Raw genomic sequence first — 72,089 nt, 5'->3', positions numbered from 1 at the left:
TTTAGAATTTCATTACAATATTTATTAAAAATTAAATAAAAAAAATTCTTTGGCCAAAAAAAAAAAAGGTTTGCGCGACGAAGAAGTGATCTGCGTTGCGCAAAACCACTTTGCGCGACCCAGGTTATTAGTTGCGCAAAGTTGTTTTGCGCGACACAGGACCTAGGTTGCGCAAAGTGGTTTTGCGCAACGCAGATCACTTCTTCGTCGCGCAAACCTTTTTTTTTTTGGCCAAAGAATTTTTTTTATTTAATTTTTAATAAATATTGTAATGAAATTCTAAACAATAATTATTAAACCAATAAAAAATATTTAATTATAAAATATATAAAAATGTACACACAAGATGTCCAAAAACAAAAAAAAAACTACTAGTCTTCTAGGATACATCATGCTACTGGGTATCAGCTGGATGAAGTGGCTGGGAAGTTGAAGGTGGAGCAACATCACGTGTTGGCATCGGGATCTGGAGGCCGGACATCGCTAAAGCTTGTACAATCATACTCATCCTCTCGTCCTGGGTTCGTCGCGCAAAGTGGTTTCGCGCAACATATATCACTTCTTCGTCGCGCAAACCCTGCTTTCACGCACTTAGCGCAACGATGAATACGCGACGAACGTCCGTTGGGCTAATTTTTGCACGCCGTTTTTTGACTTTGCGCGACGAAGGTCCTGCGTCGTGCAAAGCCTTTTTTGCGCGACGAAGAAGTGATCTGCGTTGCGCAAAACCACTTTGCGCGACCCAGGTTCTTAGTTGCGCAAAGTTGTTTTGCGCGACACAGGACCTAGGTTGCGCAAAGTGGTTTTGCGCGACGCAGGAAATTCGTCGCGCAAAGTGGTTTTGCGCAACATAGATCACTTTTTCGTCGCGCAAACCCTGCTTTCACGCACTTAGCGCAACGGTGAATGCGCGACGAACGTCCGTTGGGCTAATTTTTGCACGACGTTTTTTGACTTTGCGCGACGAAGGTCCTGCGTCGTGCAAAGCCTTTTTTGTACTAGTGAAAACTAATGAAAATAACTTAAAAACTTTGAGTTTTAATGATAAGAACAAAATAAAAGGTAACATGAATAGTACCAGAATTAACTTTTTAGTGTAAAAATATGGTTTTTCGTTAAAGCTCCTTTTTAATTTTCAACTTTTTTTACTCTTTCTAAATTTTCATTCTCTCACAACGCTCATGGAGGAGACCCCCAACATGAGAATCCAGCAGCCTCATGTTGCAGGTGGTGGTGCTCCAGTGCATCATCTGTTACACTCTCATCCTCTTCCTCTTCCTATTCCAATACCGCCGCGGGAAGCTCTTAATCACGGCGCAGTTCCTAGAGACCGCTGCCTCCACCATCTTCTTGGAAACAGTTGCCGACAACAGCGAAGAAGGCAAACACCACGTCAAGGTACGAAAATCCAACGCCTCCAGGCAGTCGCTCTCTGCAATGACACATCGTGTGAGATCCCAATCACCAATGGCGTCAAGCAAGGTGTTATGGACGTTAGCGACGTCTCTCATCTGGAAATTACACCGTTGAATCTGTTGCCTTCATCAAGAGGACATCTCTTCCAATAAGATCGCGGTCTTCTCCAAGTTGCTGGATTCCATTCTACAAAGATATGAGGACAAAAAGCCTTTGCCCGTCATGGGTAAAATAACAAATAACTCTTTTGTCCTCAGAGCAACTGGGCAACACATGATAAAAAAAATGAACGGAATATTTGTTTAAAAAATTGGAAAATCAAAAGACAGGAAATTTGACTAATTATTAGACAAAAAATGAACCAAATTTTTTTAAAATTTTTTTTAGCACAATTAGATACCACAATCGTTTGATTTGGCTAATATTTTGCAAAAGAATTTATGCGTTGAGACGAGAGAAATAGATTATTCTAATTATTGAAACTCAAATAAACAAAAGAATAAAATTCAAAGTGAAGTGGACCTCATAAGTAGTCTTCTTCTTCTTCTTCTTTTTTTTTTTTTTTCTGAAAGTATTGGAATCACTTTCCTTTAAAGACTTGTCCGTGCGAGATTTAGCTCAAAAGCCTGGCCAACTTCACCCTCGCAACGACATTGAGCTCGAACAACTTCAGCTTAATACTGCAATTTTAAGACCAAACACGACCTAACTTAATTTTTCGCCTAACTCTCAATCATGTTTGAAATTTGATGAAGTATATGTTTGTCAAATTTTTACAAGTAAACATGTCGTGGACGTGGACTTAAAAATGAAGAGGGATTATATTCACACTCTCCAAATAACTTTTTTACATCCTTTTAATTTTTTTAATATTTTTTATCAAATATTAGTGGTATGCAGAAAATATTAACAAATTTAAAAAATGCGGAGGAAATAATTTGAGATATGTGAATATAATATCTCAAAATGAACATTTTATATGTGTACAATGATCAACTCAACTATTAATATCAGCCCAACAAAACGACTCCAAAGTCAATCATGTACATACAGAGGAATGATATATGAATTCTTTTGACCGAGAAATCTCGGTCACCAAAACCAGATGGTTGACCACTTGTTAAAATCTTTTTAATTGCAGCAAACCCAGGTCGACAAGTGCCTTATAACTGAAATTTGAAATTCCCGGCACAACACACATCTGTCACAGAGAGAGAGAGAGAGAGAGAGAGAGAGAGAGAGAGAGAAGGAAATGGACCAATATATCCTCAAAGTATTGGAAGGTGAATTGTTATGGTATGACGAGAGACCTCCAGTGGTACTGAATCAAAGCGCTTTTGTGCCGTACACAAATACACCCGTCATTGATAAGCTTCCCAATGATGTCACAAAATCCATGAATACGAACAAGAGGATACTGCAATTCTTGAGGAAAAGCTGGCAACCTGCAACGGCAAGAAATGAAGCCGAACAGGACGGCAGACAACGGGTTCGCCGCATGATCAACGAGCGCATGAGAAGGGAGAAGCACAAGCAGAGCTACTTAGCCTTGCATTCTTTACTGCCCAAGGGAACCAGGGTGGGTATATTCAGTTAACCACATTAAACTAAATTTAATATCCGTTATCAGCACTCCAAAATAGTATAGTTTCTTAATCGGATTTTCATGAAAGTGTTTTTATTGGAGTGATCCACATCACCTCTTGCACATCCTTCTGTTTTTTCTAGACATTGAGTTGATGAACAAATTAAAAGAGATTCAAGAACCAGAATTAAAAGGGTGTTCAGAAGATGAAAAATGATATGCAAATATCACTCCTATGAAAAATTTAGAGGAGCATATAACTATTTCGAATTGCGCAAATGAGCAAGAGATTTGTTATATAATTGTTTGGTGTTCCAATTCTACATGTTGCAGAGTGATAAGAATTGGATTGTGCAAATGACTGCTATGAACATTCAGCGGCGGGAGAGGTACAAGGAGGAATTGATCAAGAGGAACGTGGAGCTGGAAGAACTTTTGGTAGAAAATGAAAAGGAAAGAGTGAAATGGAGCAAGATGAGCTTAAAAGTGGCTAATCCTACATCAGGAATTGATTCTATGTTGGAGGTTCTTAAGTGCTTGCAATATTTGGGTTTGAAAGCCAGAAATGTTCACTCTAATTTCTCTCCTGAGGAGTTTTCAGCAGAACTGGAAATTGAAACCAAGGTATGCATGCACATAATTTTGAAGTTATCATAAATTCTTGCTATTTTTTCATTTGTAATGCTAGGGAGACAAAATTTTGCAAACTAAATGATATGGAAGTTGATGATTGAATTATTATTTAAGCGTTGATAAATGTGCTCATTTCTATTGGTGACATATCATTTAATTTGTAAATTTTGTCGACAAAAATAGTCTCCCTAGCATTACTTTTTTTTCAAAATTAAATAAAAAGGAGTAGGATAGATGATTTCCCCTTTAAATTTCACTCATACTAATTGATCTGATTTTGATAAGGTAAGATAAATTTGAACAAAATAAAAAAATTCATTATACCTAGTACTTTTTCTCTTTAACAACTAATCTAATATACCAAAAAAAAAAAAAAAAAAAAAGAATTTCAATTTGAGCGCAAAACGACAATCAGATTGTCTTAACCAAGTACTTTATTTTATTTAAAATGGTCATTACGTTTGGTTCTAGGCCAAGAATGACAACTACGTTTTATAGTCTTGTGCTTTGCATGGACATACATAGGATAGGAAGATAGAACAATTCTTATTCATAAATTAATTGAATATAGGAGAACGCACACGTGGTGTTTTTCACCACTCACCCCTTATATAATAAAACACTAAAATTCTGTATTTTATTGTATTTTTGGGAAGATTGGAGCTGCAGAGATAGAAGAGGCTGTGCAAGAAACACTCAATGAAGCTGAGAGGAAATTGCGTTTTCCATTTCCAGGAAGGTGAAGGGAGACAGGAATTTGGTGCTCCAATTGACAACTTTTGAAATATGGGAAACAAATAGGTCAATTTGTCTTTTCATGGCTTGAAAATTTTCAACTTATCGAATTTAACTACAAGTTTATATTTTCAAGCATGACTATTAATATACTCTAATTTAAAACGTGGAAATGATGTGATGAATGGCATACTATTATCAGAACTTTTCAAAAACTTGTTAACAACTTTGCTTTTTGGTCGGAGAAAACTTTGTATGCATGAGCACTCGGAGATCGTACGTCCGCCCACGCAAAAGTTCAAAATTTTCGAAAAACTTGTAAATTTTAGGAATTAAATTATAATTCGGAAAATCTAGGATACTTGATCAGTTTCCAATATTCGTGATTTCTGAACTTGGAAAAGAATTTGATTCCATAGAGGCATTGGAAGACATCACATCAAAATGTGTAAGATAAAAAGGAAACAAAGCAGCAACTTTATTTGCATTCAAACCAATTGGTGCGAATTACGGATTTAGCAAGCGCACGATGTTTAAAAAAATTCTTTGATAATTTATTTAATGTAAAATCTCTCAAAAGATAGTTAAAATAAACGGACGAACAAACGAAATATGAACATTATTTAATTAAGGGAAAAATAAATACACTAAATTGTTGGAACGGTTACAAACTATAGTTCTAAAAATATCCGCCTAGGCATTAGGCGCCTGGTCACCGCTCCGATTAGTTTCTGTGCGTTTGAAAATTAAGAAAGTGCGCCTAGACCCGTTTAGACGTCCGCCTAGCCCGCCTAAGCACTCATCTAAACCTGCCTAGGTCGCTGTAGACATCAAAATTTCGGTGAAATGAATGTTGACCAATAATTAAAATTTCAACGCTCACGTGTCACATAAATTTTACATGTAGCGTGTGATTCAACGAAAAATCGAAATAAATTGGAAAAGTCATCAAATATGACACGTGTCAATACCTGGCAGAAATGATTTATTTCATCTGATTATTAAAATCCAAAAATCAAGTTTTGGAATTCTATAAATAGGAAGCCAAGGCATTCATTTTGGGGGAAGAAAGGAAGAAAGGAGGAAAGGAGGAAAGGAAGAAAGGAAGAAAGAAAGAAAGGAAGAGAAATTTACATTACACCAAAACCTTGAAGCCTTGAAACTCTAAAGCTCTCAAGAAAATCCCGAAGGATCAAGAAAGCACTCTTCGTTCTTCGTCAAATCCTCCTTCAAGATCAAGTCCCAACGGCCCTTGAAGAACTCCCACCAACTCAAGATCAAGCCCCGACGGCCCCTTGAAGAAAGTGTTCATCATTCATCATCCGTTCATCCTAAGATCAAGCCCCAACGGCCCTTTGGATCAACAACCTCAACAAACTCATATACCCATTCTTCAAGATCAAGCCCAACGCCCCTTGAAGATCCATTCATCAACTGTTCATCCTTAGATCAAGCCCCGACGGCCCTTTGGATCAACAACTCATCCACAAACCCACACCCTACGAAGATAGAATCAGAGAACCAAATTACAAAGAGATTGTAACCCCAAAATCATTAATACAAAATATATATTTTGTACACGTATTCTGGTCTCTTGTTTCAGGAATTTTTCGTGTTTACAAATTTGGCACGCCCAGTGGGACTTATCTCTACCTCTCATCTCTATCCTCAAATCATCGAAAAACGCAAATGGCATCAAGAAAGGATCAAGCTGTTCCTGCAATCAAAGCAAAGAACAAGAACATCATCGTCGCAAGTGGTGATATTTCGGGCATCATAACCCGAAGTAAGGCAAGAGATCTTTTTGCCACGGCTTCCGCCCCTGCATTAACTCTGTCAAAGGAATAAGAGCACCTGAGGTACGAGCATGTGATCACCCTAGCCTCGCTAAGGGCATCAAGGGGGGAAAGCCCGAGGAAATACTCAGAGTTCCTACTCTCCGACGCTGATTCAAGCGGCAGTACAACCATGCAAGTCATGACCACTGGAGCAACTTCGATCGAGGAGCAGCTAACTCAGATGAATGAAGCAATTGCAAAGCTCACACGGACTGTGGAAGAGAAGGACTTGCAGATTGCCGCACTTGTCAACCAACTAGATGCGCTGCCCGACGTGAAAGTCGACCCAAATGTTGGCCTATTAGAGAAAGAAGTCGACGAAGAAGAGGAGCCTCCAGCGGAGAAAGTTGAAGAGAAGCCGAAGCTAGACCAAGCAACGGCATTCATGGGATCTCTCTCTATCCAGCAGCTACAGGAGATGATCGCAAGCACTATCAAGACACAGTACGAAGGAAGCTCGCATGACTTCGTACTGTACTTAAAGCCTTACTCCAAGAAGATTAATGCTTTGAAGATGCCAAGGGGTTATCAGCCCCCAAAATTCATGCAGTTCGATGGAAAAGGCAACCCGAAGCAACATGTCGCCCATTTCATTGAAACTTGCAACAATGCTGGGACAGAGGGAGACTACCTCGTCAAACAGTTCGTACGTTCGCTGAAAAGTAACGTTTTTTACTGGTACACTGACCTCGAACCTGAGTCTATCAACAGTTGGGACCAGCTAGAAAGGGAATTCCTCAACCGTTTCTACAGCACTCGTCGTACTGTAAGCATGCTAGAGCTGACCAGCACGAAACAGTGGAAAGATGAACCTGTCGTCGACTACATAAATAGATGGCATTCTTTAAGTCTGGATTGCAAAGATCGGCTTTCTGAAACCTCTGCCATTGAGATGTGCGTTCAAGGCATGCAGTGGGGACTACACTACATCCTTCAAGGCATCAAACCACGAACATTCGAGGAGTTAGCCACCCGCGCCCATGATATGGAGTTAAGCATCACCCATCATGGGAAGAAAGAACAGATCGCCGACTACAAGAATGACAAAGTTTTGGGGCCAAAGGTGGATAAAGCTACATGGAAACCCACCAAGGAAGCAATGACGGTCAACACAACTCCAGTCAAAATCCATACACGAAGCAAGGCGATTCAAACCGAAGCTTTTCGTGATCAAGAGATACGTAGACGCACTTTGAAGGAGCTTGAGGAGAAGACTTATCCATTCCCCGACTCTGACGTGGTTGCCATGTTGAAAGACTTGCTTAACAAAAAGGTGATCGACCTACCTGAGTGCAAACGGCCAGAAGATATGAACCGTACTGACAGTCCAAGGTACTGGAAATTCCACCGCTTCATTAGTCATCCGACGGAAAAGTGCTTTGTGCTAAAAGATCTCATCATGAAGTTGGCTCAGAAAAGGATCATCGAGCTAGATCTTAATTATGTGGTGAAGTCAAACTATACCACCGTCACTTCTGGCTCTTTGAACTCAAAATCTTCACCTCAACCGCTGGGGGCATGCTCCAAAACCATGTCAGTCAAGTCAAGTGAAGTTGAAGGATGGACTCATGTCACTCCAAAGAAAATGCACAAGAAACATAGGTCTCCTCCACAAGTTCACCAATCGGAAAGGGGGCAAAGCAGCTACCGTCAACCTTCAAAGCTACATGAAAGTGTTGAGGATGATGAAGTTATGACACAAAGATCGTCTGTTGCCATCACGATGCGCGATTTCTTCCCCAAAGACTTCTTCAATCACTCAGTCAAGACTCCTTGCTATAAAGATTGCAAGGAATGCCTCTCTAAGATCGTTTGACAAATTCAAAAAGCTCCTCGTTCGCACGAGCCTAAAAGGCAACAACCAATGCTCCTAGCCCGCAAGAGCATAAACTGTGTACGGCACCAACAAAAAATATATGTATTTGAACTACGTTATGACTTAATCTTTTCTTTGGAAGGGTACGTAGGCAGCTTGAACATTCAACTTCGAGTTCAGTCACATCAAAATAAAAAATTAAATTAGGTTTTATTAAATGTTTGACTATCGAAAGTCAATTTCATTACAAATGCAACAATATTCTGAGTAAAAAAAAAAAAAAAAAAAAAAAACAGTTTCTTCAAAAGAAAAAAAAAAAAAAAAAATATATATATATATATATATATATATATATATATAAATTCCTTCTCGGCCCAAATAACATATACAGTAGCAGCCCCAGGCTTAGCAGATGGACCTCAAGGCCCTAGACAAAACGGACGGTGCAGACCATCGTTGAAGCCCAAATCCAGGCCCTCATCAAAGTCCAAAGGCATATTCTCTCTCCCTTCCCTTCCTCAGCAGCTCTCTGATTCCCACTAAATCTGCCTTCCTTCAAGGCCAGTCTCTCTTACCTTCTTCCAAAACTCACCAACCCCCTCTGCCCATCAAGTCCGTCCGGCCAATTGTCGTCGTCCATGCCGCAGAGCCAGCCAATGAATTCCCCACAAAACCCACCTCTCTAAATCCCCAGAATCCAATCCAGGAATCGTTTTCAAATCCGGGTTTTCTCCCAAAAGAACCAACTTCTTTCCCTGGTGGGTCCTAATAATCCAGATCTTAGAAGCTTCAAATTTCGGGACCGCCAATCCAAAATCCAAAAATTGAGTCGTTGGGTTGTTTTCAATTTCGCTTCCGATCCCAAAGATTTCTGCTTTCTTTAATTTCAGATGGATCTTCACAAAAATTCAAGAGCCACCGTTCTGGGTTGTTTTCTGATTCTCTCCACCATTTGTCCACTGTATAAAACTTCAGCCACAGAAAGCAGAGCAACCTTGTTTTTTTATCTTATCCGATTCCAATCCGGAAGATGGCGAGGAACAGTGTCGCTTCGTGGCGGAGGAAGTCGGAGAAGCTCGATCTCTCGTCGCCGTTGGTTTCGGAAGAAGCTCACGTTTTCGCCGTCGACGACAGCCTCGTCGATCGCAAGGTCATCGAGCGATTGCTCAAAATTTCCTCCTGCAAAGTGACGACTGTTGACAGCGGAAGAAGAGCTCTGCAGTTCCTCGGCCTGGACAAGGAGAAGAGCTCCACCGCCGGATTCGATGGCTTGAAGGTGGACCTGATCATCTGGGATTCTTCAAAAACCACCACAACATGACACACAACCTCCACACTTCTCGATCACGAATTTCATGAAAATGGTCATCGACCGCAGCGGTGGCAGCCTCCGGTTCCTGAAAATCCCTGGCCTCCTCAGACACTACATGTTCGCGATCCACAAAACCCTCCAGCACGTCGGCAAGTGCTGCAAGAACTTCGCTGGGATGCAGCTGACAAATGCAGTGATCGGGCCAAGCGTGGTGGAGGCGATCGTGACATTCGTGCCCAACCTGAGCTTTCTGTCTCTGAGGAGGTCGCAGATCCCGAGGGAGTTGATGGTGATGCTGCTCAAGGAGATGAAGAACCTGGTGCTGTTGGACGTGAGGGAGTGTGTCGGGTTCGACCAGCAGGACGAGGAGATTTTGCGGCTGGCTTCAGAGATTCCTACGTTTCTGTGTCAGGGGGCGAGGATTTGTTCCCAGGAGCACCTGTTGCGTATGTCGGATGGGTCATTGGTTCATGTCATTGCCCTGGATTAGTTAGCGAGATTGTGTACCAGTTCTACCGACCAAATCGGAATAAATAAAAGACTGGACTTTCTTAAAAAAAAATCGAGCAAAGGTGGAACAATCCCAGAAGTAGAGCTACAACATCAAATTTCTTTCGCAACACATCTACTTCCTCAAACTCGAATAAGGGGAAAACATTCTCACATTGTCATTATAGCATTCCCACAATTAAGGAAATTCTTACTCAAGCTTCCAGTTCCATCACGGATTCAGTTCCTGCTTCACATTGGAGGCCGACTGCATGCAGTGGTTGTGAAATACAGCCCAGAGGGTAAGATTTTGCAAATATTGGAAGATAGCGAGGGGGAGTTTGTTGGCTGTGCTCAGTGGCTGTGATCTACCCTCTGCTCATCACCTAGCGCCGCTGCAATTCCTCCACTTCAGGCTTGACGCCTTGCACTACCTCGAGTTCGTTATTCTGGCCACCATGATCAAAATCAACGAAGAGCTTCATTGACCGCTGTCAAACGACTAGCCGGTCTTCAAACTCGACGCCTTACACTCTGCCTCAAGATCTGGCTGCTTCTGCACCTCCATCATGGCTGCTGCCTTTGAATGTGATCAACAAAATCAAAGTTTGTCAACTCACACCCAAAGATCTCATCCGTCTGCTTGCCTCTGCTGCTGCCTTTGAATGTGATTGACAAAATCAAAGTTTGTCAACTCACACCCAAAGATCTCCTCCGTCTTCTCTCGGACTCGGCCTGGGTTTTCACCCACGAACTCAGCCTTGCAGATGGCCATATAAAGAAAAAAAAAATGATGATGCGGGGAAGCATCTTTCAAAAGAATAATAAAATAAAATAAAATAAAATAAAAGTAGCAATGATGATGCTGAGAAGCATCTTTCAAAAGAATAATAAAAAATAAAAAATAAAATAAAATAAAAAAAAGTAGCAATGATGATGTTGGGAAGCATCTTTCAAAGACAGAATCAGCTGCCAATTGTTTAAATTAGCAAATTGGAAGATGCAAGGCAGTGAGCAAATGCAGTGGCCTATATGCGTGTGTATGTGTACAAGATTGTGGAATTAAAAGTAAAGAAAGTAATGAAGGCCATCATTCATGTGTGGACATATTTGTTATATACAAGTTGTAATTTTGTAGAGTTTGAAACTCACACGGTGCCAGGCGCACCGAGAGCAATTATATTAAAAAATAAAAATAAAAATAAAAAGAAGGGAAAAAAAAACACATCTTGGTGATGTACATGTTTTCTCTGTATTTAGCACAATACACTAAATAAAACAAAGCATGTTCATTGATTTTCGAGAAATTACAAGTGCGAAAAAAAAAAAAATGTATCTAACAAAGAAAGAGAAAGATGGAGCCTTCACAAAGGTTGTTCACGTGAAGCCCCACTACGTGGCAACACTCTAGGAGCGGGAGGCATCAGAGCGAGAGGCATAGGAGCGGGAGGCACCGAAGATAGATCATTCGAGGCCCCAATACTTGGTGGAATGCTAGATGACGCAGGAAAAATGTGCCTCTGGAAGAAAGACGCAAGCCTTTGACGGTCACTTTGAATTCGACCTTGAGATTCTAGCATCTCATCAAGCTTCCTCTTCATGCCTGTCGAATAATTATTTGCAAGCACGTGCAAACTTCTATTCTCGTGCTTAAGCTGTTTGATCTCTTGCTTGAGATTTTCCACCTCTGCCATCAATGATTCAACCTGACGGGATCGAGCAAGTAGGCGTTGGCCCATGTTGGACACAGAGCCCGTGCACTGAACACTGAGAGCTTGAGATTCTTGAACGGCCAACTCATCGGACCGTCCTGAAAGCAGCTGACTATCTTTAGGAGTGAGGAGGTTCCGAGCTACTATCGTAGCTGTTGTTGCATCCGTCATCACAGAATCTTCACCTGTAAGAGGGCCATTAGAAGATAAGAAAGACGGGTACCATACCTTACCCTGACGCGGCGCGACCGGATCACTGCTAAGACTCAAATCTAAGCAAATGTTAGATGGGTTAGATGGATTAGCCATTTTTCAAGAAGTTAAAAGAGAAGGGTTGGATGGAGTAAAATCTCAACGGGCCGGAGACGATGTTCACGAATGAGCAATCTTCAAAGTGTGCACGTTAGAGGTGATCGATCACCTCTATAAAAGGAGAGGCGACACAATCACCGATTCAGAATTGAAGAGACACCACTCTTCAAAGCCGGATTTTCCTGCGTAAAGAACGGCCAACTCTTCAGACACAATCTCGGCTTTCCAGATAAAGCGTTCAACTTTGTCAAAAGATCTCTGACAAAGTTGAAGACGCGTGGAGGTCTCGCGGCTTTTCAGATAAAGCGTTCAACTTTGTCAAAAGATCTCTGACAAAGTTGAAGACGCGTAGAGGTTGCCGACAAGCGTGGGTGATAAAGCTGCAATCTCGGCTTTTCAGATAACGCGTGCAACTTTGTCAAAAGATTTCTGACAAAGTTGAAGACGCGTGGAGGTCATTGCCACATCCGCACTACCACTTGCTATTGGGAAATCCCTATATATGTCGACCTTTATCCTTTATGGCAAGGCAGACCTGCAAAAAAAAAAAAATGCCCAACTCTTCCTCACCTCTGAGAGTACACTCCCAGCAAAGCATCTCAAAATGCTCAGTTTTCTTCCTCTCCGGGAATACCCTTGCAAACAAATGACACCAAGGCAAAAGTATCTCATATCATCAAGGGCGAAAGCAAAGGTATCTCATATCATGCTTTTTCCCTGTCTTTTCCTTTACCCTTGCTTTTACCTGCAGGACAAGGGGAAATAGAGTTATCAGTCGGAACCTGAAATCAAACTTCTGACCTGGAACTGATTGCCTGGAACCTTTGCTTGGTTGCTTACCTTGCATTGCTCTCGAGTACTCATCGTCGCTGAGAAGTAATGTTTTGAAGCACCATTTAAATGCAAAGGTTGCATTCTACTCCTGCATCAGGAACAAATACTACAAGAGAAGATGTCAAACCTGCATAAGGAAATACCACTTCTGCAAAGGGAGCAAGTAAGGCAAGTGAAAATGATACATCGAAGCATGTGGAGACAAGCACAACAAATATATGTGCTGATTCATTCGCTGCTTCTTCAAAAGCAAAGGTATCTTATATCATGCTTTCTCCATGTCCTTTCCTTTGTCCTTGTTCTTACTTGCATGGCAAAGTGAAAAGAGCAATCAGCCGGCACTTGGAGTCAGTCTTCCGATCTACCCTCTTCAATACGAATTGGAAAGATTGAACAAAGAAACAGGTCATCACTTCCACGTCGTGCTTGCCTGCCATGTGTCTGAATCCTGAAACCACTCATGGTCTTATTTCCAATTCAAGATCAAGCCTCGATGGCCCTTGAAGAAATCACAAGTCCGATTCAAAATCAAGTGTTTACCACCCTTGAATCAAATTCAACTCCAGATAAAAGGAGTAAGTTCAGACCTTCGGAGGAGACCAAAAGAATCCTCCAGCCCAGTTCAAGATTAAGCCTGCGGAAAATCAACGATTGGAGGAAACCAGAAAATCTTCCAGTTGAACTCAAGATCAAGCCTCGATGACCCTTGAAGAAATTTCCAGCCCAATTCAAGATCAAGCCTCGACGGCCCTTGGGTTGACATCTACATTAAGGGACTTCAAAACGCATCTTCTACACGTGACAAGCACATGTCTACGACGCGCCTTGAAGTGGGGGCATTTGTAGACATCAAAATTTGGGTGAAATGAATGTTGACCAATAATTAAAATTTCAACACTCACGTGTCACATAAATTTTACATGTAGCGTGTGATTCAACGAAAAATCGAAATAAATTGGAAAAGTCATCAAATATGACACGTGTCAATACCTGGCAGAAATGATTTATTTCATCTGATTATTAAAATCCAAAAATCAAGTTTTGGAATTCTATAAATAGGAAGCCAAGGCATTCATTTTGGGGGAAGAAAGGAAGAAAGGAGGAAAGGAGGAAAGGAAGAAAGGAAGAAAGGAAGAAAGGAAGAAAGAAAGAAAGGAAGAGAAATTTACATTACACCAAAACCTTGAAGCCTTGAAACTCTAAAGCTCTCAAGAAAATCCCGAAGGATCAAGAAAGCACTCTTCGTTCTTCGTCAAATCCTCCTTCAAGATCAAGCCCCAACGGCCCTTGAAGAACTCCCACCAACTCAAGATCAAGCCCCGACGGCCCCTTGAAGAAAGTGTTCATCATTCATCATCCGTTCATCCTAAGATCAAGCCCCAACGGCCCTTTGGATCAACAACCTCAACAAACTCATACACCCATTCTTCAAGATCAAGCCCAACGCCCCTTGAAGATCCATTCATCAACTGTTCATCCTTAGATCAAGCCCCGACGGCCCTTTGGATCAACAACTCATCCACAAACCCACACCCTACGAAGATAGAATCAGAGGACCAAATTACAAAGAGATTGTAACCCCAAAATCATTAATACAAAATATATATTTTGTACACGTATTCTGGTCTCTTGTTTCAGGAATTTTTCATGTTTACAGTCGCGACTTTTACTTAGACAGAAAATCAATAACTTTCATTTTGCATTCTAATTTCAATAAAATGTAAGACTTAAATACTTGGACGAATACTCATTATATGCTTGTTCCTATGTTTTTAATATGTTTTAATATTTTATTATTTATGTCATTTTATTTTTACAATTTATGTATTCCCATATAATTATGTGTGTTTTTTTAAAAAATAAATAGACACTTATTTATACAATATATATACAAAAAATTTATCTAAATCCACCTAAACCCCGCTAGCCGTCTAATTTGTTGAAATAAACTAATACTAAAAAATGGCCTAGGCACTAGGCAGTGGCTTCCGTGGCGATTTGCAAAGTGGAAACCCAAAAACTCTAGCTGTCTCGTGTAGCACAAAACCAGAACTTCTGTGCCTAGAAACGGAGAAGTGTTGTGCCAGCATAGCATAGACGGATGGAGAGAGGGAGATGTACGGTGGAGAGATGGAGGGTTGGAGGGAGTTGCTTTGATTTGTTGTTTTTTAGGAGAGAAGAAGATGAAAGGGATGGAAAGTTAGAAGCGGAGAAGCCGAGGTAAAAGAGAGAAAATAGGCAGCAGGGAATCGGGAAAGTGGAAAAAGATGCTTAGTGTTGTGTGAAAGTTCACCAACCTTATAATAAAGAAAATAAACAATAATTACCCACTGTCCATTAAATAAATATATTATATAAATTGTTTAGATAATATTTTATTATTTATTCTGTTTAAGAAAACACTATATTATACTTTCAAGATGCGTTTGTTACATCGGATTATCTCAGACTGGACTAGCTTCAGAGACTAAGCTGGAATGGCTTAGATTAGATTAATCTGAACTAATTTAGTGAAGCGTTTGGTACAGCCTCAGACTAAAAAACAGGATAATGGAAAACCATCACATTCATCACCAAAAAACCAACAAAGCAATTCAGAAAAATAGTTGTACATTTTTTTTTATATACAATTATAAAATTTTCATTTGATAAAGAATGATGTTAGGAGCTACAAATATGATATGGAGCCATCGAATAAGTACTATGTTGTGTATACAAAATGTATATACACGTTCTATATTATTTCTATTTGACATACAAACCCAACTCAGGGTCTTTTCCCTTCTTCCAGTGACTAGTGGACTGGTGCACTCGAATCTTGCACACTTGAATCTGGACTCTCAATATCTGTTCTTCGCATACGAAGAGAGCTTAACCTCGTGGTCGAAGATAAGGACACGCCAACATTCCTCTCTGCACCCAGCATGTGGAAATACACTTGAGGTGCCCAAATTTCCCACTGGTTTAGGAGAGGGAACGACTGCAAGTAACAAATCAAAGCTGTGACAATTCCTACAAGACCTCCGGCGAAGACGTCCTGCCAATGATTAAGTAATCATCACACGAGAGATTCCCACGAGGGCAGCACATAGTAATGGAAGAAATATAATGCAGAGCTTTGCGGAATGGCCTCTATGATCAAACACTTTGATCTTCTCGGCAAATACCATGCAAGAAAACCAAGAACTGCTAATAAAACTGAAGTATTTCAGCACAAGGAAGCAAACAACAACATTTTTCTGCATTTATTTACATAACTGAGATTAAATGAACAATTGTAAAAAGCAATTGAAATAGAATCGAGGGATATGATGAGCGGGAAAGTACAACAGACAAAAACAAATAACTGAACCCAGTGCACCAGGCTACTACCATCGCAGCCATTGCAGAGTCATTGCAAAGTAGATACATAGACAAACAATTAATGAATTTGGCTCCCAGTTTCGATTTATTTATTAATAATTTACCAAACACAACACTCAAACTCCAAAGCTCTGCATCTGCATCTAAATTCTTTGTCCTTAATACTAGTTTTCTAATCAAAAGCCTTTTGTCCATCACTCTAAGGGTGATATCCGGAGCCCATGCATAGTTTGGAATTTTGTAGTTTAAAGAACTCCCTCCAAAAGGAATTGACAAAGATGGGGCCTCTATCACTAACAATGGACTAAGGCATGTCGTGCAATTTGAACACATTATCAAGGAAAACTTGTGCAACTACAACCGCTGTGTATGGTTATAAAATGAGAGTACGTAGATAGCCTATCCACCACAACCATGATCACCAATTTCCCTTCGCACAGAGGCAGCCCAGTAATGAAATCCATATTAATATTAGTCCACACCTGAAGGGTAATAGGCAGTGGCTGCAACAAATCTGGAGGAAAGTTTGCTTCATACTTGTTTTGCTGACATACATGGCAAGTAGCTATGAACTGTCACACATCCTTCTTCATTCCATACCAATAGAATCATTTCTTCAATTGGTGATAAGTCTTCACCACTCCTTGGTGACCCGCAGTTGGGGTTGAGTGATGTTCTTCCAACAGTTTAATTTTCCACTCAGAATCTGGACTTAAAACAATCCTCTTCTTGTAATATAAGAACCCATTATCAATTGAGAACTTAGCAATTGGTGAGTTTCCAGTGCTAGTATTAAGGCTCTCGAAAACCTCTCTGGTCTTTGTTGCAATCCAATTATCATGTTCATTGTACCTCCTAAGATCATCCAACCACCCACCATATGGATATGAAATGGATGCACATTCCAAAATAACAAGGGAAGAGGTTTCTTAAAGTGGAGAATGACCATGGACCCGAGATAGTGCATCAGCCACAACATTGTCATGACCCGATTTATATTGGATTTCATAATCAAAGCCCAGAAGTTTTGACATCCATTTTTGTTGGAAAAGGTTATTAGCCCGTTGGTTAGGAGTATTTGAGGCTGTTATGGTCTGTTTTGATGACGAAATGTTGACCTTGGAGGTAATTTTTCCATTTCTTCACTGCATAGACAATGGCAATCAATTCCCTCTCATAGGTGGATAAAGATTGGTTCCTAGGACCCAATGATTAACTAGTGAAAGCTATGGGCCTCCTTCCTTGTTGTAGTACTGCACCAATACCACAACTTGAAACATCACATTCAATTTCAAAGGGTTTAGAAAAATCAAGAAGTACCAAGACTTGGGGTGAGACCATGGTAGCCTTAAGCTTGTTAAAAGCTACTACAGCCGCACTAGACCATTCAAAACTGTCATTTTTTGTGAGATTGTACAGGGGTTGATAGATTCCCCCATATTTGGGAATAAACTTCGTGTAATAACTTGTTAACCCTATAAAACCTTGCAACTGCTTGACATTCTTAGGCTCGGGCCAGTCTTTGATTGCTTGCAGTTTGTTTGGATCAGCTTCCACCCCCTCTTGAGATACAATATGGCCCAAATACTCAACCTTACACTGTCCAAATGAACACACTTATTGTGTTACAACTTGTCAAATACCAATTTGAGATGTACCAAATGATCAGACTAACTCTTGTTATAAATCAACAAATCATCAAAGAAGACAAGCACAAACTTTCTTAGATAAGGTTTAAAGAGATCATTCATTAAGTTTTGGAAAGTTGCTGGAGCATTGGTGAGACCGAAGGGCATAACCACGAACTCATAATGGCCGTCATGTGTTTGGAAGGCAGTTTTTGGTATATCAACAGGATTCATAAGTATTTGATGGTACCCCGATCTTAAATCCAATTTAGAAAAATAGTGAGCACCAAACAACTCATCGAGTAAGTCATCAATTAAAGGGATTGGGTACTTATCCTTCACTATGAGCGCATTAAGTTCCCGATAATCAATGCACATCCACCATGTGCCCTCCTTCTTCACCAAGAGCACGGGAAAGGAAAAAGAACTATGACTGGGCCGAATAAATCCTACATTCAAGAGCTCCTGCACAGCCTTCTCAATCTCGTTCTTTTGTAACGAGCCATAGTGATATGGCCTAATGTTGGGTGGTTTAATCGAGCGACAAGGGAATGTGGTGATCATGTATTCTCGAAAGGGTGTAATTGAGAAGTGGCAGCAAACAACTCCTCAAAATCATCAAAAAGGGATTGTAGCACTTGCAATTGGGAATGAGTAAGATCACGATCCTCAAACTGTTTAGTTTCCATGGAATACAAAAGCAACCCCATATTAGAAGTGTAAAGTTCCCCGTCCAATTGTTGCAGGGTGACCTCTTGGATTGATGAATCTATAGGGGTAGTGTGGTGTAATGCAAATTTGTGCTGGTTTTTTGTAAAGCCATAATTAAGTGCTGGAAATCCCACAAAACTTGGCTAACTGTAGACAACCAGTGAACACCCAATACTACATCACAGCCACCCAAGGGTAAGGAAAATAAGTCCATTATACAATTGTAGCCTCCCAAGGAAAGAGCTACAGAATTAGAACACCCTGAGCTTTTGACCTGTCCCCTATCCGCAATCATAACTTCAAAAGGATTCGTAGCTTAGACTGGGAAGCCCTAACATTTCAGCAACTTCGAATCAATGAAGTTGTGAGTGCTGCCCGAGTCTAAGAGGATAATGATAGTGTGACCCCCAATGGCTCCCTTAACCTTCATAGTTCGAAGGTTTGGTGTCGTGGCAGTGCCATAAAAGGCACAAGAATTGAGTTCCATAACCTACAATTCATGATCAGCATCCTCCACAACACAATCCTCAGGAAAGGAGGCATAAATGAAATCCATCATGAGCAAAAGTTTGAGATCATATTTATGCCCCTTAACCCATTTATCTTTACAAAACCAACACTCTCCCCGTTCACGTTTCTGTTGGATTTCAGTAGGAGTCAATTTCTTGATGGGTAAGTTAACCGGATGCAATACAGTGTGAGTAGGAGGCGTTGTGACTACAGATTTAACAGAAATAGAGACCCGAGAGGAAGGAAGTTTTAATTCAGCAACTTTGGTGTCCAATTGCATAGCAATAGCAATGGCCTCATGCATATTGGCAGGTTTCAACAATTTAACATCATATTTCAATTCACGTTTAAGGCCACCCAAGATACAACTCTTAAGCAAAATTGGGCCTAAATCAAAGGTTTGGTTAGCAAGCCTTCGAAATTCAAGGATATACTCACGTAAGGTACCTGTTTGGCGAAGTATGAACAAGGACTCGGCCCTATCATCAAACTCAGAGGTGCTAAACTCCAGACAAAAAGCTCGAGTGAAATCCTCCCAACGAGGGGTGGAGCGAGTACAATCCATCCACTGAAACCACTGTAACTGCTGACCTTCGAGATAGAATGAGGCGGTGAACACCTTTTTATTCTTTGACGTGTGATAGAAGGCAAAGAACTGGTCAGCCTTATAAATCCAGGCCAACGGATTGTCCCCCTCCATGAAATGAGGAAAATTAACTTGGAGGAGACCACATCGGTCGTGGTTGCAGAGCCCCGTCACTTAGACCATTGAGACCACGAGGGAAAGGAATCGAATCTCGATCACGTTGAGGACTAAGATCAGAGTTCCCCGTTGTAGAGGACCCACCACCCTTTAGTACGAGTTGTGAGTTCACGTCGAAATTGCTTGAAATAAAGGGGACGTTGTTGACCTAGTTGAGTGGCGAGTTAGCCGAAAAGTTGAGAATCAATGGCAGAAGCTACCGCTGCGTTAACCGAAAAGTTGACATTCTCAACGATGAGATTGGGAATGGAGGCGAAGGCGACCTCCAAAGCAGAGACGCGAGCATCCATGGTAGTTGCGCGGGTAGCGACAATATGGTAGGGCACGCACGGAAGGGAGCCAAGATCGTTGGGTGATACCAATGTTAGTATCCCAATAATCTGGGTTCAACCTTGACCTACAGCAATGGTGGAAGTGTAGAGAGAAGAAGAAGGCAAATCGAAAAAGAGTTTAATATTGATTTTTCATATCCTCTCTTTGCCACAATCTAAGGGAATGTGACAACCACTTTGCTACCTTCACCGAGTGTGTGAATGCCAACTCACAAAACAACCAAAAGTTTACTTAACTACCCTTCCAAATTAGACTCTGTTACAAAAGACCCCCAATTTCCACTAACAATTAACTCCCTATTACAATTTTATCCAATGCCCTACTATTAAAGGAATATGACAACTGAAATCACAACAGACTGCAGGTCATCATTCCCAATGGAAATCAGCGTTGGTTTGGGGACGACGCCATAAACGACATCGTTTTTTTTTTTTTTTTTTTTTTTTTTTTTAGGGAGAAAAAGCTGATGGCTCTCAACTTCGCTGCTTGCGATGTAGCTCAGTCATGCAGATTACAGGCCTTGTGATGGTGGCTCGATGATGCGGTGCAACTGGAAGCCAGCGTCTTGCGATTTGGGTTTTTTTTTCAATTTCCAGATTATAAATTAATTCAACTTCATGCATATTCAACATATAATTCAATGCATGGACATGTATTTGGTGCAATTCATGACAATATCAATTCACATAATTCAACAATTATGGATATAATGCATACACAATTTATGTAGAATCTAAAATTCAAAAAATGTAAGTTGGGTCATGTATTTTGGTGAATGTTATCAGGGCTGCAAAAATATTGAGATAAAAATCGTTGTTTTGGAAAAACTTGATTGCGTGATGATATTGATGAACTGGTTTGATGCAGAAAACTTCCACGTCAGATTCCTAAGCACAACGGTAGGAGCGTGCTGGTAATATGTTGTGGCTTATATTAATCTAACAAGGGAGAGAGGGGGCCCAGAGAGAGAGAGAGAGATGTTTGTAGGGTTGTATAGACGATGTGTTATTCCCCCTACACAATGCCTTTATTTATAGTAATAAGGGAGTCTCCTCCAAGGAATACAAGTCTTAATAGGGAAGAATAACTAGTATCAAATCTAATCTAGGATTTACACAATCACACTTAAATACAATGTTTATAACACTTTGGAGTAAAAAAAAAGCTCTTCTTTCAGAAACTTCAAGCCATGAAACACTTGCATTTTATTATAAAGGAAAAATGATGTGCTTTAGGATATGTGTTTTTTATTTTAAGAGTGGTGCTATTCACACACTAATTTTTTATTTCTCATACGCTCTTCTCATTTTTTAGCCGTCGAATAATGTGAATTGAAGAAGATCAATGGACAAAAATTAACAAGGTGTTGGGAAAGTAAAAAGGCATGTCATTGGATCCAAAACATAGTACGCTAGAAGGAGCCAACCCTAAATCCCAAATGCACAAAATGCATCTCTAGACCCTCACTATGTTTGAATGAGAGAAATAAATTTAGAATTTTGATAAAAGTCAGAATTTATAAATTGACATGCACCAATTCCTTTGTTTGTATTCATAAACATAGAAATTTAGACTGTGTGGAAATAAAAAAAAAAAAAACTTGGAATTTGGGACCTCCAATTCCATGTAAATAGTTGTCATTTTTCCAATTTCTATGATTGAGAGTTTAAAAATAACAAATTCTGTATTTAATTTCATTGTTCTTTTAGGTTAACCAAACAAGAAAATTCACAAATTCTAAAAAATAAAATCCCGTCATTTAGCTTCCTTCATTTTAAATTTATTCATCCAAACATAGTGGATGGGGAAGTGGGCAAACCTCACAATAGGCTAGCAATAATATAGTTCAAATTCATCTTTAGCAAAAATCGAACCTAACAATATTGTGACTACTCAAGTCAATGTTTATAGCCTAAAATCCAACTCCTGGAAAAGGATCCAAGACTTGCAAAGGTATTTATCGTGTTTTTGGTAATTTCGTGTTTTCGAACGGTGCTTTATGTTGGCTAATGCGTAACGACTTGGATGAAAAAGGTTACGTAGTTCTAACCCTAGACACTTCCACCGAGAAATTTCACCAGTTTTCCATACCGACCCCTGCCGATGATTATTCGAAGCTGAATTTGGAGGTTTTGGGAGACTCTTTATATATTTGTGTTCATCATTCCCAATCCCCAAATGATTTTTGCATCATGAAGGAATATAGAGTGTCTGAATCTTGGACCCTGCTTTATTTTATTAGAGGGGAGTTGTCCCTGGGATGCTTTCTAACCGCAAAACTTTGGTTCGTTCAAAGAATGGCAAAATGGTTCTTTTGGTCACAGATGACATCTCCAATAGGCTTACTTGGTTTGATTTAGTAGGGAAATGGCAACGAAGTTGTAGTTTGCGGTCTGCCTAGTCACTTTGTAGCAACCATTTGTGTATCGCCTTAAAGTATTGGATGCGGGAGAACAGAAAATTGGCTTGCAAACTCTTTCGCGAAGAGAAAATATAGAACAATGACATACTGTCGTGATTCAAGATAACACGCATTTAAATTCAACTATGCTGACATTAAATTGAGCGTTCAGAATCAGATCATAGTCCTGCGCATCCAAAGGACCACAAAAGTAAATATAACTTCCATCTAAATAGTAATCAAGATATGGTCATAATATAAAAAACTGAAAAGCAATGAGCAAAAATGCAATCGACATCAAAGTCTGTAAGAAATAACATGACCAGACATCTAGACCGCTGGCAAAAATCTCACTTCAGAGGAATGAACCTTGAAGAGTGGGTGGCACCAATACCAGGTCTACCGTGCTTCACAGGCTTGTATGAGATTGAGAACTCAGCAAGGTAGTGGCTGATCATCTCAGGCTTGATTTCAACCTGATTGAAGGTCTTACCATTGTACACTCCAATGATGCTTCCAATCATTTCCGGAACTATAATCATGTTACGCAGGTGAGTACGGACTGGCTCTGGCTTTTCACCAGGGTGGAGCCTCTCTTTTCTGTTACAAGCACAAAGAAACACTCATTAGGTCCACACATTCCTCAACCATGGAAGCAAATGACAATATGCATCAGAACAGAACGACGAAAAGGAAGATATGCTTGATCCCGAAACTAAAATAGTATGCTGCAACGTTCATTTTTCACTAGTGAATAGTGATTAATCAAGGCAATGTCTTATACAGGCATTCATTTCAAACTGTTGTTTTAATAATTGCTCCTTGTAAAATATTCATGATAATATATCAAAATCGATATCCAATCAATCAAATCCAGCTTCAACTAAATCCAACAACAGAACAGTGTCCTAAACAGTAGTCCCATTTCGATTATGCCTTCTAAGGGGTGTATAGACTACTACATTCGAGTATACAAGTCATTCCTACATTATTTATACATTGATCAATCAATTTATGAGCCAAACCTCTGTAAGCGTAATAAAACAAACGGTACAAGAAAATCCACCCAATTCCCATGTGTTTACAGTACAAAACCAAAGCACATATTTTAAGTAGATCAGGCATATCAGGTCCCCATTTCCAGAACACAAAACACATGTAGACAAAGTTAAATCAATTCCCGATATGAAATTAGATTCATTACATGAATTAGATGCATAGTGTGTATAGAACATATGCTTGACAGAGGGTGGACAAGCTCAGGACCGACATTGGCGTTAACTATTATGCATCGAAAACAAATAAGCTGATAACTCAGTTATAAATAACGCATCATTCTCATTTTAAACCATCACGAACCACATCAGCAAACTGATAAGTTTTGAAGTATTACCGCTTTGCGCAGCTTCTTGATCAAAGCCATAGGCTTGCGCTTCAGACCCCTCTGAAACCTACCAACAACAAAAATTCCAAAAAAATCAATTCAAACCCAATTCACAAAACCACCAATAAATCAAACAAAGAGATCGCATCGACCCATCTGTATTACCTTCTGCGCGCTCTGGCAGGGAAGAGCTTGACAAGCTCATCAGTGGACATGTCGAGCAGAGCATCCAAATCGACGCCCCTGAAGCTGAACTTCTTGAATGTTCTCTTCTTCGGAACTCCGGCCGCCGCAACATCGGCCTCAACGTCAGCCTGAAACACCCAAACATAGAGAAAGAGAGAGAGTTAGGAGAGATAAAGTACCAGTGAAATGATGCGATTCAGAGAGAGGTAGAGACTGGGGATTTGGAGACTTACCATGGTGTAGTTTCGGTATCGGAAACGCTAGGCGGGAGTAAAGCTTGGAAGAATTCGGATCTGTGAGTGGCCGCTAGGGTTTTCTGAAGCAAAGAGGTTTTTCTTTTCAAGCTGAATTTATATAATCTCGATTGTGTGGTGCTGGCGGCTCAGGTTTTGTGCTTAACCCCAAGGGTCTGACGGATATGGATTTCATCCGGTTTTAAATTGCAGAAATCCTAGTGATCTTCACATATAAAATATTTATTGTATATCGTCTAATTAAAAAATTATTTAAAATTAAACACAAATAGATTACGATGAATAGTTAGGATGTGAGGATCTTTAGGATATCTATCTACACTAAGGATAGAAGGTGGGCTTAATCTCACAATGAGCTAGTAATAATGTGGTACGAATTCACCTTTGGCGAGAATCTAATTAAGACCTCTCACTTATAAGTAAAAATAAATATCATTAGACCGTAGTACTAAATGACGACAAATGTTGCACTTGAGTCCATACTATGATCGGTAAGTTTTATTTTTCATTTTTTTCATTTGTGTGTGCGTCCATGGTGCCCAAGTCAACTACTTTGCTAAAAAGGACAATATATTTCCTAAAGAAAACTATTTTGCTGCGGCTTAATTTATAGCAGTTAAGTAGTGTCCTTTCCTAAATATCTAAACTAGACATAAAGGGGTCTTCAATAGGAGAATGATTTACATGAAACGGGTTTACCATCATATGACATTTTTTGTCCAATAACATATCGTCATGTGCAAATTTTTCTCTACGTGACAATGTATTATTGAATCTTAATGTCACGTAACAGTAAACTCGTTTCGTATAAGTTATTCTTCTCATAGTTAAACAAAACAATCACCTAATAAAGGATCAACTTATCCTACTCATCTCATAACAAAATAAGAAGCAAATTCCGCAATGACAGTAGCCCCACTACTAAAGTGATAACATGTGGGGAGAGTTTTGAGTCTACATTTTTTATGTATCATTTTTGTTAAGGCACATGCAATCGTATATATAAAGTGAGGTCTTCGGGGACGGAATTTTGTTGAAGTGCTTTGTACTTTTGTATAATGTATTGGTCTCTTTGATTTTTTTTTTTTTTTCGGCTTATTAGTAGCAATATTCGACGAGGGATTATTATGATATCTGATGACAGTGAATTATATATTTCATTTTGTATGCACAGAATTCCAATAAACACAAAATTAAACAAGAACTAAGTTGATGATTAACCCAATTTGTTAGCAGTGTATGAAATTTCAATTTTTTGAATGATAGCCCTTAGCTTAAGCTGAAGGCTGGGCCTTGAGGAGCACAAAACATATCCTTCCAGAGAGAACCAGGCTCGAGAATAAGGCTTGGGTTCTGCATGTAAAGCTCGTATATGGATTCTGCCTTGGAGTTCAAATTGCTCAAGTTTGTCAGGCACTTGATCTCTTCCTGATCGACTAGCAACTTGTTGTCTCCATCCTTCCATCCTATTCGCTGCATTTTATGCACAAATCCAAGTCAGTAAATTTCATGCCATGCATATGGCCGTTTTGGCAATGCTTGAAAGAAAAAGTTAATATCATTTCTAGGATGTAAAAGATTTTTAGACTTTATGATAAATAAATTAACTTGTGTCTCTTTCAAAAAGCACTTCATCATTTTCTATACAACTTCTATATATATATATATATATATATCCTTCTGATAAAAACGTTTTTAATGTGCAAAAGTGTTTTCTACAAAATATTTCCAAGTGAGTCCGTCAATGTGGTGGTTGAATTAACACATCATCAGAAAATGTCATCTAAAATTGTGGTCTCCATAACAACATTACTTCAAAGTAAGTAGCTTTTGAGGGTACAAAATTAAATTACCTTTGGAGGACCAGCCGTAGCATTGGTGCAGTAGAGCCTGGCATTGTCAACAAGCTGGCAATATCTATAAAATGAACTAGCAAATCTCTTGTGGGAATTCAACTGTGAACTGACCCTCACTGCCCTCCCGACCATGATAGCTCTTCTTATGCCTCTAACAACAGCTAAATAAGCATCACAAACCACTCCAACCAACTCTATTCTGTAGGGTTTTCTCCTGGGTTCCTCCCCATTATCTATCTTTTGCTGGTCCTGATGATCCTCTTCTTCATCCACTCGTTCCCAATAGTTTTCGGTAATGGTGCCATCCTCCTCCACCTTGTATCCGACCCCCATGCGGTAGCGGCAGTTGTGAACATCCCGGGCCATGTCTATTGTCTGCTCAACAAAGGGCAGCCATGATAGAGTGCTGTCCATGATTACATCCCTTCCTTCATTGAGTGCAGTCACTAGAAGCGATGATGCAGCATCAGTGGATGATTGGTGCACCTGCATTGATCAATCAGTTAGTTGATGCAACTATATGATGGAATTATCCCATTTGAAAATTGCTACAAAAGCACATTCTTAGAACATCTAGCTCATCAAAAAATGTGGCAGACATATACTTAATACATCAACTATCATGATTAACTGTAATGACATCAATTGCGATGTTTGATTAACTAATGTAAGGGTATAATGCAAAATGTGTGCATTTATATAACCATAATGTAGAAATTCTTTGTGCAGGGATAACATGACGCGCGCCTTGAAGATACCTCAGTTTTACAGTTTACTCAAAATTTTCCACTTTTATCCCATTGATTGACATGGTTGATTGTTAAGAGTATAGAATGGTCCTTCAGAGCTTAGACCTTATGGTTTTAAGTATCAAATTTCGAGCACCTACAACCTAAGATCTAGCCAGGCGATTAATCAATCTGAGAGTAGAAATCTAAAGTCACTGTCTCCCAGGTTAAATTGTGATAAACAAAATTAACTAAATGAGAGAGAGAGAGAGAGAGAGAGAGAGAGAGAGAGAGAGAGAGAGAGAGAGAGAGATTTAATTACTAGCTCAGCGGTTTGGAGCATGTCACTGTGGTGACCTCTAGAGCTAAGGGCTCTGTAAAGGACGTCCGTCTCTTTGAAAGCATCAGCCTCTACTACCACAGCATTTGCTGCTGCTCCTGACCAGAATGATCTGCCAAATATGGACATGCATACTAAGCACACTCCATTAATCACTAAATGATCCTCATGCCTCGTTTGGTCTCTAAGATTGGTTTGACTTGGATAACTTATTAGTTTTAACAAATGTTGAATGAAGAAGTAGATGTCAACTTGCATGGTTTGTCCAAGTCGAAAGTAGAAGAAGCATTAGTCATGAAGAAAACTTGTTCTGCCCAATATTAGACATGGAAACAAGGCGCAAGCGTGTATGAAAATTACTCTTTGAGAATATCTTTGAGGACAGTGCTTTTGCCACCGCCCATTCCACCACCTATAAGAAGAAGCACGGGACTCCTCTCACTACGGGCCACCGGCTTCATCACGTCCGTACATTGTGGTTCTCCCTTTATTGCAGTGCTTCCAATGGCTTTCATTTCATCTACCAAAGTAGAGAACACCCTTGTCAGCTTTAGCTCCTTGCTGATCCTCTCAAATCTCTGCTTCCTATATGTCAAAACAAAATAAGCAAATTCTCACCAAATTTGAAAAACAATTAAATTAGCAATTCAAAATTCGTCTAGTACATAAATAGTCTCATCAATTTCAAATTCTCCTCCCAAAAAATGTTATTGTTTCTTCTTCCAAATGTTAAAACATCGTGAAATTTGAACCATTTGATCTTGGTCAAACACTCAATGACCAAGATTTAGCCGTTAAAGGTCTTGGAATATCTCATCTGTGCCACGCTAGAAAAGTATCAAATTGTCTCATTTATTCCACGCATATTCGGCTCAGAGGCAAAGCGAACAAGACACGTGCCTTCGACATCACTTTAAATCAGGCCTCATATTTTCTTCACACCCTTATTATATACCTTAAAACTTTCATAATTCATAGTATTCTTGATTCGAAAGAAGGAAAAAAGAAACTCTTCTTCTCATAAATCTAATTTGATGCATCCCAAATTTTTATTGTTGTGAAGAAAAATCATAATAAGGTACTAAATTTGGAAGGCCTCATTTCATTTTCGTCATAATTCTCAGTTTAGCACGATTCTGGTGCCATGTAAGCAGTTTTGACAAGTTGTTAACAAATTTTGATGGTAGAATACAAAGTGAGACATGAGTAGAGTTTTAGGATTAGGTTAAGTAGCAAATTTTTTTTTTTTTGGTCAAAAGGTTAAGTAGCAAAATTTGAGTTTCATGAAAATAAATGTAAGTATAGAAGTCCTTTTTTTCATACTAAGTTCGTATATGTGTGACGTTTTGGCATATAGTGAAAAGCTTTATGTTTTATGCAAAATGCCTAGTGCTTCCCGACGACAATGATGATGGTATTAGTACATGAAAGAACTTTTTTTTAGGAGTAATGGTATTCATACAATGTTTTTATACCATATTTGGTATCTGATGTGGACAGTCACATCATTTAAAAGATTTGCAAAACCCAAGGAAATGAAGGAGAAAGACTTCTTGTATACCACAATCATTATTTTATTAACTAATTTTTCTTAATTATTAGTTTATTAAATAATGAACTAAATTTAAAACTCTGATTAATTCAAATGATGTGGTTGTCCACATCAAATGTCACCTAAAGTGGTACGAAGATGTGGTACAAAAACATAGTATGAATAGCATTACTCTTTTTTTACTCAAAAATAATTTCCTTCCATGTATTCAAGAATACTTGAACTGAAAATTTCTACCCTATTTCAGTAGAGTTGGGAGAAAAATTATGAGTGGGATAAGTTAAATTAATACGGAAAATTATTTATGATTATTAGGTAATTAACTAAATGGGAGAATTTAAAACAAAAAAAAAAAAAAAAAAAAAAAAACCCTAAATGGGAGAATTAACCTGGTAGCTGCCAATACCATGTCTTTGAGCTTCGTCATCTTCTTAGTCTCTGCATTCAAAACCTGCAAGATAAATAACTGATGAATAAAATATTATATTGCGATTAATTAATTAAGAAGGCTAAAACAGAAAAGAGAAGAACCCAAATGCTAGTTTATTTTATATTAATTTCTAGCTGGACTTTTTGTCTGGAATTAATTGGTACATTGACATTATTGATTTAAATTTTGAGAGGTTTTGATACAGATGTCCGGTTTTAAAATTATGCGATTAAACATTTATGTCTTTTAGAGTTTTGATTAAACATTTTCTTACAATTTAGGTGCCACATAAATTAGAAGTAGCATTTTTTATAATTTAAATTACTCAACTTGCCATTATATAAATATATCTTTTTAATTCCTACATAATACATCAAATGTAACATCCCACATCGCCCAAGGGAGTGATCCTTAAATATATATTCTCATCCCTACCTAACACGAGGCCTTTTGGGAGCTCACTAGCTTCGAGTTCCGTAGGAACTTCGAAGTTAAGCGAAAAGGGGGCTAGAGCAATCCCATGATGGGTGACCCACTGGGAAGTTGCTCGTGAGTTCCCAAAAACAAAACCGTGAGGGAATGGTAAGCCCAAAGCGGACAATATCATGCTACGGTAGTGGAGTCGGGCCCGGGAAGTGGTCTCGCCCGGGCCGGGATGTGACATCAAAACTCCTAAAATCTTGTTATTTAAATATTGTAGAATTTAATTCCAATAAAAAGTCTTTCAAAATACCCATGATTGCAACTTGCCATTATATTTAATATACCTTTTAATTTTCTTAGATAATATGTAACATCTCACATCGTCCAGGAGAGTGATCCTTAAATGTATATTCCCATCTCTACCTAGCACGAGGCATTTTAGGAGCTCACTGGCTTCGGGTTCCTTAGGAACTCCGAAGTTAAGCGAGAAGGAGGCTAGAGCAATCCCATGATGGGTGACCCATTGGGAAGTTGCTCGTGAGTTCCCAAAAACAAAACCGTGAGGGAATGATAAGCCCAAAGCGGACAATATCGTGCTACGGTGGTGGAGCGGGCCCGGGAGGTGGTCCTGTCCGGGTCGGGATGTGACATTTGGTATCAGAGCCTAACCTTGGGCGTGGTGTGCCGACGAGGACGTCGGACCCCTAAGGGGGTGGATTGTAACATCCCACATCGCTCAGGGAAGTGATCCTTAAATGTATATTCCCATCTCTACCTAGCACGAGGCCTTTTGGGAGCTCACTGGCTTCGGGTTCCGTAGGAACTCCGAAGGTAAGCGAGAATGAGGCTTGAGCAATCTCATGATGGGTGACCCACTGAGAAGTTGCTCGTGAGTTCCCAAAAACAAAACCGTGAGGGAATGGTAAGCCCAAAGCGAACAATATCGTGCTACGGTGGTGGAGCGGGCCCGGGAGGTGGTCCCGCCCGGGTCGGGATGTGACATAATATCTCAAAACTCCTAAAATCTTGTAGATAAATATTCTAGTATTCAATTTTAATAAAAAAGTCTTTCAAATTACACATGAAAAGTAGATTTCTTCTTGGTACATATTTGATACGTTACTTAATATATATTCTTGGTACATATTTGGTATGTTTGTTTTCTTTTTTGTATGTATTTGGTACATTTATATTTATTTAAAAAATATATATATATTTGGTACATATATTTCTCTTTGGTACATATTTGGTACGTTACTTTATATATCTTCTTGGTACGTATTTAGTACGTTCATATTTCTTTTTTGTATGTATTTGGTACATTTATATATTATTTTGGTACGTTTATATTTATTTTAAAAAAAAAAACATATTTGGTAAGTTACTTTATATATCTTCTTGGTACGTATTCGGTACGTTTAAATATATTATATGAACGTACCAGCCTTAAGCCTCCGAAAATAGAGAATACGTCTAATTATCTCACATAATATCAATATAAAATAGTGAAAACAACTACTAATTGAAATGGATAAGTCCATTCAAAATTCAAAAATGAGGATCACAGAATTCTAACGTGAGAGAAGAAACTAGCTTCCTAAAAAAAAGCCACATACAAAAATACATCAACATTAAAGGATAATAATTAACATTTTAAATTAAAAAAAACACAACAATTATATGTAATCTAAATAAATATAAAAATGCTGACATTGCTATTATTTGGGCGTCCTAATCAAATTTCAAAATAGAACCAATGTTCAATCCAAAAAGTATTAGAAAAGTGTAGGGGATTCTAATTTCTCCTTAAATTTTTCGAATTTCTGGGTAATATTATGTGTGTGTATTCATATACCTGACTAATCATTAGAGTAGCTTGGCTCCAATGAAATGCAAAATAACTGAGGATGCATCTATCAAATTCGTCAATCAAATTTACGTAGAGAGAATCTTGATCTACCTGACTAATCATTAGAGTAGCTTGGCTCCAATGAAATGCAAAATAACTGAGGATGCATCTATCAAATTCGTCAATCAAATTTACGTAGAGAGAATCTTGATCTGCTTCTGAAGCGAAATATTTGTAGATGTTTTCTTCACACCCTTTCGTTTTTCTCAAGTAATCATAAGCTAACTTGCATAGCTGGGGGCACTCATTTGCATCCAAAATTCCCAGTTGCCTAGCTGCACATAAAACCAGCAAAATTAAGCGCTTTAAAATAAATATAATTTGGTAATTTAGCAAGAAAAAGTTAGTAACAAGACTGTCACATCCTGGCCCGGACCTCCATCACATTCCGGACTCGACTCCACCGTAGCACAATATTATCCACTTTAGGCCCCGACCACGCCCTCACGGTTTTGTTTTTGGGAACTCATATGAGAACTTCTCAGTGGGTCACCCATTCTGGGAATGCTCTCACCCGAGCTCGCTTAACTTCGGAGTTCCGATGGAATCCGAAGCCAGTGAGTTCTCAAAAGGTCTCGTGCTACGTAGAGATAGGAATATACATATAAGGCTTACATGATCTACTCTCCTGGGCGATGTGGAATGTTACAATTCACCACCCTTAGGGCCCCGACTTCCTCGTAGACACACTTCTGGTCAGGGATTGGCTCTGATACCAAATTGTCGCATCCCGGCCTGGGCCCTCACCACATCCCAGGCTCGACTCCACCGTAGCACAATATTGTCTGCTTTGGATCCCGACCATGCCATCACGGTTTTGTTTCTAGGAGCTCACACAAGAACTTCCCAGTGGATCACCCATCCTGGGATTGCTCTCGCGCAAACTCGTTTAACTTCAGAGTTTCGATGAACTCTGAATCCAATAAGCTCCCAAAAGGCTTCATGCTAGGTAAAGATAGGAATATACATATAAGGCTTACATGATCCACTCCTCTGAACGAAGTGGGATATTACAAAGACTCAATGTTAGAATTCCCTATTAATTATGTAACATAAATAACTTGTAAAAATTTGAAAACATAAAAAATTACTAACTAAAATATTATATTAACTTGGTTCAAAGATGGGTCAATTTCATTCTCTCCCCAAACATCTGTAACTTTCTTTTTTATTCAATAAAACTCTTTCTCATACCATAAAATAAAATTTAACTTAGTCCTATGAATTAATTTAAAATTTCGAATATCAAAACAAGTTGACTTTGTAGAAGAAGTTTTTTTTTTTTCCTCTTAAAAAGAAGACAACTGGTGGCAAGCCATCAATTGTCCATCCTTTATGGGCTTGAAAAGGCTGAAATTTTTTTGTAATAGAAGGTTAATTAGCTACCAAATAATACATGTTATAATACCAACTAGCTAGCTATTCCAACTTGACTTCTGGACCGAGATCCAAGTTTAAATTCTTCTTCCCAATTTAAGAAAGTAATATAACTATATGTTCTTTTCTAGAAAAGAAATATTAAAATATGTATTTTAGTATTCTTATATCTAGTTTGCAAATACATTTTTAGAATCGAGTTCTTCATGATATGTATTTGTAATTTTTTTTTAACAATGAAAAATATCGTAATTTTCTTCTTCTTCAAAAAAAAAAAAAAAAACAAAAACATTCAGGACTAGTTTTGAATATTTTCATTGACTAAAGTTAAAGAAAAGAGATAGAGGTGTACTTAATTAGAATTTTTAATTTTTTTTAAAAGAGTTTGCAATTCAGATCTATTCAATCAATATTTTAAATAATGGAAAAAAATCAATATTTTAAATAAATTTATGGAATTTTATGGGTAAAAATTAAAATTCAAGTATATTCATTTCAAATTTTAAAGTAGTCCATAAAGCTTTATGTATATTTAATTAATATTTGATTTTAAAATATTTTTAAAAATGAAAGGATTTTAATAAACTTAGAAGGATTTTATTGTGTATTTTAATCTTTAGGAATTTAGGCTGATTCCCCAAGATTTATAACGGTTCTAAAAATCTTTCAAAATTTCAATTGAATAAATGTTGAAATAAAAGGTAATAATGTGTAAGATATTTGACTTAGGTTTTTCCGGTATGATCTAGAACTTTACCAACATAATGGGAGAATCTTTCGATATTCCTAACGCGGCCGGATTCCGTCCTCTCTATTCGTGGAGTGATGTTGTTTGGGGCTCTCAACGCCTTAGACGACTTTTTCCGGCGATAAATGCTCGTCGCAGCAGCAGCAACCAGAAGGCCAACAAAGGAGGCAGCCAAGATGTGCAATGTGAGGTTGACCTTGCCATACCCACCATCTAAATATATATGTCAATTAGAAAGCTTGATGGTAGAGAGAGAGAGAGAGAGAGAGAGAGAGAGTGAGAGGTTGGCTTTGGCTTACCATGGTGCTCCATCTTGCTGGAACTCGGAGAGACAGAACAGGAGTGATATGATGAAGCTTTGAGGGGATTGAGATGCCTTCTAGTTCCAGCTACAATCAGCTTTGTTGGTGCTTCCTTTATGACGTTGATATGATATGATATATTATTCTATTCCATGACAAAAATATCTTATTTTATGATTTTTTTGTTTTTGTTTTTGTTTTGAATAAATGTCATTATTTGGTTTACATTAATGTGGGAGTGGGCTTATTAAGTCCGACAAATATTTTGATAAACGGGCTTAGCATGCGTCTACTCTTTTATATATATGTTTGTTTGGAATGATCATTCTCTTTGTGGGGATCTTGAAAATCCTCTAATCATATCCGTTCATCGTACATCATACGATAAAAAATTATTGTATTTTTTTTATTTAAAATTAAATATAAATAGTAACTGACGAAAACTGACTGCACGATATACGATGAACGAATATGATTGGAAGATCATTGGAATCCTCACAAAGAAAATCCGAAAAGGATTCTCATTCGTTTGTTTGAGACAATAAAACACAAGAGTTATGAGTCTGAGTAGTTGATTGATGGGTCATGCATTATGTCGATCCCTATTATGGGTCATGCATTATGTCGATCCCTATTCTAAGAGCAGAATCATCTATTCTAAGAGCAGTTCCACCGTGGGAAATGCTCCCCTCCCGAGCTATTCACTATTTAATCCAGATAATGAACAGTAATTGCCTTTAATGAACAGTAACTGTCTTTTGCATCTCCATCCCTACACTAAATAGCCCTGACAATAGGTAATAAAATATTAGTATTTTTTATTATTTATAAAATAATACGAAATAATTTAATTTGTAATTTCAGATAAGATTTTTAATCGTTCTTATTGCGTCACGTGTCATTATCCGAAAAGACAATTATTCGTGATGGATTTCGATAATATTTTTATCCAATCATGTCGTGCCACATGTCGTTACCTTTTCAGAATTGTTGAGGATAGATTTCCGATAAGATTTTTAACTAATCATGTCGCACCACCTATCATAATATGTTTACAATCTTTGAGGATAGATTTCGATCAGATTTTTGACGAATGATGGCATGCCACATGACATTATATACAATCTAATCCTTTCTAAATCCTCCATATAATCCACCGTCCATCCTCAGAAATCTCACACCAAAATCTCTATCATTATTCATAGTTTCTACTTCTTGCTTCACCAAAATCAAAATCAAAATCTAGATCATTATTCATAGTTTCTGCTTCCTTCTTACAATGTCTTTTTCTTTAAGGATGATGTGGGAAATCGATCAGCAAAAGGAAGAATTGTTTAACCAATCAGAAGGAATGTTCAATCTCCAGGTGGCCCAAAATGATGAGGGAAGAGAATGAGGAACGTAGAAGGAGAGATGACGAAGCAAGAATGGGTAGAGCCTCACATTCCCGTCGAGTCATCCAAGCTGTGGGTCAGATCTACAGGCCTAGCAGTTCCGAAAACCTTGATAGAAGCAGGCAACAATGAGGTATAGAACTCTTGGACGATTATTTTGTCCATAATAGTGCATTCCTTAATACGTACTTTAGACGTCGTTTTAGAATGAAATGACAATTGTTTATCAAAATCATGATTGATGTTTGCAACCATGATTCTTGCTTTGTGCAAAAGAATGATGCTTTTGGTGCTATGGGTCTCCTTCTTGAGCAAAAAGTTATTGTTGCCTTGCGGATGCTTGCATATTGAGCATCTGCAGACCAAGTGGAGGAGATAGCGAGGATGGGGAAATCAACCATTCTTGAGTCCCTGATGAGGTTTTGCAGAGCAATCGAATTTATGTACACCGCAGAGTACCTTCGGAAACCTACTGACATGGACTTGAAAAGGCTTCTGAAGAAGGGCGAGATGCGATGTTTTCCAAGGATGATTGGAAGCATCGACTGCATACACTAGACCTGGAAAAACTGTCCAAGTGCATGGCAATGCTCTTATGGGGACAGAAAATGAGCAAAAAGTATCATTTTAGAGGCGATGACATCTTTTGATACATGGATTTGGCACACAATTTTTGGGGTTTTGGGAGCTCAAAATGACCTCAATGTCCTTGCCCAAGCTCCAGTATTCAATGATGTCCTACAAGGAAATGCACCAAAAGTCACGTACTAAGTCAACGGATATAAGTACGACGGGTCATACTACCTAGCATACAGTGTTTACCCAAGGTGGTTAACTTTTGTCAAAACAGTGCCACGTCTGCGAAGTGCAAAGGAAAAATACTTTGCAAGCTGTCAAGATGGGTGTAGGAAGGATATAGAGCGTTGTTTTGGTATCTTCCAAGCTCGATGAGCGATTGTCAAGGGTGCTGCCAGAATGTTTGATGTAGAGTCGCTTTGATCCATCATGATGACGTGCATCGTTCTTCACAACATGATTGTGGAAGATGAGTACGATTATGATGCCGTTGATGAATATGAGCCAAACACAATGAACAATTCCAGAACACAAATATATTGTGCTCATGACGCCACCGAAGAACCAGTGCAACACGAGCCATTAGAAAGGGATGGACGTTACAATGAAAGGCTTATTCAACAATATACTACACTTCAAAGGCCATATATGCACAATGCCAGGCAAATTGACTTAATAGAGCACCAGTGGGAATTATAACAAGCTCAAGATACTTAAGTTCATTTAGTGTTTGTTTTTATTTGGTGTGTTTATTTAATTTTATTTGGTGTGTTTTTTTTTAGTTCATTTAGTGAGTTTTTTATTATTTGGTATGTTTATGTAATTTTATTTGCTGTGTTTATGTCATTTGAATAAAGATTCTCTTAGTATAAATAAATTACCAAATTAAATAAATCTCACTTTAAATAAAGTACTAAATTCAATAAATTGGAAAAAAAACATAAAGTACTCTATTCAATAAATAATAAATTACAACCCATAGTGATTAAAAAGTTATAGACTCCGATTACAAAAAATACTCTATTCATCATCAATTAACCAATTTGTGGTGCTAGGATGATCTTCTCTTGTCGTGCTAGGACCATCTCATCTTGCTCTAGCTTCTCTTGCACGCCTCATTCGCACCACGTCTGCTTTCTCCAACTTCCAAAAATATTTGGAATTTGGAGACTTCCTTTCTAAAGGCATGTTCATAATGTCATGATCTCGTTGAGCCATTCTTTCTTCTCTAACTTGTTCCCTTTCTTGCATAAGTAGCTCTCTTTCTCTCTCATTAGCTTGAAATTATCTCTCAATAGCTGCAGCTTTTGCCTCCTCTCTAACCTTATCAGCCTCAAATTTAGCCATTTCTCGCGCCAAACTCAATTCACCTTGGCGAACAAGTTCTTCCATATACTTTGCATAATCATTCTTGGAAGCACTCCCTTTTCTCTTTGAAGCCTTCATACATTGAGGCGTAATTGGATAACGAGTCGACCCCAACGCTTGTTCAAGGGGGCGTTTCGGGCACTTCTTCTGCGTCATCTTCATGAACATGCGAGGAATGATCGGGCGTAGAGTGTGGAGGGGTGTTGTTCATGAAAACTTCGGGACCAACATGCACAACTTTGAATTTAGGACAATATTTGACAATATTCCAACATTCTCACCAGTTGAATGATTTGTTTTTACTTTTGGTTTTGGCACTATACCAAGCTTGTGCTTGAAGTTCCTACACAATGCGGGAGAAGAAATAATTATAATGAAAGTAGGTAACAAATAAATAATACAAACAAATAATTATAATCAAAGTAGGTAAAAAATAAATAATACAAACAAATAATTATAATGAAAGTAGCTAACAAATAAATAATACAAGCAAATAATTATAATCAAAGTAGCAAAAAAATAAATAATACAAAGAAATAATTATAATGAAAGTAGCGAACAAACAAATAATACAAACAAATAATTATAATGAAAGTAGCTGACAAATAAATAATACAAACAAATAATTATAATCAAAGTAGCTAACAAATAAATAATACAAAGAAATAATTATAATGAAAGTAGCGAACAAACAAATAATACAAACAAATAATTATAATGAAAGTAGCTGACAAATAAATAATACAAACAAATAATTATAATCAAAGTAGCTAACAAATAAATAATGCAAACAAATAATTATAATGTAAATTTGGGTATATTACAAACAAATAAATAATATATTGTTACCTGATCCGCTAAATTTTCCCCACTTCGAAGATTATCACTAGTGTGACAACCCATCCCAAATTTTACGTTTTTATTAATTTTAGAAGCGTGAATTTACGAAAATGCCCTAAACGTAAGGGCTTTGACTTCCGTCGGTTAGAGTGACGTATGATTTATTCTTTTAGCATATCCTCGTAGTACTTGCCACTACAAACGCATAGGTGAAAGCCGTTTGTGAGTCCGAATTATAACGGTATAATTATGGACGTTTGAAGTTGGTTATTTAAAGGTAATTAAATTATTTGAACTCCCACCTTGTGGGAAGAGCAACTAATCAGCCTTAAGTAAAGAGAAAAAGGGACCAATCAAATTAAAAGGGATGGATGACCAATGAGAAATTAGAAAGAAAGAAGAAAAGACAAAAAAAAAAAAAAAAAAAAAAAAGCTCCTAGCTTTCCTATAGGTTTTTCCACTCGCGACCACCCATTTTTCAAGGCCGATTCCAGCCAACTCCGATAGAGTTTTTTGACGCCACCACCACCATCTTGAAGTTCTCATTCCCCTCTACAAAACTGACCCAAGAACCACCTTGATTAACCACGGTATGTGATGGTTTGAGGCCACGAAAGTTGACGGTTCTCACTATGCTCCGGCCATCTTTTTTGATTTTCCGGCAAATCGGCAAAGCGATGGCCGATGCCACCACTTGGGCTTTGTAGCCCATCCTCCCAGGAGCAAAACCCAACCAACCTTGACCCTGTTGGACCACCGTAAACGACGAATCGACACCGGGAAGCTTTAGGCACCTGCCGGCTTCGTTGGCAAAATTGACCATCTTCCTTCCACTTTTGGACTTTGTGGCAGGTATGAAAGGTTTTCCTCTCTTTGAAATCTTCATTCCTGTAAATTTTGGTAATTTTTGAAAATAGTTGGATTTTCCTGCGAGTCGGGGCAGCCGACCGCCACCCACGGCGGCGCATGGCCAATGGGCCGCCAATGCTATTTTTAGGCTATGTTAAATATCTTGAATTTAGTCTCAATATTTGATTGACGTAGGTTGATCATTGGAACCTAAATTCTCTACGATACGTTAATAGGTATTTATGTGAATCGACGATCCAACCGTTGGATCATCACCAAACTTTGTTACATTGTAGTACATAATATTTAAAGAATGTAGGAACTTATGGATTAGGAATCCGACATACAGATCTTTCCGAATTGGATTTGTAAATTCATAAAATAAAACATTAACCACTAATCAGTTTTGGGAATTGGCGAGGATCAAACCGTTGGATCGTAATAAAATTTTAGTATGTTATTCTAGAAGCATACTGTGGATCTTTGGAAGTTACGAATTGGAAATCTAATATGCGGATCTTCCGAATCGAGTTATACAGGGTTGTAGATCCTACCGTCGATTAAAGATCGACGGTTGACTTTTGGTCAATGGGTCTCAAATTATTCTTGAAGGTCCTTGAGAGCATCCCCAGCGTGGGGTTTAGCTCGGGGGACGGGCTCCAAAACGGAGGCCCGAGTGCCGGTGGGTTGGCTCCAGCGTGGGGAAGCCGGGTGGGGTTTAGGGTTTAGGGTTTAGGGTTTAGGGTTTAGGGTTTAGGACCATGACCATCGCTCTAATTAAAAGTCCTTGTATAAAATTATTAGAAGTCCATCGTAAGAATTACATAAACATAAACATAAACATACTAAGAATTACATAAATATAAACATAAACATACTAAGAATTACATATACTAAGAATTACATAAACATAAACATAAACATACTAAGAATTACATAAACATAAACATAAACATACTAAGAATTACATATACTAAGAATTACATAAACATAAACATAAACATACTAAGAATTACATAAACATAAACATAAAAAAATTACATAAACATAAACATAAAAAAATTACACTAAATGAACTTAATTATCTTCAGCTTGTTTCAATGCCCACTGGTGCTCTATCAAGTCAATTTGTCGGGCATTGTGCATGTCTGGCATTTGAAATGCAGTATATCGTTGAATGAGCCTTTCATTGTAACGTCCATCCCTTTGTAATGGCTCATGTTGCACGGGCTCATCGGTGGCGTCATGAGCACAATATATACGTGTTCTTGAATTGTTCATCGGGTCTGGCTCATATTCATCAACAACTTCATAATCGTACTCATCTTCCACAATCATGTTGTGAAGAATGATGCACGTCATCATGATGGATCTCAGCGACTCTACATCAAACAATCTAACAGCACCCCTGACGATCGCCCAACGAGCTTGGAGGATACCGAAACAACGCTCCACATCCTTCCTGCACCCCTCTTGACAGCTTGCAAAGTGTTTTTCCTTCGCACTCCGCGGATGTGGCATTGTTTTGACAAATGTTGACCAGCGCGGGTAGATGCCGTCAGCTAGGTAGTATGGCCCGTTGTACATACGTCCGTTGACCTCATACGTAACTTTTGGTGCCTTTCCTTGCAGGACATCGTTGAACACTGGGGATTGGGCAAGGACGTTGATGTCATTTTGAGCTCCCGGGACCCCGAAAAAGGCGTGCCAGATCCATGTATCAAAAGATGCCACCGCCTCCAGAATGATACTTTTTGCCCCTTTTCTGTCCCCGTAAGCACCTTGCCATGCACTTGGACAGTTTTTCCACGTCCAGTGCATACAATCAATGCTTCCAATTATCCCAGGAAAGCCACGCATCTCCGCCTTCTTCAACAGCCGCTCCAAGTCCATGTGTGTGGGTTTGCAGAGGTACTGAGCGGTGTAGATAGATTCGATTGCTCCGCAAAACCTTATCAGGGACTCAAGAATGGTTGATTGCCCCATCCTCGTTATCTCATCCACTTGGTCTGCAGATACTCCATATGCAAGCATCCGTAAGGCAGCAGTAATTTTTTGCTCCAGCAGTAGACCCATAGCACCAAAAACATCTTTTTTTTGCACAAAATAAGAATCATGGTTGCAAACAGCAATCATGATTTTGTTGAACAAATGTCGTTCCATTCTAAAACGACGTCTAAAGTACGTATCAGGGAATGCACTATTAGGAACAAAATAATCATCCAAGAGTTCCATACCTCGTCGTTGCCTGCTTCTATCAAGGTTTCCGGAACGGCTAGGCCTGCAGATCTGAGCCGCAGCTTGGATAACTCGACGGGAATGTGAGGCTCTGCCCCTTCTTACTTCGTCATCTCTCATTTGACGCTCATCATCTTCTTCCCTCTCATTTCTTACCCTCTGGTGATTGAACATTGCTTCTGATTGGTTAAACCAGTCTTCCTCTTCCTGATTCAATTCCCACATCATCCTTGAGGAAGAAGAAGAAGACATTGAAAGAAAGAAACAGAAACTATGAATAATGATACTGATTTTTGTGAATGAGGAAGCAGAAATTATGAATAATGATAGAGATCTTGAGAATTTTGGTGTGAGATTTGTGAAGATGGATGGTGAGTTATATAGAGGATTCATAAAGGATTAGGTTCTGCATAATGCCACGTGGCATGCCGTCATTCGTTAAAAATCTGATGGAAATCTATCATCAAAGATTGTTAACAGATTATGACACGTGGCATACCGTCATTCGTTTAAAATCTGATAGAAATCTATCCTCAAAGATTTTGAACCGATTATGACACGTGGCGCGACGTGATTGGTTAATAATCTTATCAGAAATCCATCACCAATAATTGTATTATTTTGTATTATTTAATAATACTTCGGATAATGACACGTGGCGCAACGAGAACGATTAAAAATCTTATCCGATATTACATTTAAAATTATTTTGTATTAATTTTATAAATAAAAAAAATACTAATATTTTATTGCCTATTGCCAGGGCTATAGAAGTGTAACGGTGGAGATGCAAAATCTATTGCCAGGGCTACTTACTGTTCATTAAGGGCAATTACTGTTCATTAGGTGGATTGAATAGTGTATTGCCAGGGGGGAGGGCTCCAACGCTGGAGTTGCTCTGAGGATATGTTTTATGTAAATTATGTATTCTATCGGTAAGAATTTTGAGACGTGATTTGATAATTGGTCACAGGTGACGATAGATCGTGATGTCTCGATGTACGTGCAAGATAATCATAGTGTGAACTCCAGGTGAGTGGGTCTTTTTCTTTCATAGGCATATAATTGATAGTTCCAAAAACACTTCTAAAGTGATCTATGCTTGTTACCTACAATTAATCATTGCGAACTACGAATGGCTTGGTCCCTATTTAGGGTACATAGGCAGTCTAACAAGACGTTAGATGTAGCCATATAATAAATGAGATTAAATAATTGAGACAATAGCCTTGTTTAGTGAATTGAGCAATGTGAAGGACATTGGTGGGAAGTGTGAGTTTTAGCTTTATGATTTGGTGATTAAATGTTGATCATAAATCAATGCGTGAAGAATCAAGAAATTGAAGTAAGGAAAGGTAAGTAATGATAGTTAATTTAATTAGTGTCTAATTGGGCTTATCACTGATGATTACTCTCAAAAGTAAATAGTTTGGGAGTAGGGTGTTATCGATTGTACATGTTACGCCGTATTATATATTCTGGGGATATCATGAAATATTTGGGTTTAGATTGCATCATGGCATATTCATATGAATATTACCTAAACCTAACGATTGTGAATGCTTTGAAGTGCTAAATGACGCCACGGACGCCCAGGTAAGTTTCAGGTGAGTACATGTTGATGATAGTGATGGTAGTGAGTATGATTGTGTTGAGATATATTATAGCCTCATAAACCTGCATCCCGGTGTTAGTGCTCCGGCCCGTGGCCAGGGCACAGTCCTTCACGTGATGTTCACCTCCTGCATCTTACGCTCACCTTGGATCCAAGGTAGGTGCACAATCCTGTCGTACAAACCACTTTAGGTGGTTCCAACTCGTAAGTGACCCGCGATTATTCGCACAGTCTTCACGTGATCGTAGCACTTAAGCGTATTTATTTACACCCAGTCTTGTTGTACAGACCACTTTAGGTGGTTCTGACTCGTGTGCAAGTATACTTATTGAGCTTTTGGCTAGCATGTTATTGAGTTATTGGCTAGCATGATTGATGAGATATGTGATGAGATATGGATAAGTGTACATGTCACTATAAGTGACTCTGACTTATATGCTAGCCATGATTGATGAGATATGGATAAGTCATACAAGTCACTATAGGTGACTCCGACTTATATGCTAGCCATGATTGATAAGATATGTGATTAGATATGGGTGCAGTCGTACAGATCACATTAGATGACTCCGACTAATATATCATTTTGTATTGATTAAGTTCATTTGGCCTACTTATTAACGCATAGTTGAGTTAATGGACATGGCAAACCGTGGTTTTGATCATTTTTTAGTATAGTTTAGACATATGTATATATGTTGTATTATCTTATGGAAAACGATACGGGTTTTACATTGAGGGGCATTACTTTTAGAGAGGTAATAACTTTGGGAGGCTTGGTTTTATTGCTCACTCACACTCTCTGTTTGGTGCCCTCCAAGTTTTAGCTGCTGAGTTTGTATCGACAAGGATCTGTGGCGAATCTTAGTATTGATGGATGCTTTTGAGGGTATGATTTTTACCCACACTTCTGTACCTTACTTATGCTTTGACGTCGTGTGTGAAATGGGTTCACTCCCGCTCACAACGCACTCTGGTATTTAAAAATTTTAGGTTCAAATTTATTCACATTTTTCTACACTCTATCACATTTCATGGCTTCGTCACCTTTCAGTTGTCGGCCAGCACAACTCGATTCAAGGTCCAAGTGGACTTTCTGGGGCAGGGTGTGTCAACTAGCTTGTGCCAAAGCGTCTCTCCACGTACTAAATGATTGGGTAAGTAATTTCCAACGACTGGATAAGTAATTTCCAACGACTGGACAAATAATTTCCAACGACTGGACATGAATTCTTTGGTTCTTTTCCCACCAATTTTCTCAAGAAAATTGGTATGAATGAGACTCTACATTTCTCACAACTACCTCATTACCTGTAATCGGATCATGAGTAACTTTAACCCAGCTAGTACACAATGCAACATCTTCAATAAGCGTCCAATTCATACTTACATCATTAGTCATTTTGTTGGAAAAAAATTGGATTGAAACTTTGAGAGAAAGATAGGAATGTGGTTGAAAGTAGTTGAGAAAATATGAAATTGTGATGTAAGGTAGAAGATAATGAGAAGGTATTTATAGAAAAGTAAAGTCAATTTTTTTTTCAAAAATTTTCGATTTTTTTTTTTCAAAAATTTTCGATTTTTTTGTTCTGATTTTTATTAATTTTTTACATTTTTTTAATTTTTTATTCCCCTAATTAATGACACACCCTGACCAAAATCAAGGCGTGCTGCTTGAGTTCTCAAAAACAAAATTGTGAGGGTGTGTCGGGGCCCAAAGCGGACAATATTGTGCTACAGTGGAGTCAAGCCTTGGATATGATGGGGGCCCGGGCGGGGATGTGACAATTAATCTCTGCCATTGGATTTTAAAAAAAATTAAATTCCAACACTCCAGATTGTGCCACGTGGCACAACGGTAAGATTTTTTATTTTTAAACTTTTATTTATTTATTTATAAAGGCAAATAATGTGGACCGTTGATCTCATATCCAACGGCTGATATTAAATTAAGTTGTTAAATTTTTTTTTACCGTTGGAAATCCAATGGTCCACAAATTATAATCGTTAAAATCCAACGGACGTGGGGAAGCCACGTGGCCTCCCTAACGGTAACTTTTCCGAAGTGCGCCGTGGACCCCACTTCTGAAATCCTGTTGGACAGTGCGCGCCCAAACGCCTAAGGCAAAAAATATATAAAATGTGGCTGACGTCGCCCAGACGTTAGCCTTGCATCACGTTACCTTCGAGTTCTCGAGTTGGCAACTTATGCCGAGCCTCTCCCTCGGGCCTGCTCGGGCTCCCTCGTCAGCACATGCTAGGCTTGCTTGCTCGAGCTCTCTGTCACTATTCGCGAGCCTGTCCCTCAGGCTCCAGCACATGCTGGAGCTGCTTTAAAGAGCAAGGAATAAAGAAGTATGGTGATTAATTTTTTAATGTGTAGCCAAAACGAGGAATAATTTCTAATCCACCAGAAGTGTTTTATCTTATATAATAATATGATTCTCAAATTCGTTCGTCATTGGGGAATTGTCACGCTAAATATTCTTTTTCATGATCAATCCAATACGTTCCTAGTTCAAATTCTTCCATGTCTTGTTAGTCTTAAGTATAGAATAAAAAAAATTATTTATGAAGAAAGAAAGTTGAGATTTCACTATAAAGCTAATTGGCAATATAAGGAATAGCTAAATTTACTTAAAAGTTCATGCAAGGTTTAAAAATGTAGAATTTATTCCAACCATTTGTGATAAACGAAAATATATTATGTATCATTTGTTTGCAATAGGAATAAGGGTAAATTACAATTTATCATCTTAGTTTTAGGTCACATAACAAACTCATAACTCGTCTTTTGAGCAATGCAATATCATACTTCAACTTAGAGCATCTCCAATGGGAGTCCTTATTTAGGGACTCTCACCATCACCTTTGAGGACACATTTAGGAATTTAAAGGGAATCTTTGTGTTCCTAAAAGAACATTGCTTCCAATAGAAGAGTCATTATAATAAAATTCATACGTTTGAGATTTTTACGATTTTAGCTAAAGCCCAGCCCAAAACCATAGAAACAATGTTTCAAAATACCAGTCATACCCCTAAGACTTTAAAGCTATTAATACAACTCAATCCTCAAAACGCCAATAAATTTAATATGTGCCATAAGCTTAACCCATCATCGACTATTTTTTGCAGAATCAGTTCAACCCGTTCGATTATTTTTACAAAATCAGTTCAATTAGTCCTCAACCATTTGTGCATAGGTAATTTAACTCGTCCTCAACCATTTTTGCAGAATTAGTTCAACCCGTCTTTGACCATTTTGGCAAAATAAGTTCAATCAGTCTTCAAGTATTTTTGCAGAATTAGTTCAATCCATCATTGACCATTTTCACAGAATCAGTTCAATCAATCCTCGATCGTTTTTGTAGAATCAGTTCAATCAATCCTTAACCATTTTTACATAATCAGTTTAACCCATCATCGACTATTTTTACAATATCAATTCAACTCGTCTTCAACCATTTTTGCATAATTAGTTCAACTCGTCTTTGACCGTTTTGGCAAAATCAGTTCAACATGTCATTGACCATTTTTTGCATAATCAGTTTAATCAATCCTCGACCATTTTTTGCACTATCAGTTCCACCCATCATCGACCACTTTTGCAGAATGAATTTGATCGATTCTTGATCATTTTTGCAGAATCAGTTCGATCAATCTTCAACCATTTTTGTAGAATTAGTTTAACTGTCATGGACCATTTTGACAAAATCAGTTCAACCCATAAATATAAACTCGCGTGAATGGTGCCATTTTATCTGCTATTAGAGCAAGTGGTTAAATATTCTTTTTTCTACTAAAGCTTTATAAACACTTAAAGTGCTTTATAAATTCAATTCCAACAAGAAGGAACATCATTCATTTTCACTTGTAAGTGAGAGGTCTTGGTTCAATTATTACCAAAGATGAATTGGAACAACATTAGTGCCAAAATCGAGGTTAAGCTCGCCCCTACTTCTTTAATGTAGATAATGTCGTTTGTTCAAAAGAAAAAATATCAAAAAAATCTTATTGCTAAATTAATCTATCAGCCAATACTTCAACGACAAAGTGAGAGAAAGAAGCAAATTAATAAGAAAAACCAGAAGAGAAAATGTAATTTTAATTTTAATAAAGTTTCCGCAGTAACCTCACACTGATTCAAAACATTAATCCAAAATCAATCCAATCAGACGATTGTATACAAAACCTAAAAACATTAGGTTGCTTCAAGTCCGTTGATCAAATTCTTAATAGCCTGACCTACCACAAAACATTATACCCACAATGAGCAGAACAACTTCAAGATAATTAATCAGAAAAATATAAAGCCACTAAAAACAAAATTGAAAAAGTAAAAAACTCAAACACAAAACTCAAACGGGAAGCCAAGCAATCAAATTCGGAAGGAGAGGGATAATCATTAAGCAAGCAGCATATATACATGAGATTATTAGATGATATCAACAAACTTATTGATGATATCCAGCCACAAAATTAGGTTATACTTAAACAGCCAAAAATTAAGACAATTATAGCAATGAATCTTGATTGCAAATATATTCCTTATCCAATCTACTGCACCCAATCTCAAAATTTATCGCATTCAAAGCTTGTCTTTGTTGGCAGCAATCAAGCTTAAGTTAGAACTCTTGGCTTCAAGAACAACCCCAAACAGTATGCACTTACTATCGTCTCTAACTCAATTCGGTAGCGAAAACACATAGCATTCTCAATGATTCTACAACGCCATAAATTTTTCCTGGTTGGTAAAATATCTTAGGCCATTCTTCACAAAAAATGAGAAACTTTGGGAGTAGTTTTCAAGCTCCATATCTGTTGCCAAGAGTGCTGGCTTTTTGCACTAAATTTTAAATCTCTCTTCTCGTAAATTACTTTTAACTGCAAGGTTTTTAGACCTTAAAATAATGGGTAATGCTAGGAAATCAAATTTTTTAAACTAAATTTGTAAACTAAATGATGTGGTTGTTAGGCTTGGCAAACGGGTCGTGTTTGTCGTTTTCGTGTAACACCTGTTATCTTAACGGGTTGCGTCGTGTCACATCCGTTATCTTAACGGGTCCTTAACAAGTCGGGTCACTTTACGCAATGGATAAAGTGACCCGACCCGTTATGACCACTATGACCCATTAAGAAAAATGTTTTTTTCTTCTTAAATTTGCACATACCACACATTGTCACATAAATATTACTTCAAAACATTAAAACACATTTGTCGTTTAAGTACTACATCTACACTTGAAAATAAGAGCCTAATAAACAAACATCCATACACTACTAATCTATTACAAAATATTAAATGTGCAAGGATATGCAAAATGAAAGAGTTTTTGTTTTCAAGGTTGTGAAGCCTTTCTCAAAAGTTTAAACCTTGCCAATGGAACTCAAAGCTTGCATGTTATTCCATTTACAAAATCCTCAATTTTCATCGATCATCATGACATAAGATTTTGTGGTATCCACTAGTGTAAATATTTTAAATTGAAGATCGAATTCATCTCTGAATGTTTATTTTTTGCGATTTTAGGCGTATGCAATCTTGAAGCATATACAAACAAGTTTGACAGTTGGATCATTGAAATTATTTTCGTAGAATGCATATCCCATTAAAACAATAGATTCACTAACACTTGGAGTTTATTTATACTTTCATTAAGTATAACATAAGATTTTGTGGTATCTACTAGGGTAAATATTTTAAATTGAAGATCGAATTCATTCATTGTATTCATATAGGGTTAAAGACTGTAGCTGGCAAAAATCATCAAAATCGGAGTTAAAATAACCATTAAATCGTGATTTTTCGTTGATAACCGTCGAAAAGTTTTGTCCCATTACTTGATTTTTGAATGTTTGCCTTTTGAAATTTTGGTGTATGCGATCTCGAAGTATATACAAACATGTTTGACGATTGGATTGTTGAAACTAGTTTCATAGGATGCGTATCCCATCAAAACAATAGATTCACTAATACTTAAGAGTTTATTCATACTTTCATTAAATATAACATAAGATTTTGTAGTATTCACTTGTGTAAATATTTTAAATTGAAGATCAAGTTCAGTCATTGTATTCGTATAGGGTCAAGGAGTGTAGCTGTAAAAAAATCATCAAAATTAGAGTTAAAATAACCGTAAAATCGTGATTTTTCATTGATAACTGTTGAAAGGTTTTGTCCCTTTACTTGATCTTTGAATGTTTCTTTTTTGTGATTTTTAGCGTATACGATCTTGAAGCATATACAAACAAGTTTGACAGTTGGATCGTTGAAATTAATTTCGTAGAATGCGTATCCTATCCAAATGATAGATTCACTAACACTTAAAAGTTTATTCATACTTTCATTAAGTATAACATAAGATTTTGTAGTATCCACTAGTGTAAATATTTTAAATTGAAGATCGAGTTCATTCATTGTATTCACATAGGGTCAAGGAGTGTGGCTGTAAAAAATCATCAAAATCGGAGTTAAAATATTTTACTTGATCTCTGAATGTTTGTTTTTTGTAATTTTTGATGTATGTGACCTCGAAGTATATACAAACATGTTTGACGGTTGGATCTTTGAAATTAGTTTCGTAGAATGCGTATCTTATCAAAATGATAAATTCACTAACACTTAAGAATTTATTCATACTTTCATTAAGTATAACATAAGATTTTGTGGTATCCACTAGTGTAAATATTTTAAATTGAAGATCGAGTTCATTTATGATATTCATATAGGATCAAGGAGTGTAGCTGTAAAAAATCATCAAAATCAGAGTTAAAATAACCGTTAAATCGTGATTTTTCGTTGATAACCGTAGAAAAGTTTTGTCCCATTATTTGATCTCTGAATGTTTATTTTTTGAAATTTTTGGCGTATGCGATCTCGAAGCATATACAAACATGTTTGACAGTTGGATCGTTGAAACTAGTTTCGCAAAATGAGTATCCTATCAAAACAATAGATTCACTAACACTTAGAGTTTATTTATACTTTCATTAAATATAACATAAGATTTTGTGGTATCCAGTTGTGTAAATATTTTAAATTGAAGATCGAATTCATTCATTGTATTCATATAGGGTCAAGGAGTGTAGTTGTAAAAAATCATCAAAATCAGAGTTAAAATAAGCGTTAAATCTTGATTTTTCGTTGATAACCGTCGAAAAGTTTTGGCTTGTTACTTGATCTCTGAATGTTTCTTTTTTGAAAATTTTGACGTATGCGATCTCGAAGCATATACAAACATGTCTGACGGTTGGATCGTTGAAACTAGTTTCATAGAATGCATATCCTATCAAAACAATAGATTGACTAACACTTAGAGTTTATTTATACTTTCATTAAGTATAACATAAGATTTTGTGGTATCCACTAGTGTAAATATTTTAAATTGAAGATCGAGTTCATTCATGATATTCATATAGGGTGAAGGAGTGTAGCTATAAAAAAATCATCAAAATCAAAGTTAAAATAACTGTTAAATGGTGATTTTTCGTTTATAACCATGGAAAAGTTTTGTCCCGTTACTTGATCTCTGAATGTTTGTCTTTTGCGATTTTTTGTTGACGTGATCTCGAAGCATATACAAACAAGTTTAATGGTAAGGATTGTTGAAATTAGTTTCGGAGAATTTGTATCCCATCAAAACGATAGATTGACTAACACTTAGAGTTTATTTATACTTTTATTAAGTATAATACAAGATTTTGTGGTATCCACTTGTGTAAATATTTTAAATTGAAGATCGAATTCATTCATTGTATCATATAGGGTCAAGGAGTGTAGTTGTAAAAAATCATCAAAATCGGAGTTAAAATAACCATTAAGTCGTGATTTTTCGTTTATAACCGTCGAAGAGTTTTGTCCCGTTACTTGATATCTGAATGTTTGTTTTTTTTTATAATTTGTTGCTGATGTGATCTCGAAGCATATACAAACAAGTTTAACGGTTGGGATCGTTGAAATTAGTTTCGGATAATTTGTATCCCATCAAAACGATAGATTAACTAACACTTAGAGTTTATTTATACTTTCATTAAGTATAACATAAGATTTTGTGGTATTCACTTGTGTAAATATTTTAAATTGAAGATCGAATTCATTCATTGTATTCATATAGGGTCAAGGAGTGTAGCTGTAAAAAATCATCAAAATCGGAGTTAAAATAACTGTTAAATCGTAATTTTTCGTTTATAACCGTCGACAAGTTTTGTTCCATTACTTGATCTCTGAATGTTTGTTTTTTGTGATTTTTTGCTGATGTGATCTCAAAGCATATACAAACAAGTTTGATGTTGGGATCATTGAAATTAGTTTCGAATAATTCGTATCCCATAAAAACAATAGATTGACTAACACTTAGAGTTTATTTATACTTTCATCAAGTATAACATAGGATTTTGTGGTATCCACTTCTGTAAATATTTTAAATTGAAGATCAAATTCATTCATTGTATTCATATAGGGTCAATGAGTGTAGCTGTAAAAAATCATCAAAATCGAAGTTCAAAATAACTGTTAAATTGTGATTTTGTGTTTATAACCATCGAAAAACTTTGTCTTGTTACTTGATCTCTGAATGTTTGTTTTTTGTGATTTTTCGCTGATGTGATCTCGAAGCATATACAAACAAGTTTGATGGTTGAGATCGTTGAAATTAGTTTCGGAGAATTCGTATCCCATCAAGTTCAATGGTGTGTGTATATATATATTTATTAAGTAGATTTAAATCTATTTATTTTGTAAGTATAATTGATTGGTATACGGAGTAGTACATCACGTAAGTCATTATAAAAATAGTGAGATATGTCATATGTGTGATAAAAAGTTAATGACTTAAAAAAAAAAAAAACATTTCTCACCACTTCTGTTAATTTTCATTTTTCCCTCTCTTTTTTGTTTCCTTTTCATCTTTTCTTATAATTTTCATTTTTCTCTCTGGCAGCCTACGGTGCCTACCCATCTTTCCCTAATTCACTCTCTTTGTTGTTTCCTTTTCAACTTTTCTTATCATTTTAATTTTCCCTCCCTTTTTCTTTAAAAAGGGCGGCACTGCAGGGAATGGAATGGAATTATCAATTATGGAATCAAATCAATGAATGCATATTAATTAATAATTATTATAGTTTTTATAAAATTTAATTCAAAATTTAAGATATATATATATATAATTATTATAGATAGTTAATATTTTGGGGGTATAATTATTATAGCTAATTTAATATATATATATATATATATTTATTATAGTTTTTTGGGGTATAAAATTGTTAAATTAATATATATATATATAATTATTACAGTAATTTTTTAGGGTTATAAAATTATAAAAATAATATTCTGCTTATCGTGTATCGTGTTACCCATGTGTATACCCGAATCAACCCGTTATGTTAACATGTGCTTATCAGATTACTCGATAATGACCCGATTCATTATCGTGTCGACCCAAACACCTGTTAATTTCGTTTCGTGTCGTGTCAAGAATTGCCAGGGCTAGTGGTTGTAGATGATTGGATTATTAATTAAGTGTCGATTAACGTATTTGTTTCTTATTGGTGACACATCATTTGATTTGCTATTTGGTTTAAAAACTTTGGTCTCCTTAACATTACTCTAAAATAATATATAGTTGTAAGTTGGACCCATAAGCCTGGGCTTAGAAAGTACCAACATGAGGAGAAGAAGATCAAAGCCTTGAGCTGTGAGCCAACCTAATGGAACAGATGATAGAGCGCCATCACAAAGATTAAAACAAGAATTGCTACAAACGACTGCTTACCGATCTATATTGATCACTATCGACAAAGAAGACGAGTGCTTAATCAGAAAGCATTTTCTGACTACTTAAGCAAGTTGGCAAAATTAACAATTTTATGGCAAGAAGCCCCATAGATAGGCCTACCCAGACATTAACTCCAAGTAACGCATTGGCCATCAACAAAGGCAGGAGTCTACGAAGAGACGTAAAGGTTGTCAAACCTAGTGCTCAAGAAAGTGTTTACTTAGCTACTCAGGTCAAGCGAAGCACTTGGCATGTGTTGCCGAGGAAACCTTGCAATTAGCCGTGAACGAATGTCACTTCATCTCCACGAGTTGATTGAATAATGGAATAGTAGCCTGTAAGTTACGTCTGTACGTTCAGTTTATTTAATGTCAGGGCGATGGAGTACTTGAGAGACAATACTCATGGGGCTCACCAAGGGCCTATATAAAGAGGGACAAGTACCTCTTATAGACGGCCGGACACAGAAGAGGAAAGAAACATCACACTATTGTAGAACACCTTTGTAATCCACATCAAATATATACGAATTAGTGCAGTGGACGTAGTCTAGTTTTGAGGGTGAACCACTAAAACCTTGTTGTTTATCACTTAACCCTTCACCCCGAGTCCTATCAAAGACCAACCGTACTGGTCTTTGTTGATCTCCTAATTTTGAGCGTTCACAATTAGGATAGTTGAAAATATCAATTTTATTAAAATAGTTAGTAATGAAACTACTTTAATTTGTTCATTTTTAAGGAAATTAGCAGACAATGGATCATATTACGTTCATAAGTTGATGAAAAATCCTTTTAATTAAAATCATAAAATCTGAATTTTAGAGGCATGCCATTTCCCCTTGTTCACTGAAACTGCCTCCCGTTCAGTCAAATGGAGCTAGCAAATCTATGTTATAAGATTAAACGTTGACATCAGCCTAGCTTGAACCTTGACTAATAAAATAAAAATCAGTTCAAGTGTAGGTCAATATCAAAGAAACTAAGGAAAATTAATAAAAAGAGTTTGAAAACTTCGAATTTTAACAATAAGGACAAAATAAAGAATAAAGTGAATAATACCATGATTGAATTTTTAGTGTAAAAATGTGATTTTTTGTTAAAGTAAACAGTACCGGAAGCTTTTAATTAAAGTTCCCATATAATTTTATTTTTTTTATTTTTATTTTTTTATCAAACGATAGATTTTATTAGATTAGATGTTAGATTAGTCACCGAAGATGTTTAAACCTACATCGTCATGCAAGGGATCAACACTTTTTCACCACTATGGTAAATGGCCACTTGCAAAGGAACTATATAATTAAAGGAAAACTAACGAAAAGGGCTTAAAAACTTTGAGTTTTAACGATAATGACAAAATAAAGGGTAAAGTGAATAGTAACAGGATTGACTTTTTAGTGTAAAAATGTGATTTTTCGTTAAAGTGAACTATACCGTGGGTTTTTCGTTAAAACTCTCTATAATTAATCTAATGAATATACTTCTTTGTATATTAATGGATTAACACACGTCTGTTTATTCTTTATATATTCACCAATGTTGGGCGTTATAACAAAGGTCCCTCCCTCGCAATTGTTGACGGTGTGCCCACCACTCTATTTTAAGACTAACTTCAACCCTTGGGATTAAAATCTAAAACTTTTAATCTATAAACAATTTTTCTGCTCCAACCCTTATGGATTAAATTTTTAGCCTGAGATTATTAAAGAATGAATTTAGGATAACTTTTAACTTTTTTTTTGCAAAAAAAAAAAAAAAAAATTATGTAGACTATCCTAATTTAAAATGAACATTTTAACCTAAAATTATTTAGAATTCGATAAATATTAAAAAATCACTAAACAGACACCGTAAAACTCGTGGAACACCATGAAAGAATATGAAACACATGAAACAACTTTTTATTTTTTTAATTACTTTAGTCATTGAATTTAAATTTGGACCGTTATGGTTTTTTTTTTACCATTGAATTTGATCATATTAGATTTGAGCCGTTGGATTCAATGAATATATATATATATATATAATTAATTAAAAAAAAATACACATATATGATGGGCCAGCCCACTAACCCAAGAGGAATCCTGAACTAAATTTGCCCTAGAAATGAGTTTTGAGTCAAAACTCATATTTACCCCAATGGTTGGAGTAAGTTGAGGTAGGTTTATACCTAAAATTTAAGTGTTATTTCAAAGATTGGAGTAAAGACAAAATTCATGGGAAATGCAACCTAATTATTTTGAAGTGGTATTTCCTTTCCATGAATTCCTTTCTGCATACCAAACACAACTAAATTATTTCGTTTGTTGGAAAGTGGGCTTGAGATTGGAAATGAGAAATGTATGTTTTATGTTTTTTCCTTGTGGAAGTGTATTTCTCATGTTTTGTAAGGCCATGTTTGAGAAATGAATTCCTTGCTATCTGTTAACTCTAAAAACTACCAAGCCTACGTTACACATAGACTGAGTAATTAATAAGCTAACTATGTCATTCGATTGTGTGTAGGGCGTGTCAACTCGTTGATCGATCTCGGCTAGAGAGTAAAATGTGTTGATGGTGCATTGGGCGCGCTGCTAACTTCTTGATCTTACGACTATGGTCAAGGAAGGAACACGTTTCGACCTTTGGGTTCTAGAGCCTGAAGACAAGGTTGCTAGTGTTGCGAAGTTCACGGATCGTCGGCATCAGGTTTGGTCACAGTGATTATATTCGTAAGAGTATAAGCATGCTGAACTGGCACCAAACTATACGAACACAAGTACTCAAAAGAGATGTATGTCTTGATGGTAAATGTGGTTCGGCCGTCATAATGCCGAACTCTAAAACTTACTTGTGAATATCCAATCATAAACAACTCGACGTTCAATGTGTCAAGCCCAATAACTTGTAACACCTCACTTCGCCGATAAGGCTAATGAGGTGACATCTACCAACAAAGACTCGAAAATCCTCGTTGGCCGATACTTGAATAGGTAATCAGTCGGCCTCGATGTAGTGCTGTTTATCCAAACTGAAGGTGCTTCGCGGTTGGCTGATTCTACGGCAACAGTGATGTTTATTCAAATTGAAGATTTGTTGGCACAAAAGGAAAATAAAAATTTCAAGGTTGTTGAGAGGTTTCGCGTAGAGCGAGAGTTTGTGCAGGGCAGTTTGTGTGTTGAATTGGAGAGGCCTTTCCCATTGCCTGCTACTCTGTATTTATAGTGGCTGTAAACCCATTGGATGACGTGCTTTTTTCCAACCAAAACTCCGTCTCCTGAGTTGTATGCGCAGACGCATCCATGCAATTTTGTAAAAAATTGCAATTCAATTACAATTCTTCCCTTAACCCATCATCTGGTCGCTCATCTCCTCCAACGCACATATAATATTTCATGATGAGGCCATGTGCTTGCTTGATGAGATGTATTTTATCTCAAATGGAACTTTAGGTTGATAACAAGGAGCCACATGGGCTTGTCTCTGCCTCAGATGTTGCATGCATGCCTATCTCCATTTAATCTTCATTAATTCAAATGGAAATCACAAACCAACTCAATTTGATTCTGAATCAATCCAATCATCACGTGCTGCATGCTTCTCAAATCATATATGATTAGTTCAATCCCTTATCCAAGCAAAAAAGCATGACTTCGTAGACTTTCATAACTCTTGCACCATGCTAATCCCATTTAATCCATCCTGATCTCGTCAAACTCAAAAGATCTCTCTCAAGATAATTACCATGATTAAAATTAATAGTAATATCAAGAAAAATTTGTTTAGTTTTAGAGTCATCTAATAGTTTCAATGCAATGGACCGATAGTGTAAAATTGAGTCCAATCACTATCCACATTGGGAAATTACTTTCTCCCTCGTGGGAAACCAATATAACATTAGATATTTTTTTTTATGACCAACCTACCATCACTGATAATTAGAAATGTCCATTATATTTAATAAAAAAATTATTTTCTTGTTAGTTTTCCATCATAACCAAATCGGAAAGAAAACTTTAGTTTCGCATTGCTATGATTGGTGATGAAAAAATAATATACAATTAATATATGAGAGTTTTTTAGTCCTAGTATTACTGATGTCTTTTGTGATAAATTCAAAATCTAGTAATAGGTGGTTGAGTTGGGACAATATTGGTGATATTAGTGGTGGACAGTGCTTGAGCTACAAAATTTATCATAGTATCAAAATAGACCATTCTCTTGGTATGTCCTGGGCCCGAGTTATTGTACTCGAACATGCTTCTTGAAGTTGGACTTTCAAAAAGATACCCTAGCTCTAACTTAAGGTTAATTTATGACTGGTCATTCGAAAAGATAAGTGTTGGCTCCAGAGACTAAATACTGACCAACCAAGTTCTTGAAAAGATTGGTGTTAGTTTTGGTATAATGACTTGACCGATTTCTAATGTGGGAATTGGTTTTCCTTGTGACCTTGTTTGGGGCCACTTGTGAGGAGATGTCTTAGAAAATAAAATTTCATATTGATCATATAAAAAAATATACAACTAAGTTAAAACAATATCAGTAATATCATAATATTAGTAATGGACCATACTGTGCCTACAAAATGGAAAATAAATGATCAAGATAATGAATCATGATAAACGTGGTCCCCCTATTTTCAATGCATAGATATTCTTGATCAACTTGCATCTCTTTTATTGCTTTCATGTTTAAAAAAGTGCAACTTGCAGGTAGGACCGCAGGAGCATTTTAAATGGTTGGGAGGATGGAAACACCCTTTTTCTTTCTCCAATGTCGAATCCAGGATTCATCCTTTTAATATTTCACACTTACACAATTAACAGATCATAAAAAGTAGACCCTTACCAAACCATCCAAATTATAATGGTTGGAATTGACACACTTGTTTCTCTCCATATATATAACCAATTAAAGGTGATCTCAAATTGTTTTTTTTTCTTAAAAAAAAATACTCTCACACACACGTGTGTGTGTATATATATATATATATATATATATATTTTTTTTTTCTAACTACTAGATTTTGTAAAATGAACAGAAATAATGAACAAGATTGCTTGCAATAAGATAGTTTAAATTCATCTTTGGTAAGAATTAAACTTAAGACCTCTTACTTACAAATGAAATAAATACCATTAGACCGTAGTACTAAGTGACTTAGTTCATTCTCCCTTAATGTAGATAATATTATTTGTTCAAAAAAAAAAAAGTAAAAAATAGTCTGATTATCATTTCTCTCTTTATTCTTTTAATCATTATTATTAAGAAGAGCATAAGGGTTCAAAACTATTGCATTAGTTTATGCGATTGGGAGTGTCAACGCATGAAAAAAACTCAACACCCTGTCCACTAATATATAAACTACATGCACTTTTTTTTTTTTATATATTTTTTTTATTTATCCAAGTCCTTTTCTATGAATATGAAAACAATGAACTGATCCAATGATTTAGTGGTTACTACCTAAGCGTGCCAACGCAAAGCAAAAATGTGTTGGGTCGAATATGTGCAATACCCTTCATGTAAAATCTCAATGCAAGTAAACTGTTTTAGGGTTAGGGGGCTTAGTTGCAGTTATTGCAATATTTATTGGTTGCTTAAAGATTAATCTTGGTGGCAGCCAATGTTGTTGGCTTTCGAGTTCTTATATGTACAAGAGTGCTACAACGCTAACTACTCGTTTGGGGTTCATTCCAAAAAGTAATTTCATAATTCACATCATTCGTTTTTCAGGTCGTTATTCAATATCATTCTTCAAAAATTTTACTCAAATGGAAACTTGTTTCCCTCTTCAATTATTATTGTGAACGTTTCATAGTTTACTGACAACATTGTCTTCATTTATTTCTCAGCTCCTAATAAGAGATCTAAACATCTTCCAATTTCAATTAAATTTTGCGAGGATGATCTTTTAGTTATAACCCTACAAATGATTGATTCATATTATGAAAAATATTGTGAAATGACCCTAAACGAGTGGTTAGCACCGTATTAAGTTATTAATTTATCAGCGCTTGACGCTCCTAGTTATATATCAAAAGTGCCAACCAGTTAATAATTTAATATTAATAGTGTGGGTAAACAAGGTCGTTGCGACTATAAACTAAAAACATGAGCGATCATAAGTATGACTTATGAAACAAATTATCCGCTATTATATTTTATCAAGTTGTTTCTCGATAAAATATGCGTAAAGAATGTAATAAAGGAATTTCCTCTAGAATGTTGTTCGGACCACAAATGGAACAATGAAAACGAAATATTTGAAAGGAAAGGTGAGTAGGTGACTGTCATTGTACTTATTTCATCAATACCAGCGGTCGTAGTCTTGTTGAAGCTAACGACTATGTCATGTCATGACCCTCATCATTTCCCTCCACGTCCTCCTAAGATTTACTCCTCTTGTTACAAAAGTCACTGAAGACTTATACAAGTCATTCAATGAAGATGGGAAATTTCTCGAACATGTGAAGGAAGTAAAAATATAATAATATAATTGATCTAGGTAAAACCTCCTATGTCCTGTACTCCAGTATTGTTGGCCTTACATCTTGGTCATTGAATCATTGATTAAGAATGTAACGATAAAAAACTCGGTGTGTTAAATACCCCAAAGCCGGCAACGGCGTCCTACCCCCTCTCTACCTATCTCATTCATCCCTTCTTCATTACATGACTACATATCACTGGATAATTGAGATAGGTAAGAACCCGGGCTATGTAAGTTTACTTCACACTGTGAGACGCATATACATCTATAGTAGAAGCCGCCCACTTACATTGATATAGAGCCACCTTATCTAATATTTGTGGAACATTTTAGGTATCCACACATCAATACCGACTGTATAGCAATAATGATTGACACAGCCAAAAGAATATCCAAGGTAAAAATTTCAGAATAACTATGCACAGAGGACATCTAGCATATCCTCACCTCACTCTTGATTTTTCATGAGAAGATTAAACCAAGCCGAAATTTATAAATGCCGAAAACTACAAGCCTAACATTCGTTTTCTCTTTACCTTTTCTCTCAAATCTTCTTCAGACGGAATCTTGTCGCTGCCCTTTGAGGTAGCAGACCACCATGCCCTCAGCTCGTCCTGCAATATATGAGGAGGTGAAATCAGCAAGAAAATAGAACATCAAGTTTCTAACATCTTTACGTGCACTTGCCAGGATTACGGTTAATCGATGATGGTGATCTTATTATGACAAAACCCTAGTTAATTGTTGTAGAGTAGAGCATAAGCAAGAAGTCCAAAAGAAAGTGACACAATCTCATAAAACATGGAGTCCTAACACAACTAAGGGCTATACGGACAAGCTAGCACGTCTTATGAAGAAAGGGTTTACAATAGTAATCCAAAACAATATGAATGACTCACTATTAACTCCGTATTTTGGCCATAATCATTATGTAGGAGGTGTATATCAATGCAATAGAAGACCAGAAAAACCTTAATAGTGGGAATACATTCTACACTCAGAGTTGAATCAAGTCGTAACTTGTTAACGAGTCAGATTATAATTACCTCATGGAAATCGTTGTTGGATATGTACTTGCTCTTAACCATACATCTAATCCCCCCAACAACAACAGCTATAGAGTCTTTCACATTCTGTGGACAACTCTCTCTCTGAGAGCCTGATGACATCAGAAATAAAAATGAACAAAAAAGAACTTGAGAGAAACATCAACTTAGTAATCTAAGAAGTGCACTAGACTGCGCAGTTATTTTTGGTAAAGCTAGTAAACAGCATGATTTAATTCTAGTCATACCAGTTATGCAAGAAACATGGTATCCAGTTCCCCCAAGTCCTTCTTCCCACTTCCTAAGCCGCAGGCGCAGGAAAAACCCCTCGAGTTGTGAGAGCGATGTGCGAGAATCCATCCATCTGATTGCAGAAAACACAAATTACACACAAGAACAAGTTTAAATGCGTAAGAGAAGGAAGCTCTTCATGCTTTAATAACTAAAAGACACAAGGATGAAGCTGCTTAATATTCTGTATAGTTGTACCGAGTTCTTTGTATTCACTCTTGGTCAGATTTTTTGAAGGTTCATGATCATATGAGAATATCCACTTGAAGATTTATATAAACATATGTAGTTTGCGTGCTAAGTAATGTAGTTTAGTGGGGTAGTATTAAGGATATTAATAATTAATAATTAATTCAGCTACTCAGAAGTGCATATGCCAATTATCAGAATGATCGAACAAACTGCTTTATGCAAGAAAAATTCCTCTTATAAGATTTGACAAGAAAATAGAAATTGAGGCTACTTCGTATGCTCAACTTACTTCAGGACATCTGTGCGAGACAAGCGAAGCCTTTTTACAGACTCAACGATTCCTTTCGGTACATTTGAAATCTGCGTATTGACTAACTTTGACAAGGGCATCATCTGATTTTCTTTATACTTATTTTCCACAGAACTTGAAGCACTGCATTTCACAACTGAATTTGAGCGATATGCCCTTTTCTTAGGGGCTCCCATCGCATTATCCTTCCAGCTCATATTTATATCTGTTTCCATTCTTGAATAGTCCTCGTTAAAACATGTATGAGCAACAGAAGCTTCGAACTGGCTCTCCGTACCAGTTGGGAACTTCATATTTCCATCATTTCTTGAGTTGAGATTTGTTCCACTCTGACTGCAGTAATAATCTAGAAAAGAAACGTTACATTCCAACTGTGGTTGTCCCATTGACTGTGCATTAGGACATGCAGCAGCCCAATGACTCTGTTGTAAACATCTAATGCAGAAAAAAGGCAGATTTTCTGCTACATTATAGGAGTTGCTCTTACTTAATAATTCCTGAAGCTCTGTCTGTCTTATCTGTGAACACTCTTGTAAATGGTGACCTTTTATGCCACAAAACAAACACATCGTGATTTCATCGGCTGCATTACCTGTGGCAGCAGGTGGGGTGATGTTCTTAAGAGCATCCAATCTCCTAGCAAAAACAGAAGCCATTCCTTCCGAACTTCTGACTTCAGAGCAAGGCATGATAGGGCTGAACTCAGACATGGACGCTTGATCATTCTGGCCTTTGTTTCTATTGAAAGCAGATGAGCCCTCATTGTCAGCCGCACAATTTTGCAGATTGTTACCAATGACAATAACTAAATCTTCAGCAAACTGCTCCCTGGCCCCCATATTTTTGAGGTCATTGGAGCTCTCAAGAACTCCATCAGCACTCTTGTTGGAATGATCTGCGATTAAAGATGGACCAGATGTTTTTGGAGTCAACCGAGTTATCCACAAGCTTCCCAGAAGGTCCCTTCTATAACCAATTTCACCAGTCGTCTTCCCTTTGAATTGTGAGCTAGATTCAACATTCTCGACCCTCCTTTTCTTGTGTTTATCCAGACAACAATTAGGGATAACTCTATCTTTCCTTTTATAAAATGGAAAGTTGCATGGATTCTTTTTATTCTCGGAACCAGTATGGCATTTCTCCTGACTACCTGCTGAATGGACTTCATTTCCAGATGAAGATATGTTGAACTTCTCAACTGACAGTAGAAATTCTTGGCCTAAATTAACGTTCTCCCCACGATAGACTTTTGGAGAAGTATCTGGCTCGAGTTCCGTTGATATTTCTCCCTTTTTATGATTGTCACTCAACATCCGTGCTTCTTGGCAGTCTGCAGTTGGGCAATACAAGGACCGAAAAATTGTCTGGAAACCGATACTTTTTACTCCATCATCTTGGTTTGTATTACATGTGATACGTTTATTATCAGGATTCTCATCTCCATGATCAGGATGTGCAAGGGTAAGAGCAAGAGGTGGTGCCTCATCTTGCATTGATTTTGAAAACCCCTTCACCATGCTTGATATCCAATTCATAAAGGAGCTATCTTGTCTAATATAGGATGTGGAAATCGGAGCTTCTTGAATTTTCTTTCTGAATCTTTTACTCCCAACAATGAACTCTTCTTCAGATCTCCACCTCTTCTTGCCTGACGTAAACAATCCTGCGCTATTACAGCTCTCGACACTCTCATGGCTATCAGTCTCATCTTCTGGCATTCTTCCATTAGGATCTCCATCAGATAAGAATTTTTCTTTTCCTTTCCTTTGATGCATATGGATTCTGCTGTTATTAGGATAGTGTCTGTCCAGAACAGATTCGTTTCCCGGAACCATCTCCTGACCCTGATCAAACCTGTCCTTAACCCCTGGGACAGATTCTGGACCTAAAATCTGACTTGCTGCACCATAAGCATGTCGGATTTTGATAGTCATTAAATCATTCTCAGCTGTTGCCTCTAGTTTATTCAAAGGCCTATTGCTGTGTGCCTTTTTATTCACCACAGGGACACCTGAAGCTTTACTTTCGTTCACTGGGTGAACCTCGGAAGCCAAAACAAGATCCATTTGCATTTTCTGATCACCAACATCAGCATGTTTATCTTCATCAACAGGATCCCCCAATAATGGTTCATTTTGTTCCACAAAAGGTATCTTTTGATCTGATTCGACTAATAAGATATCAGCCCCCTCTCTGTCACCGTTACCTGCAGGTGTACAATCAAATCAATAACAAGTATACAAAAAGAAGAAAAGATTTGTTGTCGGCAGGGCAACATATACTGGAAAAATGGCCCATCGAACAATTTTACTGCATTTTGAACATAAGCTGCAGGAGCTTTCTAAATTTCATCTACCAAAATAACTTTGCAATACTGAAAATGTCAATGGCAGGATTCACCTGTCAATGTTGTAATGAAATTTTCTCTGGTTTCAGGTATCTGAGGTATTTCATTTACTTCGATATTCGCTTGACTATAAGTCCCCTCCTGGTTGTACAGAACAGATAGTTCCACAGCCGCTTTCTCTTCCTCCACGTTACCAACAGTTCCTGCAAAGAGGAGTTATTCAATAATTCCCACAGTAATTTTTGGGGGGAATAAATAAACAAACAACGTAACAAAACAATGCTACAAATTCATCATCCTAGAACTTATAGAGTCTTCTGTTTATACTTAACTAACAAATATTTAAGAAAAAGGTCTCACCCGTGTCATGGCTTGACCCGCATAATGGCATGACACCAGCATTGCTTGTGGGAGATATAGTCATATCTTTACCAGCAAATTCGCTCTTTAGACGAAATGATGTCTGTGCTGTTATAAAGTCCTCGTCATCAATAGGCTTGTCAGCAGCAGACCTCCCACCTTTATTGCTTTGTGGTGGTGAAAGAGTGACATTGCTTACACCTACAACCCAAGAAAAGTAAGATTTTTCTGTTTGGAAAAGATGGAATCAGCTCAATTTAGACACAAACCTTTATCTGTATCCCATACTAATTCTGAAAGGGGATTGGTAGCCACGAATGCCATGTGTATCCTTGAACCTGCATTTGCACCTGCACCTGAATCACCATTCAACTTTCTCTGAATGCATTGATTTGAATAACCCAGAACTAGTCCCAAATCAGTCACAGGCTCTATGTTCCTACAAGAAAAATAACAATCACTTCCCATCGAAATTTTAGGCTTCTAATAAAAATATGGGATGATCCTCCTTTCACTTCTATTTTGAAAACCATGGGGACAATAATTAGAAACTATTCTATGAAGATGTTCGAAAATTTAATGCCCCGCTAAAAGGAGGCTTATCAACTATCCTTTTTTCACGGAGGATACAACAAACCAACTGGGACAAAAAAGTAGCACAACAAAACGACTGGTACAAAAAAAGTAGCACATCACAAGGCGCATCAGCCACATTATATCCACTATGAATCCTTTGGTATGAGATAGATGCAACCTACACGTTAAGCTGGCTCAGCAATAAGGATACCTAACCGTAAATCAGAGGGGTTGGCAGTTGAAAGCATAGAGTTCTATTACCTGTGATATTTTTTTTTTTGGTAAAACTATTACCTGTGATATTAATACAATCTTTAATCAGGTTTCAAAACTTTATTGATATATAGAGTTTTTGAGGTACTTCATTAGATTCTTCTGTTATTTGAATTAATTAACAAAATACTGTTAGACAACACTGAACTTGAAAAGCTTAAGCTGTAAACAGAATTGACCAACAATATAAATCAAGCTAACACCCTCCCTCACATGTAGCCTTATCCTGCACGTGGAGGAGAGGCAGAGAAATACAGACAAAGAGAGAGCTATAGGTGCATCCCCACCCTTCACCATGTAAACCGACGAAGAAGTGGGGAATGACTACTGGGTTTTTTAACCCAAGACCTCCTGCAAACCATAGCTTCAATACCATGTTAGACAACCATTCTACCCCAAAAATCTTAAACTGTTAGGGAATAGACCAACAGTGTATATAAAGCTAGCAAATTTATCACCGTGCAGGTACGAACCATGGAAACACATGAAGTAAATTGAACACGTGCTATGATATATTATGGTTCAACAATATGAGAATTAGACTGGGAAGCTTGTTCCCGCAAAGGGATTGATAGATTTAAGTAGCCAGTTCACTCTGACTGAAAAAAGTACAGAGACTAAAACTGCACACCACCTACAGCAATCTTGATGCATGAGCATCCTGAAGTGTCAAAGTTTTAGAGTTGGTCTAGTGACCCACTACTAAACAACATCGATAGTGTCCCAACTTAAACACAAGTACAATCCAATAGGCAAGTGGCGAAGCAACTACTCAGTAAGCAACAAAATTGATCTGCAAGCCATCATATATGCATAATAAAGTTCCTTGTGGAAGGATTCGATGCAATTAATAGTGAAACCATTCAACAGAAAGGGGATTAAACTTCAGCAGGTTTAAAAAATAATACATTGCAAGCTTAAATTTTAATGAGAAAAAGAAAAATACCCTCTCTCTCTCTCTTCTTTTTCTGATCAACTACCCTCTTGTTCTCAGATGCAAATATTCCAGGCTCTTATTAGCTATAAATATAAACAAATATTGAGATAATATTTTTGGAACAAACATGAATTTTTCAGTACTAATTGAACAGACTTCTTCATTCTTCAGGAAACCTCCTTAAGGGGTTCCCTTTTGCATAGATTACAAAGGGGTGTTCAAATGTTCAAAAGTTTCTAATCAGAAATTGATAACTTAAGACAAATCCAAAACTAAAAAGGGAAAAATACCAAGTTCCAATATACAATAGCATATCTGCATATGTGATCAGAAAATTGAAAATTAAATAAAATAAAAATAACTTGGGGTTGAAGTATTGAAACAGCGTCAAAAACAACAATTTTAATAATTTGGGTAATAGATTCTGAAGACCCATGTACCTGTTGTCCATTGACTCCATAAATTCTTCTCATATACGCACAGGGAGAGAAGAAGAAGAAGCAGAAGAGAGAATGAATGAGAGTTTGAGTTTCAATTAAATTTTAACAGGGAGAGAGAGGAGAGGAGAGGAGAGGAGAGAGAAAAGGGGTTGCAGTAGAAGCAAGAGAATGCCTGCCATGCGTCCTTGAAGAAGCATAGTTTACATGAAGGCTCCTTCCCTCAAACATTTTGCTCAGATTCTGAGGTATGAGGTTCAGGGACTTCCACGTGGACGCAATGCATGCCAACACCACTGTGCAAAGAGTTTACTATTCAGTTCATGGTCAGTAACAGCGGCATAAACTTCTTGTGCCATACTGTCCACATTTTGATACAAACTATGTTACTGGTGGGCGGAGATTCGAATTAGTGATTTTCTGAGTCTTAAGGAAATAACTGATACAACGTAAGTTCCGATACACTGTTATTATGACGACGAGCAATATCAATAATATTTATGTACTTTTGTATTCGTATTAGGTTGTAAATTAGCACAGAATATTGTAATCACAGCAGCTAGTAAGACAAAGGATTTATCGTGCCAAATTACAATGTCTCCTTAAATCTATCTCAAATAGGTTAGCTCTCTTTTCTACCATGTCAATTTAAAAGGAAGGATCTTAAAATGAAAAAGAAAAAGGTTACGGCATTAAAATTCCAAAAGAAACGTTGGGGAGTTGGTTTTTTGAGATTTATACTTCGGCATTATTTGACTTTGCTTCAAAGGACAAAAACGAGAATGAATTTCAGTTTCTATTTAATTTAAATTTTTATTTCTTTCCTCCTTTCACTTGTAAATTAGGAAATAAGCTTGATTATGTCGCTTGTAAATTAGCCATTAAAAGTAAACAACAATGGATGATGCTTGTCACTGTAGTTTAACAATCGTCAGAATATCTTTTAGCCACCTCGGCTCTGATTGCCATGAAATTTTCTTGTTAGTAATAAAATTCTAAAGCATATAATATACCACAGTTGCGCTATATACAGTAAATACGTGCAACAAATAATGTGGCACATCCGATACTGTGCAAATCAAGGACACCACTAGCTTCATCTTGTCCTCATAATCCCATAATACCCAGTCTCATCTTGAACTTCCTTCCCAATCGCTAAATTGATGCTCAGAAAGTCCACAACTTTCCGTCTATTTTCCGGCCAAATGGCAAGAAACCAAAGCTCAAGACCACCACCTTTAGACTCGCCTCGAGGTTGGGAGAAAAGGCAGTCATCAAACCAGGCGTGGAGCACACACGACGGCGCACTAAAGCCAGAAGGATTTTGACAAAAAGCTGTAGAACACTGTATTTTTTTGCACTTTGGCTCGAACCAACTTCGACTGGAGGTGTCCAGTTAACGTTTACCGTTGACATTTTGACGCAATTGGCTTTGAGACCCCTCCCAGGGCATCTCGACACGCTAATTTTGAGTCCACACTTCATTTCTCCAAATTCAATTGTTTTAATAGAGTTTTACTAATGGGTCATTTATATGCTTAGGTGCGATTGTTATTAGTGACCTCGTCCTTCCTAATTTGAGCAATTTTTCGTGGACGGAGTATCTATTAGTAGACCCTTTTAATATATGAAAACTAATGAAAATGACTTGAAAATTTGAGTTTTAACGATAAAAACAAAATAAAGGGTGAAGTGAATAGTACCATTATTGACTTTTTAGTGTAAAAATGTGGTTTTTCGTTAAAGTGAAAAGTACCAGGAGTTTTTCGTTAAAGTTTCCTTTTATATATGCATGATTTTATAGAATTTGTACTAGAGATGCACACATGAAAAGCATGATTGAAGGATTTCATGTTTTACAAACAATTATGATCTATGGTGACGTTTTGGGCTAGAAAGCTCCTGAGTTTTTATGGTACGATGTTTCGATCTATTGAGCTCCTATGCTATGATATGAAAAGAATATGTTTATGTTTTATGTGCTTACTTAGTCGGTAATCATACACACAACAAGAGTATGTACCTGTCTATGGCCATATGACGTAGTTTTACATGTATCAAGGTACCTTATGATATACTCTTAGCTTCATTGGCAAAACTAGTGTCAGGGAGCTTCACTAGCCAAGGCTAGTGCCGGCGTGACATGTTTTCTTCATTGGCGCAACCTAATGTCGTACAAGTCTGAAAAATGTGAAAGGATATATAAACGCTCGTAATTGCATCCTCAACCTTGAAATGCAACTCCCTTCATTTTGCATATCCTTGAACATTTGGTATTTTGTAGTAATGTACTCTTGCCGCTTACTCTACTGATCTTGTACGGATTCTCAGATGGGATCCATCCTTTTGGAACCTTCTCTGCGAGCAGTGATGAAGATTTTTCTTAAGACTAGATTTCCAGGTTAAAACTGTCAGATCTTGGCCTTTTTGTTGTAGTTGGAAAGTAGCTGATGTTGGTAGGCTGCGATGCGGGTGATGGTTTGCTCGCGCTTCTTCTATGCCAGATTTAAGCTTGTGGCTATCTTTTTACTGTTCGATTGCTTGTCTTTTGGTGGTGCGATATGCCTATAAACATCCGAAGAGTTCGTCTGGCCATATTCCTTTCTTGTCAATAAGGGATTTCTTAAGGCAGTCGATGATCGTCTTATTGGATGCTTTGAAGCCTAGAGTGATCGACTCCTTGGGCATCGAACCGTCTGCTGTGACAAGGATCACGCCTGCTCCCGAACCATTGTAGTTAGATACGCAGTCAACATACAAATGCCAGAAGTCTCTATCGGGTAAAGCAGAGGCGGCTAGGCATGCTCGACTACCTCCAAGGCGTCATTAGGCCGTTTTGTTGCATCGTATAGGCTAGGCGTTAGGGAGCCGCGGAGCCATCGTTGGGTCGCCCTGTTGCGTTGTGAAGGCATGGTAAGGAGCTGTGGAGCTAGGGCCATCTTACACGCAGCAGGAGATGCTCAACTACCGGTATTGGGCCACTCTACAGTTGAATTATGGAGCAAGGGACGGCTGGGGCCTTGTAACACGTAGCAGGAAATGGTGTTCAACTGCTGGTACATGTTGTTTCTATGTAGAATTTTTTGGGGTGACGAGGACAAAACTTGCTTCCGAGTATGTCCTTCTAGTGTTTGTCTGCCCTTGGCATGCCTTTTGGGCAAAGTTGTTGCATTCGTTAGAAAACTTTGCATCTGCCAGTGTCTACGCCTTTGTTGTTGCGCGTCCGGATTAGGCGAAATAGTGCATCATGAGGATGATTGCGTGTATTTAAAAGTAAAACTTGAGCTTCTGGGTTGCAACAACTATCGCTAAAGTTAGCTTTTGAATTTCTGGTAGCATCAAGGAGAGCTTTTAAACTGTGGAATACAAGTAGTCGGGCCCCTAGCTTTTCTTGTATATGGAATACATGAAGGCTTCTTTGCCTGCTCAATCTCATCCGTGAAGGATGACATTCTTATGTTAGTCATGTCCCGTCGTAGTGCCTCGTTGGTGACCTCGTTACGTTGGAAATCGTGCAATCGCTTGGTCAATAGTCTTTATACTTCTTCCTGAATTTGCCTTTGTTGGGGGTAGCGGAGCTCTCAGCTACGCTCAATCGTGACCTACTGGTTTAGCCTGTTCTTCCATGTATTCAACTCATCTATGGCGCAGCTGCGGTGTATATGGTATGTTTTTAGCAGACAAGAAAATTTATCGTAGGCTGCCTATTGAACTTATGCTGGATTGAGTGACTGCTTCTCTTCATCCGTTGTGCTGCCTGCTTTGATGTGAGGTGGATGATGCTCATTGCGGGCTTAGCAGCGAATGAACATTTCGCCTAGAAGGTTGCTCATGCTGAATATTGAAGTGTGACCCCAACCGTGAATGTATGCTTGTCCGTGGGCCTAGTCAAGAGTGCACGTTCCTCCACTTGCTAAGACAGGAGTATACGTTATCTTGAGGGCCCAATCGGGAATGTACACTGCCCGAACGCTCGGTTCGTGGCTGGTCAAGTGGCTGCTTGCCGAGACGCTACTGGAGAGGTTCTTCATCTGCTCTTATCCTACTTCGGGACACCTCGTCTAGGGTACATTGCATCTCGGTGCGCTGCAAGAGCTAGTTCACCAAGGTTGTATGTTGTGCGAGGGCGCTTGTCAACTCTATGACTTATCGAGACAAGTTTTGTTCTCTATTTGGGTTGGAAGAGCTTGGAATGAATGTATCTCATTGAGTAATGGAAGTGTGGTAGACTCCAAGCGCGAGTTTTGAGTTGGAAAATGTTAAATCAGTAGAAAAATATGGTGAAAATGCTCTCAGTTCGATCGTTGGTTTGGAAATTTAGAGCCAGGATGGTTGAACTAATCTTGGACCAATTTGGGTTGCTTGGAAGGTCACGGGAGCAGGTTGGGTTGCGAGAGTAGGCTGCTCGGTGGGAACAGGCTAGGTCACGAGATTGGGTTGTTCGGCGGGAGCAGGCTGCGCCACGGGAGTTGGCTGCTCGGTGTGTGGCGCATGTGGGTGCAAGGCTAGGGCTTAGCTTAGCAACACGTTAGGTTTGCATCGGGTTTGAGTGGCTTGGGCCGTTTCGCTTTGGGCTCGGGCCCATATGGCTATATTAAGCTTAGATGACACGGCTTGGGCCGTGGTGGTGGCACCATGGACCTCGCCGTGGGTGGCTACCACGATGGTTTCCATTGTGGAGCCTTGTGGTGGTAATGTCGCTCCACTTATCGTCATGTTTAGTCTCGTGGATCGTTGTGGTCCCATCTCTTGAACATTAGAATTTTCATTCGTTGAAGTTTCCAAATTTCTTAGATGCGAAAGTCTTCTATGAGTGTGGGATTCAACTCTCAATGAAAGTACAAATTTGTGGATGCAAATTTCTTCCTCCTTGCTCTTGGACAAAATTGCACCTACAAAACAAATAACACCTTAAGTCAAGGCCAAGAGCCTCACGCGCCCATGATGAATTTAAGAGGGGGCTTTGGTCGAAGAACCTCTGATGCCAAAGTTAGAATTTTGAGGGAAAAGTGTTTGGAGAATTTAGAGAGTTTAGCAAGAGAATTAGAATTGAGTTCTGGAAAGAAAGAGAGGGCTTATATAGGGATGTGGCCGGCCACCTTGGGAGGAGATGGACCAGCCACTTGGGTGGTTTTGTGGTTTGATTCTTGATTTGTGGTTAATTAGCTAATTAATGGAATATTTATTTAATTAATTAGCTAATTATTATAATAAAAGAGGAAGGATTTGGGGGTTACCTTGTGGAGAAGATATGATGAGGATGGATGAAATAGGTTGTAAATAAATACCTATTTGGGCACTTTTGACTTGATTGAGGGATAATTGTCCATTGCTCGCACGTAGGAGTTCCGGTGTGCCTCGAGGGTAATTTTGTCCTTCTCTACCCAAAAATCCACATGTCGCCTCTTGATTATTTTGGCTCCACAAATGCCCAAACACCTGTTGGGTTGCTCGCAGGAAACGGCAGCAGGTGTAGAGATCTTCTTGCTTGAGGAAACATAAGATTGTTTCCTATTTTGATGTAAATTCCCTCTTTAATTAGAAATTAGATCCTGCTAGGAAAAGGAAATAAATGTCTCTCAAAGCCTATTTAAGCCCACCTTACGTGGATTATTAAATCAACTTTGGAGAGCGATTTATTCTATCCTACAAGAGAGAGAGCTTAGAGGATATTTGTTCCCCATTCTCTAGTTATCTTCTAAATCTTGCTCGTGCAAAGGATTGTCTTTCATTGCTTGCTTCGTTTTCTCTGTGCCGCACCGAGGTAAGACAAATTTAATTTTTCTTGTCTTTTTCTTAGATAGTGTTGTTGCTGGGCAGCCATTGGGGTGGTCTAGCAAGTCAGCTAACAGGGGCCATGAGTCAGCTCGACATGGGCTGATGAGGTGTTGTGGCAGGGACCATTGCTTGGGCTGTATGGCTTGGCTAGAGCCAAGGGCAGCTTGTGCAGCTGAGATTGCGGATTGAGGAGTTGGGGCGCAGTGCTAGGTGAGCCACATGACTCATGTCCTTTGGGCTCTTGGACCTGACGTAGGCCAGGCTGGTGATTGAGAGAAATGAGGAGGTTGCAGACCTCATGAACTGCTAAAATGCTGGGCATGTAGGTCTCTTGCCTACTAGTCGAGAGAAAAAATGAAGGAAAAGCCAGTATGGGTTGAGCCCTCTGCTGAGTACCCTGAATGACATTGGTTACTTAGTTCTCTTCGTCGGGAGAAAGATGGGCTACTTCTGAGAGAGGAGGTAGAAATGATCAAGGCGAATGAATTGGCTCGTCTGATCGCTATCGTGGAGCCTACTATGAAT

At 37.7% G+C, this 72,089-nt stretch overlaps 4 protein-coding genes across 7 annotated transcripts; 1 reads left to right on the top strand and 3 right to left on the bottom strand.

Moving 5' to 3' along the window:
• Positions 1-2,494: 2,494 nt before the first annotated feature.
• LOC103940950 (transcription factor bHLH92-like) lies at positions 2,495-4,502 on the top strand. The gene is made up of 3 exons (XM_009351127.3): positions 2,495-2,995; positions 3,335-3,625; positions 4,291-4,502. The coding sequence occupies exons 1-3, from the start codon at positions 2,669-2,671 to the stop codon at positions 4,375-4,377; spliced, it is 705 nt and encodes a 234-aa protein (XP_009349402.2). The 5' UTR covers positions 2,495-2,668; the 3' UTR covers positions 4,378-4,502.
• Positions 4,503-22,508: 18,006 nt separating this feature from the next.
• LOC125477322 (40S ribosomal protein S15-4-like) lies at positions 22,509-24,384 on the bottom strand. Its single transcript, XM_048584289.1, is given in 5 exon segments — positions 22,509-22,975; positions 22,977-22,991; positions 23,785-23,842; positions 23,941-24,089; positions 24,195-24,384. Coding segments are annotated over 5 exon segments (459 nt in total). The 5' UTR covers positions 24,198-24,384; the 3' UTR covers positions 22,509-22,741.
• Positions 24,385-25,353: 969 nt separating this feature from the next.
• On the bottom strand, positions 25,354-34,026 carry LOC103939438 (calmodulin calcium-dependent NAD kinase). Its single transcript, XM_048584303.1, is given in 9 exon segments — positions 25,354-25,526; positions 25,529-25,688; positions 26,069-26,557; positions 27,122-27,251; positions 27,500-27,724; positions 29,081-29,142; positions 31,505-31,728; positions 33,588-33,791; positions 33,878-34,026. Coding segments are annotated over 9 exon segments (1,602 nt in total). The 5' UTR covers positions 33,891-34,026; the 3' UTR covers positions 25,354-25,431.
• A 25,257-nt stretch (positions 34,027-59,283) lies between these two features.
• LOC103967246 lies at positions 59,284-66,060 on the bottom strand. Of its 4 annotated transcripts, none has more exons than XM_048584499.1 (9): positions 65,790-66,060; positions 63,833-64,002; positions 63,564-63,764; positions 63,257-63,406; positions 61,344-63,062; positions 60,836-61,202; positions 60,312-60,427; positions 60,064-60,176; positions 59,284-59,631 (listed from the first exon to the last, which is right to left on the bottom strand). In XM_048584499.1, the coding sequence occupies exons 1-9, from the start codon at positions 65,807-65,809 to the stop codon at positions 59,524-59,526; spliced, it is 2,964 nt and encodes a 987-aa protein (XP_048440456.1). In that variant the 5' UTR covers positions 65,810-66,060; the 3' UTR covers positions 59,284-59,523. The 4 variants fall into 4 exon arrangements, with proteins under 4 accessions (XP_048440456.1, XP_048440454.1, XP_009378797.2 ...); XM_048584497.1 differs by adding an exon at positions 65,359-65,432 and having other exon boundaries at positions 60,836-63,062; positions 65,790-66,058; XM_009380522.3 differs by having other exon boundaries at positions 60,836-63,062; positions 65,790-66,058.
• Positions 66,061-72,089: the final 6,029 nt, after the last annotated feature.

Source organism: the organism of the source record quoted next, unplaced genomic scaffold (genome assembly GCF_019419815.1).
Source record: "Pyrus x bretschneideri cultivar Hongxiangsu unplaced genomic scaffold, Pyrus_bretschneideri_v1 Contig21, whole genome shotgun sequence".
In the NCBI taxonomy this organism is placed as follows: Eukaryota; Viridiplantae; Streptophyta; class Magnoliopsida; order Rosales; family Rosaceae; genus Pyrus; species Pyrus x bretschneideri.
The sequence above is the reverse complement of the archived record's forward strand: the minus strand, read 5'-3'. Positions and strand labels throughout refer to the sequence as shown.

What these genes read in the sequence shown, in the direction of transcription:
- LOC103940950 (XM_009351127.3), top strand. Translation starts at nt 2,669, where the DNA reads ATGGACCAATATATCCTCAAAGTATTGGAAGGTGAATTGTTATGGTAT. An exon ending in TACTGCCCAAGGGAACCAGG is followed by an intron (nt 2,996 to 3,334) that starts GTGGGTATATTC and finishes TACATGTTGCAG; the next exon opens with AGTGATAAGAATTGGATTGT. An exon ending in AACTGGAAATTGAAACCAAG is followed by an intron (nt 3,626 to 4,290) that starts GTATGCATGCAC and finishes ATTTTTGGGAAG; the next exon opens with ATTGGAGCTGCAGAGATAGA.
- LOC103967246 (XM_009380522.3), bottom strand. Translation starts at nt 65,809, where the DNA reads ATGGAGTCAATGGACAACAG. An exon ending in ATGGAGTCAATGGACAACAG is followed by an intron (nt 64,003 to 65,789) that starts GTACATGGGTCT and finishes TTTTTCTTGTAG; the next exon opens with GAACATAGAGCCTGTGACTG. An exon ending in CGGGTCAAGCCATGACACGG is followed by an intron (nt 63,407 to 63,563) that starts GTGAGACCTTTT and finishes TCCTCTTTGCAG; the next exon opens with GAACTGTTGGTAACGTGGAG.